Source organism: Dama dama, chromosome Y (assembly GCF_033118175.1).
Source record: "Dama dama isolate Ldn47 chromosome Y, ASM3311817v1, whole genome shotgun sequence".
Taxonomy (NCBI): Eukaryota; Metazoa; Chordata; class Mammalia; order Artiodactyla; family Cervidae; genus Dama; species Dama dama.
Window position 1 is genome coordinate 12,300,399 of NC_083715.1, and position 72,089 is coordinate 12,372,487.

Genomic DNA, 72,089 nt, shown 5'->3' on the forward strand with positions numbered 1-72,089 from the left:
AGACTACAGCTTCAGTAGTTTGAGTACTCATACCCTAGAACTCAGAATCAGCAGTAATGGTAAGATCCAGATTCATGGGTGTCATCCCACTAATTGTGTCACATCTGCTCTAGGACTTAGGCTCACTAGTGGTGGGAAGCATGCTCAAAGGTGAAAGGTCAGGAGATGTGGCACATGTTGTCTAAAGCACAGGCTCAGTACTTCTAGGATGTTTGCTCTAGACCATGGGTCTCTAGTGGTGGCAAATATTTTAAACTGTTGGTCCCGTGATGGTGAGATGCATGCTCAAGAGAGCAAGTTCAGTAGATGTGGCAGGCATATTCTAAAGCACGGGATCAGTAGTGGCAAGATGTATGTTTCAGAGAGTCATCTCAGGAAATGGGCAAATTAGCTTAACATTGCAGTCTCAACAGTTGAGGAAGGCTGGATCACTATGTTGGGATGTATGCTCTGGAGAGCAAGATTGATGGGTGTGTATGGCTGTTCTAGAGCATTAGCTCAGTAGTGGCAAGGTAGGTGTTCAAGAGTGCAAACTCAAGGGTTGTGGTATGGGTGCACTAGAAGGCAGGATCAAGAGAGACAGGAAATGTGACTGATTTTAGAAAACAGATACACTAGTTGTGGCTTTCATGATCTAGAGTGCCGGATTACTAGCAGCATAACAGGTGGTCTACAGTGCCACTTAAGCAGCTGTGTACTCATTCTCTAGAGCACTGTCTTCATGGAGGTTTAATTCATGCTTCAGAGTTCTATCTCAGAGAGGCCATGCACTTGATCTAGATTGAGGGTTCATTTGTGGGCAGAGTATGTGCTAGAATGCAGACTCAGTTGTGGTGGAATGTGCACTTCAGAGGGCAAGCTCAGTGGTTGGCATGCCTACTTTAAAGCAGGGGACATATAGTGGGGGAACACATGTAACAGAGTGTGAGCTAGGTTATTGACAAATACCAGCTGTAGAAGGTGGGCTACAAATTTCAACATGCAGGCCACGGAACATTGATTCAGTAGTTCGACCTCAGAACTTATGCACTAGAAGCCAGGTTCACAAGTGCAGAAGGAGTGTATCAGGGTGCAAAATCAGTAGTTGCAACCATGGGTACTTTGGGGAATTGGCTGAGTAGTTGCAGCATGCATGTTATAGAGTGTCAGATGAGTAATTGAACACATGTGCTGTAAACAATGGGCTTATGAATTGTGCCATTCCTTCCTTGTATGAGGACTCAGAAGTGACAGAAGTGTGCTGTAGCATGTGGACTCATGGTGGTGGAACGCATGATCCAGAGTCCAATTCATTAGTTCTAGCCTGCCTGCTCTAGAGCATAGTCTCAGAAGTGTAGTACACTGATCCTAGAAGGCACATTCAGTTGCAGTGGGAGGCAAGATTCTGAGTAAAATCTCAGTAGTGAAAAACACATTGCAATGTCTATGTGCTCGGTAGTTTTGAGACCTGTGACTCCAGCTGCAAGTTCACTTATTGCAGCACATGTTCACTAAAGCATCAATTCAGTATACCCTAGTGGTAATCACCTGAACCCATTCCCACTAGAGCCAATACATGTGCTCCAATGTGCAAGCCGCTACTTTCTTCAGCTCAGTTGTGGCAAAAAGTCTTTTTCAGAGTGCAAGTTCAGTACTTGTTTTGGCACACCCGATCTAGAGCTCAAGGTCAGTAGTGGACAGACTTGTATTTAAGACAGCATACTAATTACTTATAGCATGCCTGCTTTTAACACAGGTTCAGTAGAAGTGTCACACTTGCTCTAGAATGCAATTACAGTAGTGCAAAAATGAGGGATTCGGAAAGCAGTTTACTAGTGGCAGTAAGCATGTTTTTAGGGTGCAAACTCATTATTGGCAGGTAATATGCTCAAGAACAACTGCTCAGTAGTGACATGATGTTTGCTCCACTCTACAGTCTCAGTATATGGAGCACACCTGCTATAATACACAGGCTCAATAGTGGCAAAAAAAAAAAAAAAAAAACCTCCAGAATGGAAGCTCAATAATGGCAGTACACGTGCTCTAGATCGTGGCCTCAGAAGTGACTAAGTGGGTGTTCCAGAGTGTAAGTTGTTATTCTGCCATGCCTGATCCTTAGCATATGCTGCATAGAGGCCAGTTGCCTGCATTTGAGCATGTGCTCAGTAGTGATGGTTCAGGTTCTCCACAGTGTCATCCTACTAGTTGCAGCAAATGTGCCATACAGTATGGGACAGTAACAGTAAGAAACATGTTTCAAAGTACAAACTGAGTAGTTGTGGGACACATGCTACAGAGGGTGAGCTCAGTAGTGTGTATGCTTGCATGCTCTACATTGTAAGCTCAATATTACTCAGTGGTGCTATAGAAGGCAGGATAATATTGGCCAGATGTCTGCTCCAGAGTACCTGCTAAGTAGTGACAGAAAGCAAGCTCATTGGTTACCACCTGAAAGCTCTAGTATGCGAGTTGAATAGTAGTGTACACACTCTCTAGAGTTCAAGTCAATTAATTGCAGCATGCATTCTCTAGAGATCAGTCCCAGATGTGATGGAATGTATATTCCAGAGTGTAAGTACAGTAATTGCAAATGTTTACTCCAGACAGACTCACACGTGGCAGCATGTGAGTGCATGTTCAGTAGTGATGTGATAGTTTCTCCAGAGTGCAGGGACTGTAGCTTTGGGATATCTGCCCTAGACTACTACTTCATTAGTGGTGTGATGCCTGAACCAGAGTGAATGCTCAGTAATTGCAACACCATTGCTTCAGAGCACAGTCTCAATAGTGGTGAAATGTATGCTCCTGAGTCTCAGAAGAGTCATTGAAAAAGCATAACCTTGTATCTGTGTTGATTATATACAGCAGGCCTGTTTAAGTTCAAGCTTAGTTGTGGCGTGATATGTGCTGCAGAGTGAAGCTCAGTAATAGCATAAAATGTATACTTTAGAGTCAGGGTCCAGTAGCAAAGAGTTGCATGCCCCAGGGTGAAGCTCAGTACTTGTAGCCTAGCACACACAGTCTCAATTGAGGGCTCACTCTATACAGTCAGCAAAAACAAGGTGGGGAGCTGACTGTGGCTCAGATCATGAACTTCTTATTGCCAAATTCAGACTGAAAGTGAAGAAAGTGGAGAAAACCACTAGACCATTCAGGTATGACCTAAATCAAATCCCTTTTGACTATACAGTGGAAGTAATAAATAGATGGAAGAGATTAGATCTGATAGACAGAGTGCCTGATGAACACTGGAGGGAGGTTCGTGACACTGTACAGGAGACAGGAATCAAGATCATCCCCAATAGAAAGAAATGCAAAAAAGCAAAATGGCTGGCTTAGGAGGCCTTATAAGTAATTGTGAAAAGAGGGAAAGCAAAAAGCAAAGGAGAAAAGGAAAGATATACCCATTTGAATGCAGAGTTCCAAAGAATAGCCAGGAGAGATAAGAAAGCCTTCCTCAGTGATCAGTGCAAAGGAATAGAGGAAAACGGTAGAATGTGAAAGACTAGAGATCACTTCAAGAAAATTAGGTATACCAAGGGAACATTTCAGGCAAAGACTGGCTCGCTAAAGGACGGGAATGGTAGGAACCTAACAGAAGCAGAAAATATTAAGAAGAGGTGGCAAGTATGCACAGAAGAACTGTACAGAAAAGATCTTTATGACCCAGATAATCACAATGGTGTGATCACTCACCTAGAGCCAGGCATCCTGGAATGTGAAGCCAAGTGGGCCTTAGGAAGCATGACTATGAACAAAGCTAATGGAGGTGATGGAAATCCAGTTGAGCTATTTCAAATCTTCACAGATGATGCTGTGAAAGTGTTGTACTCAATATGCCAGCAAATTTGGAAAACTCAGCAATGGCCACTGGACTGGAAAGGTCGATTTTCATTCCAAACCCAAAGAAAGGCAATGCCAAAGAATGCTCAAATTACCACACAATCACACTCATCTCACTTGCTAGTAAAGTAATGCTTAACATTCTGCAAGCTAGGCTTCAGCAATACGTGAACTGCGAACTTCCAGATGTTCAAGCTGATTTTAGAAAAGGCAGAGGAACCAGAAATCAAATTGCCAACATCCTCTGGAACGTCAAAAAAGTGAGATCATTCCAGAAAAAAACATCTATTTCTGCTTTACTGACTATGCTAAAGCCTTTGACTGTGTGGATCACAATAAACTTTGAAAATTTCTGAAATAGATGGACATAGCAGAGCACCTGACCTACCTCTTGAGAAGCCTATATGCAGGTCAGGAAGCAACACTTAGAACCAGACATTGAACAACAGACTGGTTCCAAATAGGAAAAGAGTACGTCAAGGCTGTATGTTGCCACCCTGCTTATTTAACTTCTATGCAGAGTACATCATGAGAATGCTGGGCTGCATGAATCACAAGCTGAAATCAAGATTGCTGGGAGAAATATCAATTACCTCAGATATGCATATGACACCGCCCTTATGACAGAAATTGAAGAAGAACTAAATAGTCTCTTGATGAAAGGGAAAGTGGAGAGTGAAAGAGTTGGCTTAAAGCTCAGCATTCAGAAAACTAAGATCATGACATCTGGTCCCATCATTTCATGGCAAATAGATGGGGAAACAGTGGAAACTGTGGCTGACTTTATGTTTCTGAACTCCAAAATCATTGCAGATGGTGATTGCAGCCATGAAAGTAAAAGATGCTTACTACTTGGAAGGAAAGTTATGACCAACCTAGACAACACATTAAAAAGCAGAGACATTACTTTGCAAACAAAGGTCTGTCTCGTCAAGTCTATGGTTTTTCCAGTGGTCATGTATGGATGAGACAGTTGGACTGTAAAGAAAGCTGAGCTCCGAAGAGTTGATTCTTCAAACTGTGGTGTTGGAGAAGACTCTTGATAGTCCCTTGGACTGCAAGGAGATCCAACCAGTCCATCCTAAAGGAGACCAGTCCTGGGTGTTCATTGGAAGGACTGATGTTGACACTGAGACTCCAATATTTTGGCCACCTGATGCGAAGAGCTGACTCATTTGAAAAGTCCTTGATGCTAGGGAGTCCCTGACAGCAGGAGAAGAAGGGGGCGACAGAGGAGGAGGTGGTTAGATGGCATCACTGACTCAATGGCCACGGGTTTGGGACTCCGGGAGTTGGTGATGGCCGGGGAGGCCTGGCGTGGTGCGGTTCATGTGGTCGCAGAGTCGGACCCGATTGAGCGACTGAACTGAACTGAACTACCTATGGCAGGATCTATTTAGAATACAGAATCTGTAGTGGTCGTAGGTGTTCTATAAAACATGGGTTCTGACACAATCCCGAGGACGAGGTAAGTTTGCAGAGCAGGTGATCGAAAGCATGGACTTAGTGGTGACAAGATACACGCTTCAGAGGTCAAGGAAAGTATTTGGTGTACACCAGCTTTAGAGCACAGTCTTATTAGTTGCGGGACATTTAATGGTGAAATTTAAACAATGGAAAAATGCATGTTCCTGAATGCACATGAGCAGTTTTTGCCATCCTGCTGTAGAGAATGGACTCAGTAGTGGTGTGAAATGTCCACTAGAATGCAGGCTCGGTAATAGCTGGATGCATCTTTTCTTGTGTCAGCTGATTTTCAGACAGCCTGTTCTAAAGTTCAAGGACAGTAGTGGAAAGATGCATGCTCTAGATTCTACAAGGTCAGTAGTTTAATTACACCTACTCTCAAACTCAGGCTTAGTGATGGTGAGACACAGGCTCTGGAGTGCCATCCCACTAGCTGACAGTAGATCATCGACTAGTGTCTGCTCTAGATCATAGACTCAGGCATGGGAGGAAGCATGTTCTAGGAGCATATCCAGGGGATGCGGCACACGTTCTCAAAAGTACAGGCCAAGTTATTGAAGCACGACTCTTTTCTAGATCATGGGTTTGTAGTGGCACGTGCATGCTTTAAACTTTGGGTTATATTATGGCAAGATCTGTGCTCAAGTGTGAAAGCTCATTAGATACATCATGTATCATCTAAAGCACATAACTTGAAGTGGCAGTACACATACTTCAGAGTGTTCTCTCAGGAGTGTAGTGTACTTGCTCAGAGTCCAAGCTAAGTAGTTTAGGAACATCAGTTTAGTTCAGCTCAGTCACTCAGTCATGTCTGACTCTTTGTGATCCCATGAACCGCAGCATGCCAGGCCTCCTTGTCCATCACCAACACCCGGAGTTTACCCAAACTCATGTCCATCGAGTCAGTGATGCCATCTAACCATCTCTTCTTCTGTCGTCCCCTTCTCCTCCTACCTTCAATCTTTCTCAGCATCAGGGTCTTTTCACACGAGTCAGCACTTCGCATCAGGTGGCCAAAATATTGGTGTGTCAGCTTCAACATCGATTTTTCCAGTGAACACCCAGGACTGACCTCTTTTAGGATGGACTGGTTGGGTCTCTTTGCAGTCCAAGGGACTCTCAAGAATCTTACCCAACATCACAGTTCAAAAGCATCAATTCTTCTGTGCTCAGCTTTCTTTATAGTCCAACTCTCACATCCAGACATGAGCACTGGAGAAAAACATAGCCTTGACTAGACGGACCTTTCTTGGCAAAGTAATGTCTCTGTTTTTTAATATGCTGTCTAGGTTGGTCATAACTTTCCTTCCAAGGAGTAAGCATCTTCTAATTTCATGGCTACAACCACTATATGAAGTGATTTTGGGGCCCCCCAAAATAGCTAGCCACAGATTTCACTGTTTCCCCATCTATTTGTCATGAAGTGATAGGACTGGATGCCAAGATCTTAGTTTTCTGGATGTTGAGCTTTAAGCCAACATTTTCACTCTCCTCTTTGACTTTCATCAAGAAGCTCTTCAGTTCTTCTTCACTTTCTGACATAAGGGTGGTGTCATCGGCCTATCTAGGTTATTGATATTTCTCCCAGCAATCTTGATATCGGCTTGTGATTCATCCAGCCCAGCATTCTCATGATGTACTCTGCATATAGGATAAATTAAGCAGGGTGACAGTATACAGCCTTAATGTACTCCTTTTGCTATCTGGAACCAGTCTGTGGTTCCATGTCCAGTTCTAACTGTTGCTTCCTGACATGCATACCGGTTTCTCAAGTGGCAGATCAGGTGGTCTGGTATTTCCATCTCTTTCACATATACTTGAAGAAGGCTGGATCATGATGTTCAGAAGCATGCTCCAGAGGAGAAGCTCAGTAGGCGTGGAATGTTTGCTCTAGATCTTGGACACTATTTGGGTAATGGAAAGGCAAATGCTCATGAATGCAAACTCAAGGATAGTGGCATGTGTGCAGTGGGATGCAGGTTCATTAGATGCAAGAAATATGATGCACGGTACAAGACCTGTAGTAGTTTTGACACATCAGTTCTAGAACACATTACACAAGATGCAGCCTGCATGATCTATGTGCTGACTGACTAGTAGTGAAAGTTTGTTGCTGAAACATGAAAGACATAGTTGTTCATGCTTTAGAAATAACCTTTTGAGGAGGGGAGGGGCCAAGATGGCGGAGGAATAGCATGGCGAGACCACTTTCTCCCCTACAAATTCATCGAAGGAACAATTCAACACAGAGCAAACTTCACAAAACAACTTCTGATCGCTAGCTGAGGACATCAGGTGCCCAGAAAAGCAGTCCATTGTCTTTGAAAGGAGGTAGGACAAAATATAAAAGATAAAAAGAGAGACAAAAGAGTTAGGGATGGAGACCCATCCCGGGAAGGGAGTCTTATTAGAGGAAGTTTCCAAACACCAGGAAACCCTTGCACTGGCGGGTCTGGGGGAAGTTTTTGAATCTTGGAGGGCAACCTAACTGGGAGGAAAATAAATAAAGAAATAAATAAACCCTACAGATTACGTGCCTAAAAGCAACTCCCAGCAGAAAAGTACCCCAGATGCCCGCATCCGCCACCAGCAAATAGGGGCGGAACGGACAGTAGCGGGCGGCAGTGCTTAGGTAAGGACCAGGCCTGAGTGCCCTGAAGACAATCGGAGGGAGCTTTTGTGAGATAGCAACTTAAACTGTGGGATAGCAAAAGAGTGAGAGAAAATTAACCGGCCCGAACACACTGCCGGCCAGTCACAGAACAAAGGGTCTGAGCAACTCCAGAGAAGAGCTAGCCTGCTGTGGACAGGCACAGTCCCACCGGAGGAAGGAGGCAGGGGGCAGGGGAAAGGGGCAAACTCGGCCCCAAAGACAGCATCCCCTACCACACTGCAAACAGACCTCCAGTTTCTAATCAAAGACTTCCTGAGATTCTGGATGGTTGACATCCGCTGGGAGGGTCGCGGCTAAACACAGGGCACACGCATCTGACCAGTGCTGGTGGAAAATAAGGCTGGGGCCATGGAGGGGAGAAGGCGTACCACACCTGAGGAGAGTGCAGCCCTTCAAGCTCCTGGCTGCCTGAGCTGGTCAGGCCAGGGAAGGCACAAAACGCAGGTGCAACTGAGTCCGCGCTTTTGTGGAGTACCCAAAAACTGAAACCGCACGCAATGCAGGGCACGCTCCATATAGAGCAGCCGGGAGCCTGAGCAGCATAGATGGGGAAAGCAGTGCCCTTCACTCCCTGCAGTGCGACGGAACTAGTGAACCTGAGCAAGGGACCACCTCTGCTCGCTTGTGTCAGGGCGGAAATTAGGCACTGAAGAGACCGGCAAACAAGCCAAATAAACAAAGGGAACCGCTTCAGAAGGGACCAGTGAAACAGATTAAAATCCCTGTAGATAACACGGACTACACCAGAAGGGGCCCATAGATATTGAGAAGTGTAGGCTGGAACGAGGAGCTATCTGAAACTGAACCAAACCCACACAGACCGCAACAGCTCCAGAGAAATTCCTAGATATATTTTTACTTTTTTTTTAATTATTTTTTTTCTTTTTCTTTTTTATTTTTTCTCTTTATTTAAAATTCCCTATTACTCCCCCATTACTCCTTAACTTTCATTTTCATGTATTTTTATGATTATTTTAATTAGGAAAAAATTTTTTCTCTTTTTTTCTTTTTCTCTTATTTTCTTTTAAAGTCCTCTATTATCCTCTACTACTCCTTAAGTTTCTTTTTCGTTTCACTATAACATTGCAAAAAAAAACAAAAAAAAAAAACAAAAAAAGAGAGAGAGAGAGAGAGAAGCCCTATTTTTAAACCGAACTTCATATATATTTCTAAAATTTTCTGTGTTTTTGCTTTTGTTTTTAACATTGTATTTTTAAGAATCTAACCTCTACTCTAGATTTTTAATCTTTGTTTTTCATCGTGTGATATAAATTTTGGGCATTTAAGAAGCCAATATTCAGTTCCAATTTTTACTCAGGAGGGTGTTGATTACTCTCTCCCACTTTTGACTCTCCATTTTCTACCTGAGAACACCTCTGTTTCCTCCTTTCCCCTTCTCTTCCCAATCCAATTCTGTGAATCTTTGTGGGTGTCTGGGCTATAGAGAACACTTTGGGAACAGACAAATATGTAGATCTGTCTCTCTCCTCCTGAGTCCCCCTTTTTCTCCTCCTGCTCATCTCTATCTCCCTCCTTCCTCTCCTCTTTTTCATGTAACTCTGTGAACCTCTCTGGGTGTCCCTCATGGTGGAGAATCTTATTACCATTAACCTAGAAGTTTTATTATCAGTGCTATATAGTTGGATAAGACTTGAGACTACTGGAAGAATAAAACTGAAATCCAGAGGCAGGAGACTTAAGCCCAAAACCTGAGAACACCAGAAAACTCCTGATTACACAGAACATTAAGTAATAAGAGACCATTCAAAAGCCTCCATACCTACACTGAAATCAACCACCAACCAAGAGCCAGTAAGTTTCAGAGCAAGACATATGATGCAAATTCTCCAGCAACACAGGAACATAGCCCTGAGTGTCAACTTACAGGCTGCCATAGGCACACCTAACACATAGATCCATCTCAAAACTCATTACTGGGTATTCCATTGCACTCCAGAGAGAACAAATCCAGTTCCACACACCAGAACACTGATGCAAGCTTCCCTAACCAGAAAACCGTGACAAGCCAATCGTCCAACCCCACCCACTGGGTGAAACCTCCACAATAAGAAGGAACCACAGACCTCCAGAATACAGAAAGCCCACTCCAGACACGGCAATCTAAATAAGATTAAAAGGCAGAGAAATACCCAACAGGTAAAGGAACATGAAAAATGCCCACCAAGTCAAACAAAAGAGGAGGAGATTGAGAATCTACCTGAAAAAGAATTTAGAATAATGATAATAAAAATGATCCAAAATCTTGAAAACAAAATGGAGTTACAGATAAATAGCCTGGAGACAAAGATTGAGAAGATGCAAGAAATGTTTAATAAAGACCTAGAAGATATTTAAAAAGTCAATTAAAATGAATAATGCAATAAATGAGATCAAAAACATTCTGGAGAGAACCAAGAGTAGAATAAACAGAGACAGAAGATAGGATAAGTGAAGGAGAAGATAAAATGATGGAAATAAATGAAGCAGAGAGAAAAAAGTAAAAAAAGAATCAAAAGAAATGAGGACAACCTCAGGGACCTCTGGGACAATGTGAAACACCCCAACATTTGAATCATAGGAGTCCCAGAAGAAGAAGACAAAAAGAAAAGCCATGAGAATATACTCGAGGAGATAATAGCTGAAAACTTCCCTAAAATGGGGAAGGAAATGGCCACCCAAGTCCAAGAAGCCCAGAGAGTCCCAAACAGGATAAACCCAAGACAAAACACCCCAAGACACATATTAATCAAATTAAGAAAGATCAAACACAAAGAACAATTATTAACAGTAGCAAGGGAGAAACAACAAATAACACACAAAGGGATTCCCATAAGGATAACAGATGACCTATCAATAGAAAGCCTCCAGGCCAGAAGGGAATGGCAGGACATACTTAAAGTAATGAAAGAGAATAACCTACAACCTAGATTACTGTAGCCAGCAAGGATCTCATTCAGATATGAAGGAGAATTCAAAAGCTTTACAGACAAGCAAAAGCTGAGAGAATTCAGCACCACCAAACCAGCTCTTCAACAAATGCTAAAGGATCTTCTCTAGACAGGAAACACAGAAAGGTTGTATAAATGTGAACCCAAAACAACAAAGTAAATGGCAATGGGACCATACCTATCAATAATCACCTTAAATGTAAATGGGTTGAATGTCCCAACCAAAAGACAAAGACTGGCTGAATGGACACAAAAACAAGACCCCGATATATGCTGTCTACAAGAGACCCATCTCAAAACAAGAGACACATAAAGACTAAAAGTGAAGGGCTGGAAAAAAATATTTCACACAAATGGAGAACAAAAGAAAGCAGGAGTCACAATACTTATATCAGATAAAATAGACTTTCAAATAAAGGCTGTGAAAAGAGACAAGGAAGGGACACTACATAATGATCAAAGGATCAATCCAAGGAGAAGATATAACAATTATAAATATGTATGCACCCAACATAGGAGCACCACAATATGTAAGACAAACGGTAACAAGTATGAAAGAGGAAATTAATAGCAACACAATAATAGTGGGAGACTTTAATACCCCACTCACAACTATGGATAGATCAACTAAACAGAAAATTAACAAGGAAACATAAACTTTAAATGACACAATGGACCAACTAGACCTAATTGATATCTATAGGACATTTCACCCCAAAACAATCAACTTCACCTTTTTCTCAAGTGCACACGGAACCTTCTCCAGAATAGATCACATTCTGGGCCATAAATCTAGTCTTGGTAAATTCAAAAAAATTGAAATCATTCCAGTCATCTTTTCTGACCACAGTGCAGTAAGATTAGATCTCAGTTACAGGAAAAAAATTGTTAAAAATTCAAACATATGGAGGCTAAATAGCATGCTTCTGAATAACAAACAATTCATAGAAGAAATCAAAAAAGAAATCAAAATATGCATCAAAATGAATGAAAATGAAAACACAACAACCCAAAACCTATGGGACACTGTAAAAGCAGTGCTAAGGGGAGGGTTCATAGCATTCCAGGCTTGCTGCAAGAAACAAGTAAAAAGTCAAATAAATAACCTAACTCTACACCTAAAGCAACTAGAGAAGGAAGAAATGAAGAACCCCAGGGTTAGTAGAAGGAAAGAAATCTTAAAAATTAGGGCAGAAATAAATGCAAAAGAAACTAAAGAGACCATTGCAAAAATCAACAAAGCTAAAAGCTGGTTTTTTTGGAAAAAAATAAACAAAACTGACAAACTATTAGCAAGACTCATTAAGAAACAAAGAGAGAAGAACCAAGTTAACAAAATTAGAAATGAAAATGAAGAGATCACAACAGACATCACTGAAATACACAGGATCATAAGAGACTACTACCAGGAGATCTATGCCAATAAAATGGAAACTTGGATGAAATGGACAAATCCTTAGAAAAGTATAACTTTCCAAAAATGAACCAGGAAGAAATGGAAGATCTTAACAAACCCATCACAAGTAAGGAAATCGAAACTGTAATCAGAAATCTTCCAGCAAACAAAAGCCCAGGACCAGACGGCTTCACAACTGAATTCTACTAAAAATTTAGATAAGAGCTAACACCTATCTTACTCAAACTCTTCCAGAAAATTGCAGAAGAAGGTAAACTTCCAAACTCATTCTATGAGGCCACCATCACCCTAATTCCAAAACCAAAGATGCCACAAAAAAAGAAAACTGCAGGCCAATATCACTGATGAACATAGATGCAAAAATCCTTAACAAAATTCTGGCAAATAGAATCCAAGAACATATTAAAAAAAATCATACACCATGACCAAGTAGGCTTTATCCCAGGAATGCAAGGATTCTTTAATATCTGCAAATCAATCAATGTAATACAACACATTAACAAATTGAAAGATAAAAACCATATGACTATCTCAATAGGTGCAGAGAAAGCCTTTGACAAAATTCAACACCCATTTATGATTAAGATTCTCCAGAAAGCAGGAATAGAAGGAACATACCTCAACATAATAAAAGCTATATATGACAAACCCACAGCAAGCATTACCCTCAATGGTGAAAAATTGAAAGCATTTCCCCTAAAATCAGGAAGAAGACAAGGGTGCCCACTCTCACCACTACTTTTCAACATAGTTTTGGAAATTTTGGCCACAGCAATCAGAGCAGAAAAAGAAGTAAAAGGAATCCAGATAGGAAAAGAAGTGAAACTCTCGCTGTTTGCAGATGACATGATCCTCTACACAGAAAACCCTAGAGACTCCACCAGAAAAGTACTAGCAGCTAATCAACAAATATAGTTAGGTTGCAGGATATAAAATTAAGACACAGAAATCCCTTGCATACCTATACACTAACAATGAGAAAACAGAAAGAGAAATTAAGGAAACAATACCATTCACCATTGCAACAAAAAGAATAACATACTTAGGAGCATATCTACCTAAAGAAGCAAAAGACCTATACATAGAAAACTATAAAACACTGATGAAAGAAATCAAAGAGGACACAAACAGATGGAGAAACATACCATGTTCATGGATTGGAAGAATCAATATTGTCAAAATGACTATACTACCCAAAGCAATCTGTAGATTCAATGCAATCCCTACTAAGCTACCAACGGTATTTTTCACAGAACTAGAACAAAGAATTTCTCAATTTGTATGGAAATACAAAAAACCTTGAATAGCCAAAGTAATCTTGAGAGAGAAGAATGGAACTGGAGGAATCAACCTGCCTGACTTCAGGCTCTGCTACAAAGCCACAGTCATCAAGACAGTATGGTACTGGCACAAAGACAGAATATGGAACAGAATAGAAAGCCCAGAGATAAATCCATAAACCTATGGACACCTTATCTTCAACAAAGGAGGCAAGGATATATAATGGAAAAAAGACAACCTCTTTAACAAGTGGTGCTGGGAAAACTGGTCAACCACTTGCAAAAGAATGAAACTAGAACACTTCCTAACACCATACACAAAAATAAACCCAAAGTGGATTGCAGGCCTAAATGTAAGACCAGAAACTATAAAACTCCTAGAGGAGAACATAGGCAAAACCCTCTCTGACATAAATCACAGCAGGATCCTCTATGACTCACCTCCCAGAATATTGGAAATAAAGGCAAAAATAAACAAATGGAACCTAATGAAACTTAAACACTTTTGCACAACAAAGGAAACTATAAGTAAAGACAGCCCTCAGATTGGGAGAAAATAATAGCAAATGAAGCAACAGACAAAGGATTAATCTCAAAAATATACAAACAACTCCTGCAGCTCAATTCCAGAAAAATAAATGACCCAATCAAAAAATGGGCCAAAGAACTAAACAGACATTTCTCCAAAGAAGACATACAGATGGCTAACAAACACATGAAAAGATGCTCAACATCACTCATTATCAGAGAAATGCAAATCAAAACCGCAATGAGGTACCATTACCTACCAGTCAGGATGGCTGCTATCCAAAAGTCTACAAGCAATAAATGCTGGAGAGTGTGTGGAGAAAAGGGAACCCTCTTACACTGTAGGTGGGAATGCAAACTAGTACAGCCGCTATGGAGAACAGTGCGGAGATTTCTTAAAAAAAAAAAAAAAAAAAGAAAGAAAGAAAGAAAAAACTGAAAATAGAACTGCCATATGACCCAGCAATCCCACTCCTGGGCATACACACTGAGGAAACCAGAACTGAAAGAGACACGTGCACCCCAATGTTCATCACACACTGTTTATAATAGCCAGGACATGGAAGCAACCTAGATGCCCATCAGCAGTCGAATGGATAAGGAAGCTGTGGTACATGCACACCATGGAATATTACTCAGCCATTAAAAAGAATTCATTTGAATCAGTTCTAGTGAGATGGATGAAACTGGAGCCTATTTTACAGAGTGAAGTAAGCCAGAAAGATAAAGAACATTACAGCATACTAACACATATATATGGAATTTAGAAAGATGGTAATGATAACCCTATATGCAAAACAGAAAAAGAGACACAGATGTACAGAACAGACTTTTGGACTCTGTGGGAGAAGGCGAGGGTGGGATGTTTCGAGAGAACAGCATCAAAACATGTATATTATCTATAGTGAAACAGATCACCAGCCCAGGTTGGATGCATGAGACAAGTGCTCGGGCCTGGTGCACTGGGAAGACTCAGAGGGATTGGGTAGAGAGGGAGGTGGGAGGGGGAATTGGGATGGGGATAACATGTAAATCCATGGCTGATTCATGTCAGTGTATGACAAAACCCACTACAATATTGTAAAGTAATTAGCCTCCAACTAATAAAAATAAATGGAAAAAAAAAAAAAGAATAATAAACACATTGCATTCCTAACCAGGGCGGGGGGGGGGGGGGGGAGAAATAACCTTTCATCTTGGGGGCTTATCCAGTATTTTTCAGGATAAGGTAAGTCTGCTTGGAGCTCTAGTTCTTTGTTCTCCTAGTAAACACGTTTTCTGCTGTACTTTGCTAACTTTACGGTGCGCTTGTGTGAATGAATGGCATTCCCTGCCTGAAGCAAGTGAGAAGCCCTGCTCTGCGGTTCTGTGGTGACCTCATACAACATATGGCAGAAACTTGCTGGGGGTTTATACAGACCTGCCAATGCCAAGAGGCACCCAATGTCTCTTTTTGGGGGCCGACCAGAAATGGACAAAGTGTGTGGATCAAACTCTCCTTTTTCAGTCAAATCTTCCACTCTTTCTGACCATTTCATAATTTCTTTGGAATTAAAACTACTAATGTAATCTATCACATCATAGACTTTTATGGGACTTGTGATCTATGCTGTTATTGTGTACTATGACTTAGGTCCCAAACTTGGATTGGTAGTCAGGAAGCGTCTAGCCTCCCTAGGAATCGAAAGTTCAGAAGTTTGATGGAGCTCTAGCTCCAAGAGCATATCTGAGGTTAAAGGTTACTCAGATTGTAAGTGCAATGGTTTTTCCCTTTGATGATGCTAGCCTGTAGTGGACCAGAGGAGGCTTTCCAATGGCTTTGTTCTCAAACTCCTTAGATAGTCTTTCTGTGAAATCTGTGGGCATAAACTGGAAGGACTGGCCCTAATAACACAAGGACAAAAACCACTTTTTCCTCACTGGCCATCCCTTCACCATCTCTTTTGCTATCTCTTATACTTAGGCTTCCATGGTGGCTGAGAGGTTAAAGCGTCTGCCTACAATGTGGGATACCTTGGTTGGATCCCTGGATCGGGAAGATCCCCTGGAGAAGCAAATGGCAAACCTCCAGTACTCTTGCCTGGAAAACCCCATGAATGGAGAAGCCTGGTAGGCTACAGTTCATGGTATCACAAAGAGCTGGACACGACTGAGAGATTTAAATTGAAAGGAACATCTCCGTTTTATGTTTGTACTGGTGTTATTGTGGTCAGGAATATACTCAGGGTCATGCACAGGCACTCAGGTGATGAATGTTTTCCCCAGCAGTCTTAGCTTGGGAGGCATTCCAGAAGGTTACTCTGGGGCACCCCAGGTGGCATCAGAGGCCAGCAAGGTTTTAATGGTGAGGAACTGGACATCAGCCTGGGATGCCATCAGGTCTACCCCTGCTCCATCTCCACCCCATGTCGGTGGTAGAACCAGGAGGGATGAGTACAGCACCTGCCCTGGTAAGGGACTAGACAGTCTGACCAGGGAAGGAAAGCTTCAGTGTAAAGTCTGTCTACACCCCCATCTAGAGCACGGAGGGATGCCTCCAGTAGAAAGATGGTGCTGGTCATTTTTGTTTGTTTGTTTGTGTTTTTCTCTCTTACAGATGGGAGCTAACTATTACAGCCTCACTCTGTGAACTGTATCCTGAAAAAACTGGGATAGATTTGATCCCCAGAGCTTAAAGAGCAAACTGGAAGTTAGATTAACCCCCAAGGAAGGGTTGTCTTGGTCTCAGTAAAAACCCAAACTGAGATTCAAACTGCCCAAGTAGAGGTCCAAACAAACCCTGTCTCTGTATAACCTCTGACTACTCTGGTTTCAAAATAAACTTAGACCATCGAAGTAAGAGAAGCTCAGACAGCAAAAACTAAGGGTGAAATACAGGATGAGATGGATGGCACAAGGGACAGAGATAAAGAAAAGCAGGTTTCTCCAATCTATCCATGGGATCGTATGCACAGAGCAGCCAGAGAGGCTGGCGAACAGTCACGGAAGCTGCTGCCTCTTCATGAAGCACCCACTTGGAGAAATAACCAATCTGTGAATGTTAATAAGCCCTTTTCTTATCAAGAAATACAAAGAACCAAGGAGGACCTGGAGACAATTTAGAGGACCCAGAAAAAATATATTAGAGATTTTAAAGGTGTTACTCTGCTTGATGACCTCACTTGGAAGGCTGTGATATGTATCTTGGGACAAACATTGACTCCTGACTCAAAAACTCGAGTTTTGGGGAAACTGGTTGCTTATGGAGATGAATGGCTTGGTAATGGACCAGTGGGGAAGAGGGAGGCTGAGATAGCCACCCTCCCCACTGGGAATCAGTTGGTCCCAACCAGAGAACCAGACTGGGACTATAACATGCCTAAAGGAAGATGGAATCAGAGTCATTTTGTCAGATGTATTCTTGAAGGACTCAGGGAGGTGTGTTCTAAGTCTTTAAACTATGGCAAATTGGAAAACATAGAACAGGAAGAGAAGGAAGCTTCTGGTAAATTCCTAGATAGACTGAGAGAAGCCCTTTGCAGATTCACTGAGATTGATCCTGAAAATGAAGAGGGAAGAGTGATCTTAAAATATAGAGATTTCTCACACAATTGGCTCCAGATATCTGCCATAAGCTATTAAAACAGGTGTGTGGACCACATCAGTGTTTATACTGTTGCAACTGACTCAGAAAGTATATGGCTTTTATGGCTGTAAGAACCGTTTTGGAACAGCTTGAGCAAAATGCCCAGAGGGAGTCAGGTGAAAAGGGATGGGCTCGCTCTTATTGTGGAAAGGAGGGGCACCACAGGCAGGATTGCCCTCAGGCATCTAGGCCGCCCCGGCTCCATTTCCAGTCTACAAGGGACTACACTGGAGGACAGACTGCCCCCAGGGGTGTAGGTTTCAGGGGTGGGACTCTCAAGACAATCAGGACTGAAGGTGCCCAAGAGTCGCCACACAAGCTCCCATCCCAAGGAAGGGAGGAACACCTGAGGAACCCTGGGTATTAATAACTGTGAGGGGCCAATCCATTGATTTCTGTTTAGATACTAGGGCAACATTCTGTGTGCTTACTGAAGCCCCTGGCCTGCTTTCTTCCCGATCCACTTTCTCAGTGGGATTGTCTGCACAAGCCAAAACATATTACTTCAGTTGTTCTTTAAGCTGTAACTGGGACTCTTTGCTATTTTCACATGAGTTTCTGATCTCCCTCTCCCCTTTTGGGGAGGGATATTCTGAGTAAAATCTATGCCTCTGTTTTCATGAATATGGAGCCCTCCCTTTCTCTCCCATTAATTGAACAAAATATAAATCCTAGAGTGTGGACTGATGGAAAATCTGGTGGGTCAACCACAAAATGCTATTCCTGTCATTGTCAAGCTCTAAGACCCACACTTATTTCCACATACTAAGCAGCATCCACTGAAACCTGAGGTTAAGTAAGGGTTAAAACCCATCATCGAGAATTTAAAGGAGAGAGGGTTGTAGAATTCTCAAAGAGGAGGGAAGGGCAGATTTTTGTTTTTCTTTCTCTACATTCCTTAGTCTTATTCACATAAAACTTTATTTTTTTTTTTTTTCCTTTAAGCCTGGAACTGATGATTATACAAACAACTCAGTTTAAAATCTGTACTAAAGATTATATAACAACAATGTATCCTGCTTGAGGACAGTTTCTCCCTCCTGAAAACCTTCTGGCTAATCCTGTTATCTTAAAATGTAAATTATGGGAGTGGGTCTAGTAATATCTCTACAACCTCCAGATATTCTTTTCATTCACTATAGTAAGTAAATGAAATATATATATAACTCCAACACTAGCAAGGGAGCACTTTTTCTGCCTCCTTCTGATGTCTATGTCAGAAGCTTTGTCTATCTCTTTATACTTTAATAAAACTTTATTACTGAAAAGCTCTGAGTGATCAAGCCTCGTCTCTGGCCCCGAATTGAATTCTTCTCCTCTAGAAACCAAGAATCCTGCATTTTTCATGGTTCAGCAACAACCTTTCAGTAGCATGGTAGGTTGTATAGAGTGCTACTGAAGTAGTTGTAGCACACGTCCTCAGGAGTATTATCTTAGTCGAGATGAATTTCATGTTTCAGAGTTCAAGCTCAGTAGTAGCCACACACATTTTCTAGAGTGAGGGCTCACTTGTGTGCAGGGCATTTGCTCTAGAATGCAGCCTAGTTGTGGTGGAATGCACACTCCAGAGGGCAGGCCTAGTAGTTTGCACACTTGTTCTAGAACAAGGGAAGTATAGTTGGGAAACACACAAAACAGAGTGCAAAGAAGTCATTGCAGACTTCCAGCTGTACAACATAGGTTTACTAGTTTCAGAATGCAAGCTGTGGAGTATCAGCTCAGTAGGGGTGAATCTCATGGTCTACAAGATGGGCTCATGAATGCAGAAAGAATGCCAGAATGTGTGCTTTGGGACATGGGCTCAGGAGTCATTAGATGCTTGCTTCAGAGTCCAAGATCAGTTACTGCAACACATGTGCTCTAGACCACAGGCTCACTTGCTCACTAATGCTTGACCAAGTGTGAGGACTCAGAAGTGGTGAGAATTTTGCTCTACTTCATGGATTCATACTGGTAGGATGCATTATCCAGAGGGAAATTCAGTAGTTCAGTTGTGCCTTCTCTAGAGCATAGGCTCAGTAGTACCAGTACACCTGCCTTAGTAAACTCAGTTATGCATGTTAAAATGTGTGTGCCCTATAGTGGTGAGACCTGTGCTCATGATGCAAGTTCAGTTATTTTGGCATTTGTGCATTGGACCTTGGACTCAGTAAAGGCCAGATGCAGACATTTCAGCTCATTCTCAGTAGAGGTGATATACATACTCCACTGATCAAGCTCATTAATTCCTTCATTAAGGGAGGCTCAGTTGTGGCAAGATATTAGGTTCAGAGTGCAAAAAGAGTAGTTGTTTCACAACCTGGTTTAGAGTGCAGGGTCAGAAGGAGCAGAATATATGGTTAAGAGAGCAAAGTTATTACTTGAGGCAGGGCTACATTATGTTGCAGTTTCAGCAGGTGAAGCACACTTAACCTAGAACCAAATTTAGTAATGCAAGGATGAATTATCTCCAGTGCAAACTTGATAGCTGTAGCAGGCATGTTTAGGATATAGGCCCAATAGTGTCAGGTCATATGGTATAGTACATGGGCTTGGCAGTAGTGGGATGTATGCTCCACTCTGCAGTCTCAATATTTATACCACACCACCTCTAAAGCATAGGCTCCTTAGTGGCAGAAAGGGTGCTCCTAAATGGAAGCTCAATAATTTCGGTAAGCATGCTGTAAAATATGATCTCAATAGTGAAAAGATGGTGGTTCCAGAGTGCAACTCACTATTTGTATGTAGTACACATCATTTGAAATGAGAGCTCAGTAGCAGGGGAAACTATGTTAAATATTCTGTGCTCAGTAGTTGTGGCATGCAAGCTCCAGAGCTTGGCACACTCAGTTGCGATATGTATCCTCTGGAGTGTGGGCTGACTATAGACTTGCAATTTATTCTCTAGAGTGGAAATAATGACTTGTTGTACATGTGTTCTAATTGCATGCACATTAGGAGGATGGCGTATGCTTTGCAACTTGCATAATTTAAATTGTGATCTTGGACGTTGTGGCACAGGAGATTGGAGAATTGGCTCAGAAGTGTCATATGGGTGATACAGAATGTGAGTTCTTTAGTCTGGGCACATGCTCCAGAGGGCAAGTTCAGCAGTTGTGTCATGTCTACTCTACTTAGTTTGGGCTAAGCAGAGACAGGATACAAGCCCAAGACACTGGAGGAATATTCCAGACTGAAGTTATGCCATTGTAACATGACAGTCAAGGTAGCAAGCACAGAAGTTGCATATAGCAAGGGGCACAGGCATTCCTGTTCCAGGCACAGGCTCCATAGGTGCTGTATGGATGTAACTGTGCATGTGCTCTGTAGTGATGAACCATGTGCTCCAATGTTCAAGCTCACTACATTCTACAGGAGAGCAGGCTCAGTTACAGCAAGAATTATGCTTCAGAGTGACAGTTCTGTAGTTCTTTAGACACACCTGATCTAGAGTGCAGGTTGAATAGTGACCATATGTATGTATAAAGTAACAAGCTAGTGACTTGCAGAATTCCTGCAGGTTCAGTAACTGAGGCACTCTTGCCCTGAAAGGCAATTTCAGTAGGGCAATACTGATACTTGCAGCAGGCATGGTTAGGGAGCAGGGTCAGTGGTTGCAGGTCATATGCTCCATAACCTGGTTGCGGGAGTGGTGGCATGTATGTTCCACTGTGGAATCTCAGTGATTACAGCACACCTGCTTTAAAGCATAGGTTCAATAATGGCAGAAAGTGTGCACTAGAATGGAAGCTCAGTAGTTGCAGTACTTAACCTCTAGACTTCAGTCTCAGTAGTGACAAGACACGTATTCCAGAGTGCAAACTCAATATTTGTAGCATGTGTGGTTTAAAATGGGGGCCCAGTAGTGGTGCTGGAAACCTTGTTGGATGGTCCATGCTCAGTAGGTCTGGCAAGCCAGGTTCATAGTACAGGTGCACTCAATTGTGATACACTACTCTAGGGTGTAGGCTGACTAGAGCTGTAAGGTAAGCTGTGCAGTGCAAGTTAATTGCCTGCCATACACTTTCTCTAACTGCATGCTTATTAGAAGCAGAACACAAGCTCCTGAGTCCAAGTTCAGTCAGTGAAGCATGCATAATCAGTAGAGGTGATTTGTGTGCTCAAGAGTGCCAGAACACAAGCTGCAGCAAAAGTGCCAGAATGGGGAGCAATAGCGGTCAGAAAGATGATTTAGACTGCAAACTGAGCAGTTGCAGTATACAAGCTACAAAGAGTGACCTCAGTAGTTCCAATGCATACATGCTTTAGACTACAGGCTCAATAGTATTCAGAGGTACTATAGAAGGCAAATTCAATACTGTCCAAATGTCTGTTTTAGTAGTGGCAGAATGCACACCTCAGAATACAAGCTCAGGAGATTGGTCACAAGATGGTGGAGGAATAGGAGGGGGATTTCACTTTCTTCTATGTAAAAACCTCAAAAGATCATCTGCCTGTGGAGTAACTTCCACAAAACAACTTCATAATGCTGACAGAGGACCCCAGATACCCAGAAAGGCAAACCAATCTCTTTGAAATGATGTAAAACAAAAGGTAAAGGAAAAAAATAGTATTTATGGATGGAGACTTCTCCTGGGGAAGAAGAGAAATTTTCCACACAATAGGAAACCCTCTCACAGGCTGGCTCAGGGGAGAGCTTTAGAATCTCAGAAAGTAGCATAACAAGCAAACAAAAAAAAAAATCACATAATTCATGCCAAAAGTAAATTACCAGTGGAGAAGTGGCTTACATGCTAGTATTCACCCACAGCAAGTAGGGGTTTGTTGGTGAGGTGCAGCTTGCATCATGGATCCTTAACATGAATATTGGGGTTGAATGCCCTGAGGAGACTCTGAGGAGACTAATGTGATTTATCCAACCAAACCATGGGAACAACAGAAAGACAACATCACCCTGTGACTCCTGACATGCTCACAGAACAAAGCATCACATCCTAACAATTACCAAAGAATAGCAAGCTGGCTGCCATTTATAACCCTCCCAGGAGGCAGACAGTCAGGGGCTTGACAAGCAGAGCCAGAAGGCAAGGGGCTGCTGTGATCTTGGCCCCAGAGACCTCATCTCCCACCAAAAAACAAGTAGGCTGCAAGTCATTAATCATGTCTTCTTGGGATCCTGAAAGGTTCATATCACCACACCCTAGGGTGTAGATTCCCTGAGGAGATGCATGACCTACCTGTGACTGTGTCCTCACTAAGCACTTGGGAGCCAGTCCAGATTGGGTTTGGGCATGTAGACACACGTGAGACACACAGCCCACATTGGACTGTGCCTTCAAGGCTCTGCCAATAGCCTGGGAAATGCAGGAGATACATGGTTCATCTTAGACTGTGTACTGTGGAACATCAAGGAACCTGAATGACTTGGACCTGGGAAATTCAAGAGACAAAGGGCTCACCTAGAACTGTGCCCTCGTCGAGAACCTGGGATCCTGCACTAGGACCTGGGGAGCTCAGGAGAAGTAGGGTTCCACATGGACTGTGCACTCTAGAGAACCCAGGAATCTGAGTGACTTTGACCTTGGAAGTGCATTAGATGCATGGTACATCTGGTAATATGCCTCAAGGAGCACCCAGGAGCCTGAGTGACTTGGACCAGTGAAATGCATGATGACTTGGGCTGTTCATCCACTACACACTACCCACACATTCCAGTGCTGTTTTTTTATTGCAGTGTCCTTCCCTTTCCACAACACAGCTGAGCAAGTGAGCCAAATAAATGACCATTTTCACCACTTCATGTCAGGACAGAGCCTAGATATTAAAGAGACTTTCAAACAAAGGAAGCCAAACAAAGCAAAAAAGAAGAGGGAACAACCCCAGAAGTGGTAGAGGCAACAGATTAAAACACTACAGTAAAGCTAACGCTGTGTTGAGGGGCAACCGTAGACTTTGAAAACAGCTATGAGCTAGAACAAGGGATTATCTGACAGGGAACAGACCACACATAATTTTCTTTAATTGTTGTGTTTGAATTGTTTTGTTTTATTTTACGTTGTGTATTGTGTATCTAGGTTTTTTAATTTTTGCTGTTTGATATTTGTTGTTAAATTTGTACTTCTAGACACTAATAATTAATATCCATTTTCACTTAGAGATTCATGGTGAATCATGATTTCTGGTTTGATTGCTCTCTTCCCTTTGATTCTACCTTTTCTCTTCCTTGTCGCCTCTTTCCCTCCTCTCTCTTCTCGTCTATTTATTAACTTTATGGGTCTCTTTGACGGTTCCTGATGTGGAGAGTTGTTTCACCATTAACCTAGGGGTTTTGTCTTCTGTGTGATGTGGATGGAGAAGTCCTGATGCTACTGTAAGACTGGGACTAATACCCAGAGGCAAGAGGCTCAATTCAAGAACTATGACCACGATAGAACTCCTGACCTGAGGGAACATTAGTGGAGAAGAGCCCAACCAAAATCTCCATACCTATACTAAGACCAAGCTCCACTCAAGAGCCAGCAAGCTCCAGTGCAACACAGCCCTTGCTAATACTCCAGCAAACAGGAACATTTCTGTGAGCATTAAAAGAGGGACTTCTCAAAGTCATATCAAATCCATAGGCATCCAAAAACTCACTAATGGACTCTGAACACCCTCCAGAAAGATGAGATTAAACTCTACCTAGCAGAATACAAACACAAGTTCCCTCAATCATGGAATCCACACAATAGATAAAGAAGGACACTGCACAATTACAAATAATTAAATTGAAACTGTGATAAAAAAAAAAAAACACCCCTTCCAAAAAATAATATAAAATAAATATAAAGAACAAAAGCCCTTGGCCAGATAGCTTCAGAGGGGAATTCTATTAAACATTCAGAGAAGAACTAATGCCTACTTTTCTGAAACTCTTCCAAAAATTTGTAGAGGAAGGAACACTTCCAAACTCATTCTATGAGTCCACAATCACTCTGATACCAAAACCAGGCAAAGGAAACACAAACAGAAAATGACAGGTCAATTTCACTGGTGAACGCAGATGCAAAAATCCTCAGCAAAATTCCGCCAAGTAAAATTCAACAGCACATTAAAAACTCATACAACATGGCTATTGGACTTATTGCAGGATGCAAGTATTCTTCATTTTATGGAAATCAATGTGACACACCATATTAATAAATTGAAACATAAAATCCATATGCATCTCAATAGATGCAGATAAAGCCTTTGATATAATTCAGCACAAATTTATGATAAAATTGATTTTAAAAATGGGCATAGAGGGAACCTATCTCGACATAGTAGGCCATATATGATAAGCCTAACGCAAACTTTATATTCAGTGGTGAAAAACTCAAAGCATTCCCTCTAAGATCAGGAAAAATAGTGTCCACTCTCACTACCATCTTACAACTTCAAGTTTTGGAAGCCCTAGATGCAGAAATTGGAGAAAAAATAAGAATAAAATAAAAGGAATCCAGATTGGAAAAGAAGAAGTAAAACTCTCACTGTTTGCTGATGACATGATACTATACATGCTGCTACTGCTACTGCTAAGTCACTTCAGTCGTATCTGACTCTGTGTGACCCCATCCCTGAGATTCTCCAGGCAAGAACATTGGAGTGGGTTGTCATTTCCTTCTCCAATGCATAAAAGTGAAAAGGGAAAGTGAAGTCACACAGTCATGCCAGACTCTTCACGACCCAATGGACTGCAGCCTACCAGGCTCCTCCGTCCATGGGATTTTCCAGGCTAGAGTACTGAAGTGGGTTGCCATTGCCTTCTCCTGATAATATACATAGAAAACCCAAAATAAGATATCAGAAAACTATTAGAATTAATCAGCAAATTCAGCAAAGTCACTGGCCAATACACAGAAATTACTTGCATTCCTCTTTATTAACAATAGAAAATTTAAAAAAAAAAAAGAAATTAAGGAATCAATCCCATTCACCACTGCAACAAAAATAATAAAATATCTAGTGATAAACCCTCTAAGGTGACAAAAAATGTATACAAAATTGAAGAAAATGATGAAAGAAATCAAAGATGAGATAAACAGATGGAAAAATATTCCATGTTACTGGTTAAGAAGAATCAATACTGTGAAAATGACTACCAAATGCAATTTTCAGTATGATCCCTATTAAATCATCAATGGCATTTTTCACAGAACTAGAACAAAAATGTTCACAATTCATATGGAAAAACAAAAGACCCTGAATAGGAAAAGCAATCTTGAGAAAGAAAAGTGCATCTGGAGGCATCAACTTTCCTGACCTCAGACTATAGGACAAAGCTTCAGTCACCAAGACAGAATGGTATTGGAACAAAAACAGAAATATAGACCAATGGAACAAAAGAGATATCTCAGAGATAAACTCACTCACCTATGGGTGCTGTATTTTTGACAACAGAGGCAGGAAAGGATATTATATAATGCGGCAAAGATAGCTTCTTCAAAAAGTGGTGCAGGGAAAACTGGACAGTTACATGTAAAAGAATGAAATTAGAACACTTCATAACACCAAACGGAAATATAAACTTAAACTGGATTAAAGACCAAAGCATAAGACCAGAAGCTATAAAACTCTTAGAGGAAAACATAGGCAGAACACTCAATGACATAAATCAAAGCAAGATCTTCTATGTCCCACCTTCTAGAATAATGGGAATAAAAACATAAATAAGCAAGTGGGACCTAGTTAAACTTAAAAACTTTTACTCAACAAAGAAACCCAAGCAAGGTGTAAAGACAACCCTCAGACAGGGAGAAAACTATAGCAAAGGAAACAACTGACAAGGAATTAATTTCCAAAATATTCAGGTAGATCATGCAACTAACTGAACACCAGAAAACAAACAACCCAATCAAAAAGTGGAAAGCAGAACTAAACAGACATTTCTCCATGGAAGACATACAAATGGCTAACAATCACGTGAGAAGATGCTCAACATCACTCATTACTAGAGAAATACAAATCAAAACTACAATGAGATATCACAACACACCAGTCAGAAGGGCCATCATAAACATGTCTACAAACAATAAATGCAGGAGAGGGTGTGGATAACAGGGAATGTTCTTGCAGTGTTGGAGGGAATGTAAATTGATACAGCCACAATGAAAGACAGTATGGAGATACTTTCAAAAACTAGGAATAAAACCATTGTATGACCCAACAATCCCACTCATAGACATATACCCTGAGGAAACCAATATTAAGAAAGACACATGTACCCTAATTTTCATTGCAACACTATTTACAACAGCTAGAACTTGTAAGCAACCCAGATGTCCATTGACAGATGAATGGATAAAGAAGTTGTGGCACATATATACAACAGAATACTACTCAGCCATGAAATGAATACATTAGAGTCAGTCCTAGTAAGGTCAACAAACCTAGAGCCTATTATACAGAGTGAATAAAATTAGAAACAGAAATATTAATATCACATACTGATGCATGTACATGGAATCTAGAAAGATGGCACTGACAAATTTATTTTCAGAGCACCAGTAGAGAAGCAGGCACAGAGAACAGATCCATGGACATGGGGGAGGGGAGGAGGGTGAGGTTAAAATGCATGGAGAGAGTAACATGGAAACTGACAGTGCCAAATGTGGAATGGATACCGGGGATTTTTTGTATGCCTCAGTGAATGCAAACACACAGGGGCACTGTGACAGTCTAGAATTGTGGGATGGGGAGGGCGATGGCAAGGAGGTTCAGGAGGAAAGAGACATATGGCAGATGCTTGTTGATGTTTGACAGAAAGCCACATAATTGTGTAAAGCAATTATCCTTCAATTAAAAAGTAAACAAAGTGCAAAAACACTTTTAAAATTCATGTAATGATACTATATTGTTGGTTTTATTAGCTTTTTTTTTTTTTTTAACATATTGACTAAACTATTAGATTTCCACCTGTGTGTGTGTGTGTCGGGGGGGACAAACATTAAACACAAACAGCAAATATTAAAGGCCACAAGGGAAAAGCAGCAAATAATATTTAAGGGGATGACCATCAGAATAACAGCTTATCTTTAAACAGAAACTCTGCAGGCCAAAAAGGAATGACAGGGCATACTTAAAGTGAGGAAAAGGAAAAACCTGCAACCATGATTACTCTACCCAGAAAGAATCTCATTCTGATTTGAAGGAGAAACCAAAAGCTTTACAGACCAGCAAAAGCTGAAAGAATTCACCACTTCCAAATCAGCTCTTCAACAAAACGTAAAGGATCAGCTCAAGACATGACAGGAAAAAAAAAAAAAAAATGAAAATTTTTATAAAAACGATCCTCCCAAAATAAAATAAATGGTAACATGATCATACTTTTTAATAATTAGCTTAAGTGTGATAAAAAAAAAGGTGCTCCAGAGGGCAATCTCTGTATTTGCAGCCTGTCGTCTCTACAGCTTGGACTAAGTAGTCATTGGCAATGTGCTCTGGAGTGAAAGTTCAGGCGATTTGACATGTGTTTTCTGAAGCAGTTTCTGTATATGTGGCATGCTTTCTGTAGATCATGGATCTGTAGCGGCAAGTCTACTTCTAGAACATGGGCTTGGAGATGATGAGATACATACTCCAGAGTGCAATATCAACTGATGAGGCATGCATGTTTTTAAGCATGGGGTCAGGAGTGTCAGAACACAAACTTCAGAGTGTCATTTCAGTAGTTCTGGCACACTCGCTGGAAAGTGCAATCTCAATAGTCATGTGATGTTTCTTCTTGAACATGGGCTCTGAATGTAGAGCAGCATGTTCCAGAAAGCTAGATGAGTATGTGGAATATGCCTGCTCTGGAGCATGAGCTTGTTAGTAGCAGGACAAGAGCTCAAGAGTACATACTGAAGAGTTGTGGCACTAGAGCACTGCAATGAAGCATCAGTAAAGGCAGGAAACATGAAAGATAGCTTCAGATTTATAGCTATGACACATAAATTCTAGGGTACATGTAGTCTAGTTGCTTATCTCAAGTACTGGATGAGTATCAGAATTGTATGTGGTCTCAGTTCAGCTCAGTTCAGTCACTCAGTCATGTCCGACTCTTTGTGACCCCATGAATCGCAGCACACCAGGCCTCCCTGTCCATCACCAGCTCCCGGAGTTTACTCAAACTCATGGCCATCGAGTCAGCAATGCCGTCCAGCCATCTCATCCTCTGTTGTTCCCTTCTCCTCCTGCCCACAATCCCTCCCAGCATCAGGGTCTTTTCCAATGAGCTAACTCTTTGCATGAGGTGGCCAAAGTATTGGAGTTTCAGCTTCAGCGTCAGTCCTTGCAATGAACACCCGGGACTTTAGGGTGGACAGGTTGGATCTCCTTGCAGTCCAAGGGACTCTCAAGAGTCTTCTCCAACACCACAGTTCAAAATCATTAATTGTTTTGACACTCAGTTTTCTTCACAGTCCCACTCTCACATCCATACATGACCACTGGAAAAACCATAACCTTGACCAGACAGAGCTTTGTTGGCACAGTCGTGCCTCTGCTTTATAATACGCTATCTAGGTTAGTCATAACTTTCCTTTCAAGGAGTAAGCGTCTTTTAATTTCATGCCTGCAATCACCAACTGCAGTGATTTTGGAGCGCCACCCCCCCCACCCCCGCCCAAATTAAGTCTGACAGTGTTTCCAGTGTTTCCCCAACTATTGGCCATGAAGTGATGGGACCAGAGGCCATGATCTTAGTTTTCTGAATGTTGCACTTTAAGCCAACTGTTTCACTCTCCTCTTTCACTTTCATCAAGAGGCTTTTTGGTTCCTCTTCACTTTCTGCCATAAGGTTGGTGTCATCTGTATATCTAAGGTTATTGATGTTTCTCCCGGAAATCCTGGTTCCAGCTTGTGCTTCTTCCAGCCCAGCGTTTCTCGTGACGTACTCTGCATAGAAGCTAAATAAGCAGGGTGACAATATACAGCCTTGATGTACTCCGTTTCCTATTTGGAACCAGTCTGTTGTTCCATGTCCAGTTCTGTTGCTTCCTGCCCTGAATATAGGTTTCTCAAGAGGCAGGTCAAGTGGTCTGGTATGCCCATCTCTTCCAGAATTTTCCACAGTTTATTGTGATCCACACAGTCAAAGCCTTTGGCATAGTCAATAAAGCAGAAATATATGTTTTTCTGGAACTCTCTTGCTCTTTCGATGATCCACTGTATGTTGGCAATTTGATCTCTGGTTCCTATGCCTTTTCTTAAACCAGTTTGAACATCTGGAAGTTCATGGTTCACATTTTGCTCAAGCGTGTCTTAGAGAATTACTTTTGAGCATTACTTTACTAGCGTGCAAATTGAGTGTAATTGTGCAGTAGTGTGAGCATTCTTTGGGATCACCTTTTTCTGGGGTGGAATAAAAACTGACCTTTCCCAATCCTGTGGCCACTGCTGAAATTTTCCAAATTGGCTGGCATATTGAGTGCAGCACTTTCACAGCATCATCTTTCGGGATTTGAAATAGCTCAACTGGAATTCCATCACCTCCACTAGCTTTGTTCATAGTGATGCTCTCTAAGGCCCACTTGACTTCACATTCCAGGATGTCTGGCTCTAGGTGAGTGATCATACCGTCGTCATTATCTGGGTCATGAAGATCCTTTTTGTACAGTTTTTCTGAGTATTCTTGCTAACTCTGCTTAATATCTTCTGCTTCTGGTAGGTCCATACCATTTCTGCCATTTATTGAACCCATCTTTCCATGAAATGTTCACTTGGTATCACTAATTTTCTTGAAGAGATCCTTAGGTTTTCCATTCAGTTGTTTTCCTCTATTTCTTTGCATTGATTGCTGAGGAAGGCTTTCTTATCTCTCCTGGCTATTCTTTAGAACTCTGTATTTAAATGGGAATGTCTCTCCTTTTCTCCTTTGCTTTTTGCTTCTCTTCTTTTCACAGCTATTTGTAAGTCCTCCTCAGACGGCCATTTTGCCTTTTTGCTTTCTTTCCCATGGGAATGGTCTTGATCCCTGTCTTCTGTACAATGTCATGAACCTCGATCCATAGTTCATCAGCCACTTTACCACATCTAGTCCCTTAAATCTATTTCTCACTTCCACTGTATAGTCATAAGGGATTTGATTTAAGCCATACCTGAATGGTCTAGTGATTTTCCCTACTTTCTTCACTTTAAGTCTGAATTTGCAAAAAGGACTTCATGATCTGAGCCACAGTCAGCTCCTGGTCTTGTTTATGGTGACTGTATAGAGCTTCTCTATCTTTGGGTGCAAAGAATATAATCCATTTGATTTTGGTGTTGACCACCTGGTGATATCCATCTGTAGAGTCTTCTCTTGTGTTGTTGGAATAGGGTGATTGCTATGACCAGTGCATTCTCTTGGCAAAACTCTATTAGCCTTTGCCCCGTTTCATTCCATACTTCAAGGCCACATTTGCCTGTTACTCCAGGTGTTTCTTGACTTCCTGCTTTTGCATTCTAGTCCCGTACAATGAACAGGACATCATTTTTGTGTCTTCATTCTAAAAGGTCTTGTAGGTCTTCATAGAACCGTTCAACTTCAGCCTCTTCAGCATTACTGGTTGGGGCATAGGCTAGGATTACTGTGATATTGAATGATTTGCCCTGGAAACGAACAGAGATCATTCTGTCATTTTTGAGAGTGCATCCAAGTACAGCATTTCAGACTCTTGTGGAGCATGATGGTTACTCCATTTTTTCTAAGGGATTCCTGCCCACAGTAGTAGATATAATGGTCATCTGAGTTAAATTCACCCATTCCAGTCCATTTTAGTTCGCTGATTCCTAGAATGTCAACATTCACTCTTGCCATCTCCTGTTTGACCACTTCCAATTTGTCTTGATTAATGGACCTAATATTCCAGGTTCCTATGCAATATTGCTCTTTACAGCAACAGACCTTGCTTCTATCACCAGTCACAACCACACATGAGTATTGTTTTTGCTTTGGCTCCATCCCATCATTCTTTCTGGAGTTATTTCTCTACTGATCTCCAGTAGCATATTGGGCCCCTACTGACCTGGGGAGTTCCTCTTTCAGTATCCTATCATTTTGTGTTTCATACTGTTCTTGGGGTTCTCATGGCAAGACTACTGAAGTGGTTTGCCATTCCCTTCTCCAGTCGACCACATTCTACCAGGCCTCTCCAGCATGACCTGTCCATCTTGGATGGTCCCACATGGCATGGCTTAGTTTCATTGGGTTAGACAAGACCGTGGTCCCAGTGATCAGATAGGCTAGTTTTCTGTGATTTTGTTTTACTGTTTCTGTCCTCTGATGCCCTCCTGTAACACCTACCGTCTTACTTGGGTTTCTCTTACCTTGCACGTGGGGTATCTCTTTACGGCTGCTCCAGCAAAGTGCAGCTGCTGCTCCTTACCTCGGATGAGGGGTATCTCCTCATGGCTCCCCCTCCTGACCTTGAACGTAGAGAAGCTCCTCTAGGCCCTCCTGCACCCGCACAGCCGCAGCTCCTTGGAGGTGATTTTGCTCCTCTCGCCGCCGCCCCTGACCTCACATGTGGGGTAGCTCCCCTGGGCCTCTCCTGCACTGTCGCAGCCTGGCGCTTTGGATCGCTGGCCCTGACCTTGGGCAAGGGGTAGCTCCTCACGGCCACACTTCTGCGCAGCCCATCACAGCCTATGCGTTAGACTGTCATAAGTAGTTGTGGGACAAATCCGCCATAGCCTAGACTTCATGTTGGTGAGATGCATGTTTCAGAGTTCAAGCTCATTTGCAAGTGAAAGAATTTAAAGTTCCTCAGTCCTGTCCACCTCATGGAGTCTGACCAATGGGCTGTAATTCTCCATGAATTCTCTATGCCAGAATACTGGAGTGGGTAAACTTTCCCTTCTCCAGGGTGTCTTCCCAACCCAGGGATTAAACCCAGGTCTCCCACATTGAAGGTGGATTCTTTACCAGCTGAGCCACAGGGGAAGCCCAAGAATACTGGAATGGATAGCCGATCCCTTTTCCAGGGGATCTTCTTGACCCAGGAATTGAACTAGGGTCACCTGCATTTCAGGCAGAAAGAATTTGCCCACAATGAGGGAGACCTGGGTTCAATCCCTGGGTGGGAAGATCTCCTGGAGAAGGGAAAGTCTACCCACTCCAGTATTCTGGCCTGGAGAATTCCATGGACTTTGGGTACGGTAGAGACTTTGGTGCTCTAATATGGATTCTCAGTTTTGCTGGACTGCATGCTCTAAAGTGCAGACTCAATAGTGAGCACACTTGCTCTAGGACACAGGAAAGATAGTGGCAGAACACATGCATCAGAGTGCAAGCTGTAGAATGCGGCTCACTAGTTTCAGCATGGAGGCTATGGAGCATGGGACCAGTAATTGTGGAAATCATGCTTCAAATGCTGGGCTTATGTGTGCAGGATGAGTCTACAAGTATGATAAATCAGTAATTGCAGCATGGGTACTTTGTTGCATTGGCTCAGTCATGGCAGATTGCAAGGCTCAGAGGGAAAGATCAGTAACTGTACCACTCAAGCTCTAGGTCACAAGTTCACTAGCTGTGGGATAAATGCTTACTGTGAAATCTCATAAGCAGCAGGATTTGTGCTATGTGAAGGGGTCTATGGTAGTGAGATCCATGCTCCAGAGTGCAATTCAATATTTCTAAGTTGCCTGCTGTAAAGCATAAGCTCAGCTGTGTTAGAATATCTACCCTGGAATGTACATATCAGTAGTGTTGGGAGTATGGTCTCAAGTAAAATCTCAGTAGTGCAAAACCTGTGTTCAGGTGGGTGCACTGTGTTGGTGGTATGTCTGTTACAGTTCACAAAATCAGTTATTTTGTCATTTGTTCACAAGATGACAGGCTCAGTATAGGCCAGAGGCAGGCACTTGAGCTCAAGCTCAGTATTGGTGACACAGGTGCTTGAGAGTGCATGCTCACTAGATACTGCATGAGTGATCTAGAGTGCAGACTCATACCTGGTAAGATGTATGTTTCACAGTGCAAGTTCAGTAATTATTGTGACATACTTGATGTAGAGTTCAGTGTCACTAGTGGTGTGTCTTATGTTTAAGAAAGGAATCTAAGGTTTTGGGACATGCGTGCTTTATTGTGCCAGTTCTGTAGGTGTGGCATGCTTGCGTTACACCAGTTTCAGCTGTGGAAGGATACAGGCTCCAGAGCACAATTCAGTAGATTTGGCACATCTGCTCTAAAATGTGGGCTCCAGAACAGTGGGAAGCATGCTCCAGAGTGCGAGTTCAGGAGATGTGGCATGTGTGCTGTAAAGAACAGCCTCAGTACTTGTGGCATACTTGCTCCAGACCTTGGGTCTGTAGTGGTGGGTGAATGTTCCACACTGGTCTAGTGATGATAAGGTGCATACTCCAGAGTGCAAGCTCAGTAGATATGGCATGCATGCTCTAAACCATAGGGCCAATAGTAGGAAGATGCATGCTTCAAAACCTCACCTTAGGAGTTTGGGCACATTTGCTCATGAGTTCGAGCACAGTAGTTGAGGGATGTGTCCCCTTGAAGCCTGGATCTTTATGGTGGGATCCATGCTCCAAAGAGCAATCTCAGTAGTTGTGGTATGCCTGCCTGAGATCAGCAGTGGCAAGACAAATGATCAGATTGCATGTTTAAGCATTGTAGCATGTGTGAATTCAAAGGCATGATCAGTAGAGGCAGGAAATGTACCAGCAAATACCTGGTTGTAGTTGTGGCATATTAGCTCTAGAGCTACTTACTCCCTGTCTAGCAGCAAAGCTGGTGCTGGTGGTCTAGAGTGTCACTTCAGTAGTTGGTTCAAGCTCTGTACTGGCCACTAATTTAATCTAGAGTGAGGGCTCACTTGTGGGCATGATATGTGTCCTAGAACACAGGCTCACCTGTGGCATCATGCTGGATGCAGAGTACAAACTCAGTAGCTGGCACAACTGTTCTACAGCACAGAAGCGTAGTGGGGGAATACATGTAATTAAATGCAGGCTAAGTCATTGCAGAATTCCAACTGCAGAATGTGGACTCACTAGTTTCAGTATGAGAGCCATGGGGCATGGGCTTGTAGTGGTGTAATGCATTCTCTAAAGGTTGGACTCAGGAGTCCATGAGGAGTGTAACAGTACAGTCTTTAGTTACAGCATGGATGCTTTGCGGAATGGGCTCAGGAATGACAGAATGCAGGGATCAGAGTGAAATTTCCATAACACGGCACACCATCTCTACAGCACAGGCTCACCAGTCTTTGTGTTCCTGCCTAGTGTGAGGACTAAGAATTGATATTTGTTGTAGCATGTGGATTCATAGAGGTGGGAAACATGTTCCAGAGTGCATTTAAGTGGTTCCTGCATGCTTGATCTTGAGCAAGATTCACAGTGTCAATTCACCTACCCTAGAAGGCAAACTCAGTGATAGTGTGAATTGCATTTTTGAGTAAAATTTCAACAGTGCAAAACCCATGTGAAAGAGGAAGGGGCTATGTAATGGTTAGCCGTTTGCTCCCAATTGTAATTTACATTACTGTTGTGTATGTGCACATACGCACGGACTTAGTAGAGGCTGAATGCATATACTTGAGCTCATGCTCACTACTGGTGATACACATACTCCTGTGTTGATGTTCAATACCTTCTTCATGAGGACAGCCTTAGTTGTGGAAAGAGGTATGCTTCAGATTGCAAGTTCTGTAGCTGTTTTGGCACACCTGATTTGGATTGCAGGGTCAGAAGTGGCTTGACTGATGTTTAAGACAGCAAGCTAATTACTTGTGGCAAGTCTGTTTTATAGGTTCAGTAGTATGGGCTTAGTAGGCATTGGTTGCTTGCCCTAGAATGTAGTTTCAGTAGTGAAGTGACACAGGCTCCAGACTTCAATATTTGTAGCTGCAGCAGGCATGCTCTAGTGTCAGGCCATACCCGAAGAACATGGGCTCAGTAGTGGTGGCATGTATGATCCACTGTGCAAATTCAGTATTTATGGCACACCTACTCTAAACAATGGGATAATTAGTGGCAGAAAATCTGTTTCAGAATGTAAGCTCACTAGTTGCAGTGTGCATGTTCTAGACAGCTGTATAATAGTGGTGAGACATGTATTCCAGAGTGCAGGCTCATTGGTTGCAGCACGTTTGTTCTGAATTGAGGGCTCAGTGTGGTGAAACGCTTGTTGCTTAGTTTGCACTCAAGAGTTATGGCATACCAGCTCTAGAGGGCAAGCACACTTGGTCATGATACATATGCTCTAGAGTGTGTCCTACTAAAGTAATATTTGATCTCGAGTTCAAGCTAATTACTTGTGGCATACGTGCTCTTCTGATCACATGCTCAGTAGAAGAAAGACTCAGTTCCAGATTCCAAACTCAGCAGTTGCAACTTGCATTTTCTAGACTATAGGCTTAGTAATTGAGACACATGGGTTTAAAGCCTGGGATCAGAAGTGGCATATGCATTCTAGAATATGAGTTCAGTCATAGCAAGGAACATGCTCCAAAGTGCAAGCTCAGCAGTTAGATGATGTCTGCTCAACTGCTTGGCTTAGGAGTGGCAGGATATGTGCTTTGGAATACAAGGACAGTAGTCACTGGAAGAACTCTCCAGACTACATTCTGTATACTTTTAGCATGATGCTTAAGGACACAGGCTAAGTAGTTTCAACACACATACTCTAGAATGCAAGTTCAATAGTTGTGGCTGGCTTTCTCTGCAGCACATGCTCGCTGGGGTCTGAATGCCTGCAGTTGAGCATGTGCTCAGTAGAGGTGGTTCGTATTCTTCAAAGTGCCAGCTTACTATCTGCTGCAAAAATGCTCTGAAATGCAGGAAAGTAGCAGTAAGAAAAATTCTCCAGAGTTCAAGTCCAATAGTTGCAGGGCACATGCTACAGAGGGTAAGATCAGTAATTTTGACATGCATGCTGTAGAGTGTGGGCTCAGTAGTACTTGCAGGCTGCTATGGAACGGTTCAATAATGACAGGATGCCTGGTTTAGAAGACCTGTTCAGTAGTGCCAGAATGTGAGCCTCTGAATAAAATCTCAATAGTTATGACATGCCATCCCTGGACTTCAAGTTGAGTAGTGGAGTGAATGATGCTCCACAGTGCAAGCTCAATAGTTGCAGCACATGTGCTTAGAGTGCAGGCTCAGTAGTGGTGTGATGGGTTCTCCAGAGTGAATACTCACTAATAATGGCAAACATGCTTAAACATTCAGTAGTTGTGGTATGTGTGCTTCAGTGTGCAAGGTCAATTGTTGCAGCACATATGTTCCAGAGCACAGTCTCAGGAGTGGTGGAGCATATGCTCCCATGTGCAAGAGTATTGGTTGTGAAGGCATATTTTAGAGTGTGGGATGATTAGGTGCAACATGCATGCTTAGAGCCATGTGCCATTGTGGTGAGACCTGTGCTCCAAAGTGCAAGCTCAATTGTTGCGACCTTTGAACTTTACAACTAGGATACCTTAGTGATGAGACACATTCTCCAAGGTGAAAGTATGTAGTGTGGCAGGCACAGTCCTGATTGCAGGCTCATTACTCGAGGAAAACAAGTAGTTTTACAACACAGACTCAGTAGTGGCAGTACATGTGTTCTAAAATGTGGGTTCACGTATGCTTCTGAAGGCAAGCTCAGAGGTTGCAGTATGCCTGACCTAAAACATGGGCCTAGTCTTTGTAAGACACATGCTCTAAAGTTTAAGGGCAGGATTTGAAGCATGCCAGCTTTAGAGGACAGGCTGAGTCATTTTGGAACACTTGCTCTAGAATGCAGGTTCAGGAGTGAAGAATGTATGCTCCAGAATGCAAACTGACCAGTTGTGGCATTCCCACTATAGGGCACAGTGTCAGAAATGGTGGATGTGTGATCCATAATGCAGGCTCACTAGTGGCTAGATGAGTGCCATGTAAGTAATTGCAGCAGGCCTGATCTAAAGTGCAAGCAACTTGACAGTTGAAGCACTCATACTATAGAACTCAACCTCAGTAGCAGCTCTGTGGTTGTGACATGTCTTCTCTAGAGCACTGGCTCAGTAGTCGCGGAAGACGTGCTATGGAGTGCAATCAGGAGATTTGGCAAGTGTTCTTTAAAGTACGGCCTCAAGTTGTGACATATCTTTTCTAGAACATGGACTCAGTATTCTTGAGAGTCATGATCTAGAGGGCTGTATCAGAAGATGTGGCACATGTGTTTTAAAGTCAAGCCAGTACTTCTTGCATGTCAGCTCTACTCTTACCAGGACATAAGTTCTACACTGTGGGTTCAGTGGCAATGAATCATGATCTTCAGAGTGCAAGGTTAGTAGATGCAACATGCACCCATTTCTGACACCCTAAAGGTGTGAGTAGCGACAGGACACTTACTTCAATGTGTGATCTCAGTAGTTATGGCACTCTATGCATGCTCAGTAGTTGTGAGACATGCCCTCTTGAACACAGGCTCAGTGTGTTGGGATCATAACTCAGAGAGGAAGCTCAGTAGGTGTGGCATGCTTGCTCTAGATCATGAGCTCAGTAATGACAGTACAACTGCTTTAGGGTGCAAGTTTGAGTTGTGGTACATGTGAATTGGAATTCAGGCTCTGTACAGGCAAGAAATGACAGGAAACTGTAGTTCCAATTCTGCAATCGTGGCACATTAGTTCTAGAGTAAAATAACATTAGTTGATGTTTGCATCATCTAGAGTGCTTGCTGACTAGCAGCATAACAAGTAGTCTAGCATGCCAGACGAGTCATTGTGGCCCACATCCTTAAATCAGTTCAGTAGTGATGAGGTGCATGTTTCACAAAAGCTCAAGCTAGGTGGTGATACTGTTTTGTCAAAAGTTTTCACTTTAGTCCTAAGTTAAAAGTATTTGTTAACAAAATAGGCCACTTGATATATACAAGTAATGCAAACATTTGCTAGAGAATTATTTAGCTTACTTTCAACATACTGACATTAAAAGAAAAGAGAATAAAAAGACAAGAAAGAAAGAAAAGAAAAGAGAAATAGAGCAGAGGTTGCCTCAACAAACTGGGTTCTGACCAACATCCAGACTTAAACAGCACTGGAAATCCCATGCCATGGCACATCTGAAGTGTGAATTGGGAAATGTCCTAAGCAGCATGTTAATTCATGGGTGAGACAAAAAATTGCAGTTCGCGGTCCCACTTATAATCCCAGGATGGTTGCAAACTGATAGGATCAATCTGTGAGCAAATTCCAGGTCTAGTTTCACATTAACAATGTTTTGTTGTATAAAACTTGGGGCTTTGTTGGCCAGGTCCCCTCCCAAGGCTCAACAATCTCAAGATTTCTCTCCCGGGCTCAACAATCTTAAGATTTCTCCCCCGTCTTATCTATGGCTGCAAGTCTTGCAGCCACAGCATCAGTCACTCACAGTCATTCCCAGTCGGGGCAGGGTCCAGAAGCAAGGTCAGAGGACTGCTCTTCTGTTTTTCCTCTGAAGTACGAATAAGACTACTTTTTTTCCCCTAACAGATAGCCCCAGGATTGTAGAGGCTGAAGAACACAGTAACAAAGCAAAATAGCATGAGCAGTCTTACTAATTCTATAAATAACAGTGCAGAACATACTGTAGATTTTAACAAAAACAGTCCATTCACAGTAATTGATGGAGTGTTCCAATAAGCAGCGTCCTCAAACTTGAGAAGCTGGTTCATATATCAGTCCTCATCAGTCTTTCAGTAAAGGAGTGCAGTTATCAAAGATAGTTACATTATTTAATCACCTTTGCAAGAGTCTGTGGTTTTATGGTTCTATTGACCAGCAGTAGGCAGATGAAGATGTCTTTGACGATAGCCAGATGATATGTTTTATTACCATTTGGAGAATCACTTGCTGCTTTCTGAAAAGAAATGAATGTAACAAGAGGATTAAAAGTGAAAGAAAAAATTAGAAGAACTGTCAAGGTGCCAATAAAAAAGGCTAGACAGGGGAATAATTACCAGATATTGGCCCAGGATGTTAGTATCTCTCTAGGCATGAGAAGATGAAATGATTTGGACTCATAAGAAGAAGAAAAAAGAAAACCTTTCTTAAAAAATAAGTATATTTATTTTTAATTGAGGAATAGTTACAGAATTTTGTTGTTTTCTATCAAATATCAACAAGAATCAGCTATAGATGCACTTGTGTTCCCTTCCTCTTAAGTCTCCCTCCCATCTCCCTTCCCATCCCTCCACTCTAGGTTGATACAGAGCCCCTCTTCAAGTTCCCTGAGACATAACAGCAAATTCCCATTGACTATCTCTTTCACATGAGGTATTGTAAGTTTCCATGTTACTTTCTCCATACATCTCACCCTCTCCTCCACTCTACCTGTGTCCATAGTCTGTTCTCTATGTCCGTTTCTCCACTGCTGCTCTGAAAATAAGTTCATCAGTACCATTTTATAGATCCCATATATACACATTAGTATAAAATTTTCTCTTTCTCTTTCTGACTTACTTCACTCTGCATTATAGGTTCTAGGTTCATCCACCATATTAGAACTGACTCAAATGCATTCCTTTTGTGCCTAAGTAACATTTCATTGGGTATATGCACAACTTCCTTTTGTGCCTAAGTAACATTTCATTGGGTATATGCACAACTTTTCTATAACTTCAACTGCTGATAACTTTAAGGTTGCATCCATGTTCTAGCTGTTGTAACAGTGCCTCAGTGAAGACTAGAGGAACACGTGCTTTCTTTTTCAATTTTGGTTTATTCAGGTTATATGCCTAGGAGGGGGAATGCTGGGTCATACAGTGTTTTTATTATTACATTTTTAAGGAATCTCCATACCGTCTTCCATGATGACTGTACCAACTGAAATTGCCACCAACGCTGCAAGAAGGTTCCCTTTCCTCCACAAACCCTTCTGCATTTATCTCTTGTAAACTTTTTGATGATGGCCATTCTGATCAGTATGAGATGATATCCCAATGTAGTATTGATCTGCATTTCTGATGCTGAAGCTGAAATTCCAATACTTTGACCACCTCATGCAAAAAGTTGACTCATTGGAAAAGACCCTGATGCTGGGATGGATTGGGGGCAGGAGGAGAAGGGGACGACAGAGGATGAGATGGCTGGATGGCATCACTGGCTCAACGGACATGAGCTCAACACAAACTCCAGGAGTTGGTGATGGACAGGGAGGCCTGGTGTGCTTCGATTCTTGGGGTCACAAAGAGTCGGACACGACTGACAGACTGAACTGAACTGAATAGTGAATGATATTGAGCATCTTTTCCCACATTTGTTAACCATCTTTGCCTTCTTTGGAGAAATGTCTGTCTAGGACTTTCTCTCCCTTTTTAATTTGGTTGTTATTTTTCTGGTATTGAGCTCTGTGAGCTGCTTGTGTATTTTGAAAATTAATCTTTTGTCTGTTCTTTCATTTGCTGTTATTTTGTCTTTTCACCTTGTTTACAATTTCGTTTGCTGTGCAAAACTGTTTAACTTAATTAGGTCCCACTTGTTTACTTTTTACAGTCAAGAGATACCTGAAGTAACAGGCAAATTTGGCCTTGGACTACAAAATGAAGCAGGACAAATGCTAACAGACTTTTACCATGAGAATGCACTAGTCAAAGCAAACACTCTCTTCCAACCACACAAGACAAAAATCTACTCATGGACATCCTCAGATGGTCAATACAAAAATCAGATTGATTACATTCTTTGTGGCCTAAGATGGTGATGCTCTATACAGTCAGCAAAAACAAGACTGGGAGCTAACTGTGGCTCAGATCATGAACTGCTTATTGCCAAATTCAGACTTGAATAGAAGAAAGTAGGGAAAACCACTAGACCATTCAGATATGACCTAAATAAAATCCCTTTCAATCAAACTGTGGAAGTGGCAAATAGATTCAGAGGATTAGATCTGATAGAGTGTCTGAAGAGAAATGATGGATGGAGATTCATGGCATTTTACAGGAGGCAGGAATCAAAACCATCCCCAAGAAAAATAAGTATAAAAATGCAAAATGGTTGTCTGAAGAGGCCTTACAAATAGCTGAGAAAAAAGAAAAGCTAAATGCAAAGGATTCATGAAAGGAAAGATATACCCATTTGTATGCAGAGTTCCAAGGAATAGCAAGGAGAGATAAGAAAGCATTCCTCGGTGGTCATTTCAAAAAATAGAGAAAAACTATAAAGTTGGAAAGACTAGAGATCTCTTCAATAAAATTAGAGATACAAGGGAACATTTCACACAAAGAGGGGCACAAGAAAGGACAGAAATAGTATGGACCTAACAGAAGCAGAAGACATTAAGAAGAGGTGGCAAGAATACATAGAAGAACTATACAAAAAAGGTCTTCACGACCCAGATGACCAGGATAATGTGAGCACTCACCTAGGTCCAGACATCCTGGAGTCTGAAGTCAAGTGCGCCTTAGGAAGCATCACTATGAAAAAAGATAGTGGCGGGGATGGAATTCCAGTTGAGCTATTTCAAAACTTAAAAGACGATGCTGCGAAAGTGCTGCACTCAATATGCCAGCAAATTGGAAAATGCAACAGTGGTCACAGGACTAGAAGAAGTCAAGTTTTCATTCCAGTCCCAAAGAAAAGCAATGCTAAAGAATGTTCAAAACTCCACACCATTGCACTCATCTCTTAAGCTAGCGAAGTAAGGCTCAAAATTCTCCAAGGGAGTTCTCAACATGTTGTGAACCAAGAACTTCCAGATGTTCAAGCCGGATTTAGAAAATACAGAGAAATCAGAGATCAAATGACCAATATCCAGTGGATCATAGAAAAAGCAGAAGAGTTATGGGGGAAAAAAAAATACTTCTGCTTTATTGAATATGCCAAAGTCTTTGACTCTGTGATCACATCAAACTAGAAGCTTCTTCAAGAGATGAGAATACCAGATTGCCTTACCTGCTGGACGTGGAATAAATAACTGGTTCCAAATTGGGGAAGGAGCATGAGAAGGCTCTATATTGTCACCCTGCTTACTTAATTTATATGCAGACTGCATCATGTAAATTGCAGGCTGGTTTAAGCCCAAGCTGGAATCAAGATTTCCAGGAGAAATATCAATAAATTCAGATATTCAGATGACATCACCTTTATGGCAGAAAGTGTAGAGGAATGAAAGAGACTCATGATGAAAGTGAAAGAGGGGAGTGAATAAGCTGAGTTAAGACTCAACACAAAAAATAAGGATCATGGAATCTGGTCCCATCATTTCATGGCAAATAGATGGGGAAACAATACAGCAGCGACAGACTTTATTTTCTTGGGCTCCAAAATCACTGCTGATTGATGGCTGCAGCCATGAAATTAAGAGGCATTTACTTCCTGGAAGGAAAGCTATGACCAACCTAGACAACATATTAAAAGGCAGAGACATTACTTCTTCAACAAATGTCCGTCCAGTCAAAGCTATGAGTTTTCCAGTAGTCATGGATGGATGCAAGAGTTGAACTATACAGATAGCTGAGCTCTGAAGAATTGATGCTTCTGAACTGTCGTGTTGGAGAGGACTCTTGAGAATCCTTTGGACTGCAAGGAGATCAAACCAGTCCATTCTAAAGGAAATCAGAACTGAATATGCATTGGAAGGCCTGACATTGAAGCTGAAGCTCCAATATTTTGACCACCTGATTCAAAGAACTGACTCACTGGAAAAGACCTTGATTCTGGGAAAGATTGAAGGCAGGAGAACAAGGGGACGACAGAGGATGAGATGGTTGGATGGCATCACCTACTTATGGAAATGAGTTTGAGTAAGCTCCGGTGGAACTGGTGATAGACAGGGAAGCCTGGTGTGTTGCAGTCCATGGGACTGCAAGGAGTTGGACACAACTGAGTGACTGAGCTGAACTATTTACGTTTGTTTTCATTGCCATTACTTTAGGAGATGTATCATAGAGTATATGGCTTCGGATTTATATCATTGAGTGTTCTTCCTATGTTTTCCTTTAAGGGATTTATAGTTTCTCATCTTACATTTAGGTGTTTTTTTTTTTTTAATTATTTTTATTTTTCTGTATGTTATTAAGAAGTATTCTAATTTCATTCTTTTGCATGTGGCTGTCTAGTTTTCCCAGCACAACTTATTAACAAGGCTATCTTTGGCCCGTAGACATTCTTGCCAACTTTTAAAAATCAAAGTACCCATAGGTTTGTGGGTTTAATTCTGGATTTTCTATCTTGTTCCATTGGTCCATATCTGTTTTGGTGGCAGTACCATTCTCTCTTGATGACTGTAGCTTTGTAACATTGTCTGAAATCAGGGATGTTTATTTTCCAGTTGAATTCCTGTTTGTCAAGATAGTTTTGGCTATGCAGTGTTTTTTGTGTTTTCATTTGGATTGTGAAAGTTATTGTTCTACTGCTTTGAAAGTGCCATTGGTAATTTGATAGGAATCACACTGAATCTGGTATTATGGATTGAATTTGTTAGTATAGTAAATTTTACAATACTGATTCTTCCTTCTGAGGAACATGGAATATCTCTCCATCTTTTCATATCATTTCCTTCATCAGTGCCTATAATTTTCTGAATAGAGTTCTTTTATCTCTTTATGCAGGTACTTTCCTGTATATTTAATTCTTTTTGTTGCTATGGTGAATGGGAATGGAGACCCTTGTGTTTTTTTCCATTGAGAATAATCTTTGCTTTGTGCGTATCATAAATGTCCTTTTGCATGTTGAGGTAGGTTCTTCTATGATCATTTTTTGAAGAGTTTTAACCATAAATTGATCCTGAATTTTTTAAAAAGATTTTTTTCTGCCTCTATTTAGAGTATCCTGTGGTTTTTATCTTTTGGTTTACTGATATAGTGTATCATGTTGTTTGAATTGCATATATTGAAGAATCCTTGCATCCCAAGGATAAACTCAACTTGATTATGGTGTATGATCATTTCAATGAGCTGTTGAGTTCTGTTTGCTAGAATTCTGTTGAGGAATTTTAAAATCTATTTTTGTCAGTGTAATTGGCTTGCAGTTTTCTTTTGTTGTGTTGGGTTTTCATTTCAGGATGACATTTAATATTGTCCCAGGGATCTCTGAGACTATTCTCAGTTTTTTTCAATTTTTTTTTTTTTTTTAACTGTATTCTCCTCTTCAGCAATTATTTCCAACATTTTATTTTCCAGCTCACTGATCAGTTCTTCTCCTTAGATATTCTGCTATTGATTCCTTCTAGAACACTTTTTTAATTTCAGTAATTGTGTTTTTTGTCTCCATAAGTTTATTCTTTAATTCTTCTAGGTTTTTGTTATTTTATTCCTATACTTCCTCAGTATTATTTTCAAACTTTTGGATTATCCTCACTATCAGTGTTCTAAATCATTTTTTTTTCCTCTTTAGTTTCCCTATTTCCTCATCATTTATTGGGATTGTGTTTCTGTTTGTTTTTTTTTTTTTTTCCCCCTTTCATCTGTGCAGTAATTCTCTGCCTTATTTTTACCTTCTTTTTTTAACTTACTGTGTTTGAGGTCTTCTTTTCTCAGACTTCAAGGTTGAATTCTTTCTTTCCATTGGTTTCTTCCCTCATAAGTTTGACCATTGGCTTGTGTAAGCCTTGTATAGGGTGTTGTTTGTGCTTGCATTTTGGAGGAAGAAGATGAGTTGTCTTTTTATTATTTTTTCCACTCTGATGAGCATGTCTGAGTGAGGTCAGTTTTCATGCCAACCCCAAAGAAAGGCAATGTGGTAGGATGTTCAAATGTTCAAACTGTGTGAGTGCCACACCATTGTGCTCCTCTCTCACACTAGCAAAGTAATACTCAAAATTATCCAAGTGAGTCTTCAACAGTATGTGAACAGTGACTATTCAGATGTTCAAGCTAGATTTAGAAAAGTCAGTGGAACCAGAGATTAAAAGACCAACATTCATTGGATCATAGAAAACCAAGAGTGTTCCAGAAGAAAAACTGCTTCTGCTTTACTGACTACACCAAAGCCTTTGCTTGTGTGAATCATAATGAACTGTGGAAAATTCTTAAAGAGATGGTAATACCAGTATAACTTTCTCTTAAAAGAAAATTCTTAAGAAGATAGGACTATCTTACCTGTCTCCTGAGAAACCTGTACTCAGGTCAAGAAGCAACAGTTAGAACCACACATGGAACATTGGTCTTGTTCCAAGTTGGCAAAGGAGTAATTCAAAGCTGTATATTGTTCCCATGCTTATTTAACTTCTATGCAGCATACATCATGAGAAATGCCAGACTGCATGGAGAACTAGCTAGAACCAAGATTTACAGGAGAAATACCAATTACCTCAGTTATACAGATGACACTACCCTTATGGCAGAAAGTGAAGAGTAACTAAAGAGCCCCTTGATGACAGTGAAAGAGGAGAGTGAAAAAGTTGGTATAAAACTCAGCGTTATAAAACAAAGATCATGGCATCTTGTCCCATCCCTTCATGATAAACATATGGGAAAACAATGGAAACATTGAAAGACTTTATTTTCCTGGGCTCCAAATTCACTGCAGATGGTGACTGCAGCCATGAAATTAAAATATGCTTACTCCTTGGAAGAAAAGCTATGACCAACCTAGATGGCATATTAAAAAGCACAGAGACTACTTTCCTGGCAAAGGTCTGTCTAGTCAAAGGTATGGTTTCTCTAGTAGTCACCAATGGAAGTGAGAGTTGGACTATACAGACAGCTGAGCACTGAAAAATTGATGCTTTTGAACTGTCCTATTGGAGAAAACTCTTGAGAGTCTCTTGGGCAGCAAAGATATCAAACCAGTCGATCCTAAAGGAAACTAGTCCTAAATATTCATTGGAAGGACTGATGCTGAAGCTGAACTCTGATACTCTGGCCACCTGATACAAAAAACTGACTCATTGTAAAAGATCCTGTTGTTGGGGAGCTTGAAGGTGGGAGGAAAAGGGGATGATAGGAGATAAGATGGTGAGATGGAATCATGACTCAATGGACATAAGTTTGAGCAAGCTCTGGGAGTGGGTGATGGACAGGGAAAACTCGCATGCTGAAGTCTCTGTGGTCAAAAAGGCTCGGATGAGATAGCGTGAGTGAACTGAACTGAACTTATTGAGGTGGTAATTCTGTCTGCTCATGAATGGATTTGTCTTTTTGCCTGGCTTGTTGTTTGAATGCGTCATCATGCACAGGGTGCTACGGATCATTGGGTGATGTTGGGTCTTGAATACAAGTGGTTGTCTTTGTGTGAGTTCTCACTATTTGATACTCTGTAGGGTTAGGAGTTCTCTAGGGTCTTGGAGTCAGCACTCCCACTGCAAAGGCTCGGGGCTTGATCTCTGCCCAGGAACGGAGATTCCACAGCTGCCTTTTTATGGCATTAAATAGGATTAAAACAAATACTGAAAAAGGAGAAGCCAAAGATGAACCCCAGACAAATGAGAATGACAGAATCAGGCAAACAATAATTGAAATAATGTAATATATGCATATATTTAAATAGTCAGAAGCAAATCAAAAGTGTTCAACAAAAATAAACTGTAATAAATGATACTACCAACCAATTAAGAGCAAAATTAACTGAAGCAGAAACTAGAAAACAAAACTAAAGCAAGGAACCAGCTGAGGAATAAAGCAATGAAACCAAAACTAAAAACTATGGTGAGAAAAAGAAAGGAAAGGGAAAAAAAGAATGAAAGAACATAAATGCAAAGTTTACTAGAGGTAGATAAAGAAGATTTATGTATATATTAAACATTAACTGCAATGAGAAAAGAGCAATAGAAAAAACAAAGGTATAAATGTAGAAAAATAAGTTTAAAATATAAGTTAAAAGAAGAGGAAAAGAAGGATAAAGTAAAGGAAATGCTACAGGACTACAAAAGCCAACATAGAGGAAGACGGTTTTAACAGAACTAAAAAGTGTGATTAAAAATAAAATCTCAAAAGCTTAAATAGATTTCATTGGGCTAATAAAGTTGACAACTACAACAGGGTAGGGGGAGGAAAAAAAATCCAAAAGAAACCACAGGAAAAGTCAAAGTATAAGAATCATAAGTGTTTTCCTTGGGTCTCTGGAAGAAAGTGTCCTTTTGTTCACTGGGAGCCAGAGTCCACCTCGCCTCCCTAGGATGCCCTCCAATACTATGCTGTTCTCTGGACCTGCTGTAGGGGCAGCTCAGCCTCTAATCTGTTCCTACTCCTGTGTGTTCTTTTCCCCAGTGTCCGCAGCTCTCACAACTTGTGCATTTTTTTTTTTTTTTTTGGTGGGGCCTCTCAATGTCCTTTTATATATTCCATAGATACAGAGTCTGCCTAGTTGATCATATGAATTTAATCTGCAGCTTGTACAGCAAGTGATAAGTTTTGGGGTCCTCTTCCTTACCGCACATCAAATGGGTTTCAATTTTGGTGCAACTGCTTGGGTCTCAGGATACCTGGCAGCACCAGGTACTCAGGGGACTTGGTGGGTAGGGCAGGAGGAAATACCGTGCTCTAGAAGGATATGGTGACACACTTTAATATTCTTGCCTGGAGAACCCACCCACCTTCCCAGCAACAGAGAAGGCTGGCCGGCCACAGTCCACAGGTCATCAAATATTTCAACATGACCAAAATGACTCTGTGTGCACAGATGCAACACTTTTTACCTGTGGTAACTCTGCCCCCATGAGTGTTGAGAGGGAAGGTGGCATAGCTGCTTGGGTCATGCGGACCCTGGCAGCAGCAAGTGTGCAGGGATACAGACTGCTTCCTGCAGGAATTATGCCCCATCAGACTCTTTTCCCAAGGCTCTGGCAGCTGGCAATCAGGAAGCCTCTTTGTCTAGTCTTTCCATGTTACTCTTCCCATTATACACAGTAGAACGTTGCCTCGCTTGGGCCCTCCTCTGTTGTTTACCACATCAGGCACAAGTTGTGCCCCCCACCCCAACTGGGGTCTTTTTCTGCTGTTTGGCATGTCAGGCATGTAAAGGAACACCTTGGGTGGGGTCCTACTCTGTTCTTCCATGTGTCAGGTGCTTGATGGGCCAGCCTCTTTATTGTTCAGCTGCCAGTGCTGAGAGGTGGGGAGAGAGATGACGGTGATGGCTCCACCCCCTATACATGATTCAGTAGCAGCACCTAGTTTTCATGGCTGCCTGGCTTTCTTTCAAAGACACTTCCCACAATCTCCTCCCTGACGTCCCCTCCATTCATCTGCCAATAGTCAACAGCAGCCCATGCCCTGGGTTTGCTCCACAATCCCTCTGCTCCAGCTTCCAGCAGTTGCACCGTCTAGGGAACCTGCAACTGTCTGTGGTATGTATGGTGCAGCAGGGATTGTCTGATTCTCGTTTCATTTACGCTTTCAAAGATCAACTGCTTCACTCTCAGCCTAAAATACTTCTCCTTTGACCCAGATAAGTGCCCCAATGTGGGGTTTGGTCCCCTTCTTCAGTTTCCTCATTTGTTGAGGACAGGTTCGTTGCTACTAACACTCCTGCTTTCCCCCCTATTTCCTTCACCCTACTGAAATTTGCATGGATCTATATTTTCTTCTCTAGTGTTCAGATACTCATGTCCACTCTCAGCTGATGTTCTGCAAGCACATCTGTGTCTGAAGGTATATTCCTGATGCATCCATTGAGAGAGATGTACTCCATGTCCACCAACTCTTCAGTCATCTTCAGCCATCTTATTCCACCAAGAGAGAGAGAGAGGAAAACATCTGACAATCTGATATTTTTCTCAGAGCACAGGTCAAGTATCTAATTTACGATATCCACCCTGAATTCCTTTCAAGATATGTTGAACTCAGTAGTAGCCATGATTTAATATTAGCAGAGACAGCTTGTAAGTGTCAGTTTCCAGCCAGCAGGACCCCTTCCTAGACAAAGATTTGACCATGCATTCAGGGCGTTTCATGGCCATTGTGCCCCATGATGCTGGTAAGGCTCATTTCCAGGCCCAGTGAAGTTTTCATTGATATGCCAGTCAGTGTGACACTATTTGACTAGGCTCTGTGAATAGCAAAAATCTCCAGTCCATTTCTGTCTTGCTAGCCTCTTGGTGCAGGAAAGTCTTCCCTCTTATTATTTCTTCCCATATCTAGAGTTACATGATTACCATCATTGATCTCATATGGAACTATATACATCATTATTTTATCAGTGACTGAGTCATGTACTTGATAATGTAAGACACAGAAATTTTATGAAACAGACAATATATAAAATAATCTAGGGAGAAAATAAGGTCAGAAGCAAGAATTTAAGACAGGAGCTTTCATGAGGTATAGCCCAGTATGCCCCAGGTCATCTGACTTAGTGAAGTGATTATATTCAGGTGTTAATCTCCTGGTTGTATGTCATAGAGCATCTGATCTTTATCCAAATACTGATTACTGATATCAGCTTTAAAAACAAAGGTGTAGTGTCCTTTTAACAACTTGTGTAAAATTTTAACAATATAACATAACAAGGAACTATCTCAGAGGTGATAACAAACTAGAATGTAATGTTCAGTAAAACATTAACATTTTTCACTGTGAGGGCATCAACCGTGCAGCCAGGGGTGGCTCTATCACATCAAATAAAAATGAGGTTTGTCAGGGAACTCCAAAAATTCAGGTGACAAACTTGGCTTTCCCATAGTCCTGATTGTTTCATTACAGATATTGCTTCAGTTCAGTTTACTTCAGTCACTCAGTGGTGTCCGATTCTTTGCAACTCCATGAAGCACAGCACGCCAGGTCTCGCTGTCCATCACCAACTCGCGGAGTTTACTCAAACTCATGCCGGTGATGCCACCCAGCCATATCATCCTCTGTCGTCCCCTTCTCCTCCTGCCCACAATCCGTCCCAGCATCAGGGTCTTCTCCAAAGAGTTAACTCTTCTCATGAGGTGGCGAAAGTACTGGAGTTTCAGCTTCACCATCAGTCCTTCTAATGAACACCCAGGACTGATCTCCTTTAGGGATGGACTGGTTGGATCTCCTTGCAGTCCAAATGACTCTCAAGAGTCTTCTCCAACACCACAGTTCAAAAGCATCCATTTTTCGGTGCTCAGCTTTCTTCACAGTCCAACTCTCACATCTATACATGACCACTGGAAAAACCATAGCCTTGATCAGACAGACCTTTGTTGGCAAAGTCATGTCTCTGATTTTTAATATGCTATCTAGGTTGGTCATAACTTTCCTTCCAAGGAGTAAGTTTCTCTTAATTTCATGGCTGCAGTCACCATCTGCAGTGATTTTGGAGCCTCAAAAAATGAAGTCTGATACTGTTTCCATTGTCTCCCCATTTATTTCCCATGATGTGATGGGACCTGAGGCCATGATCTTAGTTTTCTGAATGTTAAGTTTCAAGCCAACTTTTTCACTTTCCTCTTTCACTTTCATCAAGAAAGTTTTTAGGCCCTCTTCACTCTCTGCCATAAGGGTGGTGCCATCTGCATATCTGAGGTTATTGATATTTCTCCCGGCAATCTTGACTCCAGCTTGTGCTTCTTCCAGACCAGCATTTCTCATGATGCACTCTGCAGAGAAGTTAAATAAGCAGGGTGGCAATACACAGCTTTGACATACTCCTTATCCTATTTGGAACCAGTCTGTTGTTCCATGTCCAGTTCTGACTGTTGCTTCCTGACCTGCATACAGCTTTCTCAAGAGGCAGGTCAAGTGGTCTGCTATTCCCATCTCTTTCAGAATGTTCCACAGTTTATTGTGATCCACACAGTCGAAGGCTTTGGGGTAGTCAATAAAGCAGAAAAAACGTTTTCTGGAACTCTCTTGCTTTTTTGTTGATCCAGCGGATGTTGAAAATTTGATCTCTGGTTCCTCTGCCTGTTCTAAAACCAGCTTGAACATCTGGAAGTTCATGGATCATGTATTGTTGAAGCCTGGCTTGGAGAATGTTGAGGATTACCTTATTAGTATGTGAGACAAGTGCAATTTTCTCAGGTAGTTTGAGCATTCTTTGAGATTACCTTTCTTAGGGACTGGAATGAAAACTGACATTTTCCAGTCCTGTGGCCACTGCCGAGTTTTCCAAATTTGCTGGCATATTGCGTGCAGCACTTTCACAGCATCATATTTCAGGATTTAAAATAGCTCAACTGGAATTCCGTCACATCCACCAGCGTTATTCATAGTAATGCTTTCTAAGGCCCGCTTGACTTCGCATTCCAGAATGTCTCGCTCTAGGTGTGTGATCACACCATTGTGGTTATCTGGGTCATGATGATCTTTTTTTGTACAGTTCTTCTGTGTATTCTTGGTGCCTCTTCTTAATATCTTCTGCTTCTGTTAGGTCCATATCATTTTTTTCCTTTATCGAACCCATGTTTGCGTGAAAAGTTCCCATGGGACCTCTAGTCTTTCCCATTCTGTTGTTTTCCTCTATTTCTTTGCACTGATTGCTGAGGAAAGCTTTCTTATCTCTCCAGGCTATTCTTTGGAACTCTGCATTCTAACTGGAATATCTTTCCTTTTCTCCTTTGCTTGTCACTTCTTCTCTTTTCACAGCTATCTGTAAGGCCTCCTCAGACAGCCATTTTGCCTTTTTGCTTTCTTTTCCATGGGAATGGTCTTGATCCCTGTCTCCCGTACAATGTCATGAACCTCTGTCCATAGTTCATCAGCTATTCCATCTATCAGATCTAGTCCCTTAAATCTATTTCTCACTTCCAGTGTATAGTCACAAGGGATTTGATTTAGGTCATACCTGAATGGTCTAGTGGTTTTCCCTACTTTCTTCAGTTTAAGTCTGAACTTGGCAATAAGACGTTCATCATCTGAGCCACAGTCAGCTCCCCGTCTTGTTTTTGCTGACTCTAGAACTTCACCGTCTTTGGCTGCAAAGTATATAATCCATCTGATTTCGGTGTTGACCATCTGGTGATGTCCATGTGTAGAGTCTTCTCTTGTGTTGTTCGAAGACAGTGTTTGCTATGACCAGTGTGTTCTCTTGGCAAACCTCTACTAGACTTTGCCCTGCTTCATTCTGTAGTCCAAGGCCACAGTTGCCTGTTACTCCATGTGTTTCTTGACTTCATGCTTTTGCATTCCAGTCCCCTCTCATGAAAAGGACATCTTTTTTGGGTGTTGGTTCTAAAAGGTCTTTTAGTTCTTCACAGAACCATTGAACTTCAGCTTCTTCAGCATTACTATTGCTTACACATTTTAAATTCCTCAGTTTAGGAGTAGACTATTGCCATGTATTAAGGAGATCATAATAAGAACAGTTTGACAGTAATGGGTTATTTTTGCAGAAGAGGAAGAAGTTTAATGTATCATCTACAGGTATCATGATCTTCCTAGTTTACTGTGAAATAATACTCATTTACTTTAAGAAAGTAACAAAAGATTTTAAAAGCACATATAATTCACTTAAAGATAAAGAAATTCACAGTCTCTTACCAAAACCCACATTATAAGAAAATTTTGTCCCCTTAATGGAGGGAGAAAACCAAATTCCAGTCTGGTATCAGCTTACTGTTAATAACAAAATTTATTTATCTGGTTTTACACATAGATGGTGTTTTCCATAAATCTTGAAGAATTAGTATTCTGCCAAAGGTGTCAGAGTGAAGCCATAAAAGGCATGTTTAAAGTCAGATTGTATTGCAATTGACAAAGCTACTTGGTCTTTGCTGCAACATGTACCTCTTTAATATGAAAACTAGAATTATATTTGACAACATTTATCAGGACATAATAATAGATCTTCATGAATTCCACATTACTTCATGATATCTATAATAGTAACACATTCAAGGTCAGGAGGGGCGGCTGTGAGGAGATACCCCTCGTCCAAGGCAAAGGAGCAGCACCTGCGCTTTGCTGGAGCAGACGTAAAGGAACACCCCACATGCAGGGTAAGAGAAACCCAAGTAAGACGGTAGGTTTTTGAGGGGACATCAGAGGACAGACACACAAAAACCATAATCACAGAAAATTAGCCAATCTGATCACAGGATCACAGTCTTGTCTAACTCAATGAAACTAAGCTATGCCATGTGGGACCACCCAAGATGGGCAGGTCATGCTAGAGAGGTCTGACAGAATGTGGTCCACTGGAGAAGGGAATGGCAAACCACTTCAGCAGTCTTGCCATGAGAACCCCAAGAACAGCATGAAAAGGCAAAATGATAGGATACTGAAAGAACTCCTCAGGTCGGTAGGGGCCCAATATGCTACTAGAGATTAGTGGACAAATAACTCCAGAAAGAATGAAGGGATGGGGCCAAAGCAAAAACAATACCCAGTTGTGGATGTGACTGGTGATAGAAGCAAGGTCTGATGCTGTAAAGAGCAATATTGCATAGGAACCTGGAATGTTAGGTCCATGAATCAAGACAAATTGGAAGTGGTCAAACAGGAGATGGCAAGAGTGAATGTTGACATTCTAGGAATCAGCGAACTAAAATGGACCAGAATGGGTGAATTTAACTCAGATGACCATTATATCTACTACTGTGGGCAGGAATCCCTTAGAAGAAATGGAGTAGCCATCATGCTCAACAAAAGTGTCTGAAATGTGGTACTTGGATGCAATCTCAAAAGTGACAGGATGATCTCTCTTTGTTTCCAAGGTCAACCATTCAATATCACGGTAATTCAAACCTATGCCCCAACCAGTAATGCTGAAGAAGCTGAAGCTGAACAGTTCTATGAAGACCTATAAGACCTTTTAGAACTAAAACCTAAAAAAGACGTCCTTTTCATTATAGGGGATTGGAATGCAAAAGTAAGAAGTCAAGAAACACCTGGAGTAACAGGCAAATTTTTCCTTAGAGTACAGAATGAAGTAGGGCAAAGGCTAATAGAGTTTGCCCAGGGAACACACTGGTCATAGCAAACACCCTCTTCCAACAACACAAGAGAAGAATCTACACATGGACATCACCAGATGGTCAACACCAAAATCAGGTGGATTATATTTTTTGCAGCCAAAGATGGAGAAGCTCCATAGAGTCACCAAAAACAAGACGGGGAGCTGACTGTGGCTCAGATCATGAACTTTTTGAAAATGCAGACTTAAACTGAAGAAAGTAGGGAAAACCATTAGACCATACAGATATGACCTAAATCAAATCCCTTATGACTATACAGCGGAAGTGAGAAATAGATTTAAGGGACTAGATCTGATAAACAGAGTGGCTGATGAACTATGGATGGAGCTTTGTGACATTGTACAGGAGACACGGATCAAGACCCTGCCCATGGAAAATAAATGCAAAAAGGCAAAATGGTTGTCTGAGGAGGACTTCAAATAGCTGTGAAGAGAAGAGAAGTGAAAAGCAAAGGTGAAACAGAATTATATTCCAATTTGAATTCAGAATTCCAAAGAATAGCAAGGAGACGTAAGAAAGCCTTCCTCAGCAACACAATGCAAAGTAACAGAGGGAAAGGGTCGAATGGGAAAGTCTAGCGATCTTTTCAAGGAAATTAGAGATAGCAAGGGAATATTACATGCAAAGATGGGTTTGAAAAATGACAGAAATGGTATGGGCCTAACAGAAGCAGAAGATACTAAGAAGAGGTGCCAAGAATACACAGAAGAACTGTACAAAAAAGGATCTTCATGACCCAGATAATCAAGATGATGTGATCATTCACCTAGAGCCAGACAACCTGGAATGTGAAGTCAAGTGGGCCTTAGAAGCATCACTACATGTAAAACTAGTGGAGATGATGGAATTCCAGTTGAGTTATTTCAAATCCTGAAAGATGATGCTGTGAAAGTGCTGCACGCAATATGCCAGCAAATTTGCAAAACTCAGCAGTGGCCACAGGAATGGAAAAGGCCAGTTTTCATTCCAATCCAACAGAAAGGCAATGCCAAAGAAAGCACAAACTACCGCACAACTGCACTCATCTCACGTGCTAGTAAAGCAGTGCTCAAAATTCTCCAAGCCAGTCTTCAGCAATATGTGAACCATGAACTTCCAGATGTTCAAGCTGGTTTAAGAACAGGCAGAGGAACAAGAGATCAAATTGCCAAGATCAACTAGATCATTGAAAAAGCAAGAGAGTTCCAGGAAAAAAAAAAATCTATTTCTGATTTATTGACTATGCCAAAGCCTTTGACTGTGTAGGTCACAGTAAACTGTGGAAAATTCTGAAAGAGATGGGAACACCAGACCACCTGACTTGCCTATTGAGCAACCTGTATGCAGGTTAGGAAGCAACAGTTAGAACTGGACGTGTACAAAGAGACTGGTTCCAAATAGGAAAAGGAGTACATCAAGTCTGTATATTGCCAGCCTGTTTATTTAACTTCTTTGCAAAGTACATCATGAGAAACACTGGTCTGGGAGAAGCACAAGCTGGAATCAAGATTGCCAGGAGAAATATCAATAACCTCAGATAGGCAGATGACACCACCCTTATGACAGAGAGTGAAGAGCAACTGAAAAGCCTCTTGAGGAAAGTGAAAGAGAAGAGTGAAACAGTTGGCTTAAAGCTCAACATTCAGAAAACTAAGATCATGGCATCTGGTCCCATCACTTCATGGCAAATAGATGGGGAAACACTGGAAACACTGTCAGACTCTATTTTTTCGGGCTCCAACATCACTGCAGATGGTGACTGTAGCCATGAAATTAAAAGACACTTACTCCTTGGAAGGAAAGCTATGACCAACCTAGATATCATATTAAAAAGTAGAGACCTGACTTTTCCAACAAAGGTCTGTCTGGTCAAGACTACGATTTTTCCAGTGGTCATGTATGGATGTGAAAGTTGGACTGTGAAGAAAGCTGAGTGCCAAAAAATGGATGTTTTTGAACTGTGGTGTTGGAGAAGACCCTTAAGAGTCACTTGGACTGCAAGGAGATCCAACCAGTCCATCCTAAAGGAGATCAGTCCTGGGTGTTCATTGGAAGGACTGACGCTGAAGCTGAAACTCCAATACTTTGGTCACCTCATGCGAAGAGTTGTCTCATTGGAAAAGACCCTGATCCTGGGAGGGATTGTGGGCAGGAGGAGAAAGGGACGACAGAGAATGAGATGCCTGGGTGACATCACCGGCTCGACGGGCATGAATTTGAGTAAACTCCGGTAGTTGCTGATGGACAGGGAGGCCTGGCGTGCTGTGATAGATGGGGTCTCAAACAGTCGGACACGACTGAGCAACTGGACTGAACTGATAATAGTAACATCAGCCATGTTTATTTCCTGAGAGGTTTTATTACTCCTTCAAAAATACTCTCCATGTAATTTAACACGTTGAATGAAATCATGTAGTTTAATATTCAGATCTAGAATGAGGAATCAGTATGTGGTGTATATCTTCCCTTGTGGTTCATCTGGTACAGAATCTGCCTGCAATGCTTGAAACCTGGGTTCAGTCCTTGAGTTTGGAAGATCCCCTGGAGACAGGAAAGGTTAACACTCCAGTATTCAGGCCTGGAGAATTCCATGGACTCTATAGTCCAAGGGGCCTCAGAGTCAGACACGATTGAGCAACTTTCACTTTTTTCATGTTTAGAGCAAAATCTCAGTATACGTGGGACTACTCCACATCAACTACTACTGAATAATTGTGGGTGTATTATGAGCACTAAAATGCAGCCTCAGTAATGCAAGAATTTGAGCTTCAGAATGCAAACCCAGTGGTTCTGACACATGCAGCTTGTCTATGCGTGGTACACGTGTTCTACAATTCAGTGTTCATAGTTGTAGTACACATATTATAGAGCTGGTTCAGTAGTGGTGGAATGCATGCTACAGAGTACGAAAACAGTAGTTGCAGATGCTTACGCTAGATGAAAGCTCACAAGTTGCAGGACATGTGTTTAGAATTAGGGTTCTGGAGTGATGTGACGGGTTCTTGAGTGTACACTCTCAGATGTTATTGCACACCTTCTGAAGACTACTAGTTTATAAGTATTGGGGATATGATCCCAACAATGACTATCAATGGTTGTTTTGTTTCTACTTCAGAGCATGAACTTAGGAGTAGCAGGACATGTGCTTTGGTTAACAAGCACAATCATCCCAGTCCAGATGCTCCAGATGGCAAGCTACTTATTTGTAGTGAGAGGTTGTTGCTGAGCCATGAAAACTGCCAGGATTCTTGGCCTCCAGAGGAGAAGAATTCAACCTGGGGGTAGAGATGAAGCTTGATCACTCAGAGCTTTTGTGTAATAAAGTTTTATTAAAGTATAAAAGAGAGAAAGCTTCTGACATAGACATCAGAAGGGGACAGAAAGAGTACCCCCCGGCTAGGCTTTAGCTGGATGTTAAATAGTCACTAGCAGTCTGTTAATTAAAGAAAGGAACTGTCTCGAAACTCAGAGAATGGCACCAGGTCCCTCACCCACAAGATGCATTTTGAGATAACCTTGGCACCAGGTGAGCCATCTGGGCAATAAAATCATTGACATGAATCTTGAAGAAAGGCAAATTTCCATACAAATATATAATTTCATTAACATAGATTAGGAGAACAATGTATGAGTATAACATGCTGTTTTGGCAAGTTGGTTCTGAGCTTTAGGCAGAACCAACTTGATGACAGAATCTGGGGTAAATACATAGCATATTAACATAGCTTAAAATAAACATTTCCCTAAGAAAAATGCATTGGTTAGCTCAAGGTTTGAGAAAAGTTAAGTTCAGGTGGAACCAGGTGTCCTTATGGCAACACAGAATTTGAAGAGAAACCTCTTTTCAAATGTGTATAGAGAAGGAGAAACAAATGTAACACTAGTTTGTTTCCTCCTGCCACTTAAGAGAAAGAGAAAAAAATATCTGACACTTGCAGCCTATTTGCTCTATTTGGAGGCCCCTGGCCTTCCTGCTTTATACCCTCTCACTTACATGATGCTGAAGATCAGAGGCTCAGTAATAGTGAAATGCATCCTCCAGTTGTGGCAATCCTGCTGAGTAACATCGGCTCAATAGGGGCTGGCTGTGTGTCCTAGAGTATGTAGTCAGTATGGTGGTATATATCCTCCATAGTTCCAGCTCCCTAGGTGTAGGAAAAGTGCTATAGAGTATGGGCTCTTTAGTTACAGGAAGCATACTTCAGAATGCAGACTCAATAGTCACAGGACACATGTTACAGAGGTTAAGCTCAGTAGTTTCAGCTTGCATGTTCTGCAGTGTGGGCCCCTAGTATTCAAAAGCCGCTGTAGAATGCTGCAAAACTAAAGGCAGGATGTGAGCTTCAGAACGAAGGATCAGTAGTCATGACATAAATGTTCTAGACTGAAATTTGAATGGGGTAGAGTGGTGGAGTATGAACCCATACTCCATGTGTTCATTAGTTGCCACACAGCTCTTCTTGAACTTAGTCTCATTAATGGTGGAACGTGTTCTACAGAGTGCAAGAACACCAGTGGCAGAGTCTTAGTCTACATACAGGCTCAAAAGTTACAGCACTCATGACTAAAGTTCCTGTTCAGTAGTGATGTGATCATTTCTTCAGAGTGCAAGCTCAGTAGTTATTACAAACTGCTCTAGACGACTAGTTCATCAGTGGTGGGATTCATGTTCCATAGTACAAGCTCAGTAGTTGCAGCACCTGGGTTCTACAGCACAGTCTCAATAATGGTGGAATGTATTCTCCTAATTGCAGCAATGGCTGTGGATAAATACTAGAGCATTGGCTGATTAGTTGCAACACACCTGTTTAGGATAAGGTGCCTTGGTGGTGGCACATGTGCTCCAAAGTGCAAGCTCATTATTGTGGCATCCATACTTTAGACCCAGGATATGAGCTCCTGGAGTTGGTTATGGGTGGGGAAGCCTGGCATGCTGCAGTCCATGGGGTCACAAAGGGCACAACTGAGTGATGGAAGTAAACACTGGTAATGACCCAAGGTGAAACTAAGTAGTTGTGGCACACATAGTCCAGAGTGCAGGCTCACTATTTGTGGCATGAGTGCTTTTAGAGTGCAGCCTCAGTAGTAGCAGTACATGTGCTACAAAACTTAGACTCAGTCATGCTTCTGAGGGTAAGTCCAGTGGTCACAGCACATCTGATCTGAGGGCTCTGTTTACCAGTTCCTAGACACACAATCCAGAAGATGAGGTCCGTGGTTGAGGTATGGCTGCTTTAGGGCACAGGGTCAGCATTTGTGGAACATTTACTCTAGAGTGCAATTCAGGTGTGGAAGAAAGTATGCTCCAGAATGCAAGATGAGCAGTTGTGGCACTTCTGCTGTAGAGCATAGGCTCCGTGGTGGTGAGTGTGTGCTCTACAATGCAGACCCAGGGCTGTTTGGGGCCATCTTTCAAGCACCACCTGAGTCATTGAGGTAGGCCTGATCTAAAATGTAAACACGATAAGCACAGGTTTATTGCTCCATACTGTAAATTCAGTAGCTGCACTACTGATATTCGAGAACAAGACTCAGTGGTGGTGGGACACAAGCTCCAGAGTGCCAGGTCAGGAGTTGTAACTTGTCTGCTCTAGTGTGTAAGCTCAAGTAGTCATAGGAAGTATGCTATAGAGTGCAGTCTAAGGAGTTGTGCCTAAATGTTCTCTAAAGTATAGGCTCTGTAATTCCTACATGCCAGCTAGCCTCAGTATTGGTTGGTCTGGGTTCTAGACTGTGGGTCCAGAGGTAGTTAAATGTACACTTCAGAATATAAGCTCATTGGTTGTTGCACTTGTTGTCTGGAATGAGGGCTAAATAGTGGTGAAATGTGTGTTGGATAGTGAAAGCATAGTAGTTCTGCAAATCAGCTCTAGAGCACAGATACACCATTTATGGTAGTCATGCTCTAGCATGCATGCTGTATAGAATAGAGGTGTAATGATTTGTAATGTGTGCTCCAGAGTGCAAGCTAATTATCTATGGCACATGTGCTATAATTGCATGTTAAGCAGAAGCTAGACACTTGTTCCAGAGTCCAAATTCAGCCATTGCAGCATGCACACTCTATATTGTGGATTATTAGTTGTGGCACATGACTTGGGGCACATTCGTTGGGGCATGGACTCACAATTGGCATTATGAGTGCCAAGAAATATGAGTTGAGTAATGGCAGGGCATGTGCTCTAGAGTGCCAGCTCAGCAGTTGTGTTATGTAGATTGTAGAGCAGGGGTTCAGGACTGGCAGAATAGGTACTTTGAAAATCAAGCTCAACAGTCACAGGAGGATTGCCCCAGACTGCAGGCTGTTGCTGTAGCATGATGTCTAAGATCAAAGGCTCAAGAGTTTCAGAACACTAGGTTCAGAGTGCAAGCTCAGTAGTTGTGGCTTAGCTGCTTCAGGGTGTAGGCTCAGTAGGGGCAAGTGGCATGCATTTGAGCACGTGCTCAGAGGTGCTACTCCAGAGTGCCTACTCAGTAGTTGTAGCAAAAGAGCTGGGGAGTATGGGCTCAGTGGTAAGAAGTATAAACAGAGTGCAAACTCAGAAGTTGTGTGGCACATGCTACTGAGAGAAATCTGGGTAGTTTTGAATGCATGTTCCAGAGTGTAGGCTGAATAGTATTATTGTGTTATTATAGAACACCAGCTTAATAATGGCAGGATGACTTCTCTAGAGCACCTGTTTGCTAGCAGAAATAAGCAAGCTTCAGGGTGCAAGTCTCCTAGTTATGACATGTCTATTCTAGAGTGCAATAGAGTATTGATGGTACACATGCCCCACTGTTCAGGCTCAGTAGTTGCCTACTTTAAAGCTACAGTTCAGTATTGTTGAGATGCATGCTTCCAGGTGAAAGTACCTGTGGCACACATACTGTAGAGTCCAGGCTCACTAGCTGAGGCTTGATTGCTTTTAGGGCACAGACTTGGTAGTAGCAATATATGTACATGTAATATAAAACATGAGCTCAGGCATGCTCCTAGTGCAAGCTCAGTGGTTGCAGTAGACCGGCTCTAAAGCTTAGGCTCAACAGGGTCAGAAAGTGTCTTCCATAATGGAAGCTCAACAGTTGGTAGTGAGCATGCTCTAGACAGTGGTGTCAATAGTGATGAGACCTAGTTCTAGAATGCAAGCTCAGCAGTTCTAGCATGTGTGTTCTGAAATGAGGGCTCAATCACCGTGAAATCAATGCTGGATAGTGCACACTCAGTAAGTTGGCATACCAGCTCCAGAGCATAGGCACATGCTGTTGTGGCCCAAATCCTCTAGAGTGTGAGCTTCAGAGTTGTAATGTATGCTCTACAGTTCAAGCCAATTACTTGTAAAACATTTGCTCTAAACGCAGGCTCTGTAGAATGCTTTAGAGTTCAAGCTCAGTAATTGCACCATGCATAATCTAGACTTTGGGCTTAGTAGCTGTGGAACATAAGCTTGCAGCATGGATCAGAAGTGGCTTAAAAATGCTATAGAATGTTTGTTCAGTCATAGGCAGGGACATGCTCCACAGTAAAATTTCAGCAGGTGTGTCAGGTCTACTCTAGATTATGGGCAGGGCAGGTGCTTTGGAATGCAAAGTCAATAGACATAGGAGGAATGCTCCATACTGCAAGCAATGCACTTGTTGTACGATGCTCAAAGTCACAGACACATTAGCTGCAAAACACATGCTTCAGTAATTCTGGGCTTCACACTTAGTAGTTCTGGCATGCCTACTTTTGAGCACAGGTCCAGGAGATGTGGGATGCATGCACTTGTTCATGTGCTCTATAATGGTGGTATTGTGTTGCAGAATGCCAACTCAGTAGTTGTAGCAAAAGTGCTCTAAAATGCAGGATGGTAGCAGTAAGAAACATGCTACAGAGTGCAAGCTCAGTAGCTATAGGACACATGCTGCAGAGTGTAATCATGGTAGATTCTGCATGCATGCTGTAGAGTGTGGGCTCAATAGTACTTGCAGGTGCTATAAAAGAAAAACAGACTCAATAATGGCAAGATGCTTGCTTTAGAGCACATGTTCAATAGGGGCAGACTATGAACTTCAGAATGAAAGTTTAGTAGCTTCAACGTGGTAGCTCTAGGGTGCAAGTTGTGTAGTGGTGGGACCCGTGCTCCACGGTTCAAGCTCAGTAGTTGCAGCATGTGTCACCTAGAGCTCAATCTCCATAGTGGAAGAATGGATGCTCCATCGTGCCAGAACAACAGTTGCAGATGCTTACTCTAGACAAACATTCACAAGTAGCAGAACGTGTGTTTGGAGTGCAGGCTCAGTAGGTGTGATAGATTCTCCAGAGAGCAAGGTCAGTAATTATAGCAACTTGCCCTAGACTACTAGTTCAATAGCAATGGGTGTGTGCTCCATGGTGCACACCCAGTGTTTGCGGCAACTGTGTTCTACAGCACAGTCTCAGTAGCGGTGGAATGTGTGCTCCATAGTGAAAGAATAGGAGTTGTGAATACATAGTTCAGAGATTTGGCTGATGAGTTAAGGAACACCTGCTTAGAATCAGTTGTGACATGCTCCAGAGGGAAGCTGAGGATTTGTAGCGTACATAACTTAGAGCAAAGGTTCCATATAGTCAGATGCATTCTCTAGGGTGAATTCAGTACTTGTGGCACACATAGTTTAGAGTGCAGATCACTCGATGACAGTTTTAGAGCAGAGAAACTGTAGTGGCAGTAAGTGTGCTACAAAATGTGGGTGCAGACATGTGCTTAAGGGAAGCTCAATGATTGCAGCACACCTGATCTAAAGCACTGATTTTCTAGTGGGAAGACACATGTTCCAGTGGTCAAGGTTGGTATTTGAGGCATATCAGCTTCAGATGAGTCTTAGTAATTGTGGAATACTTGCTGTAGAATTCAGTTTCAGTAGTGGGAAAATGTAGGCTCCAGAATTCAAGCTGAGCAGTTGTGGCACTCCTGCATAGATCATGGATTCAGTAGCGGTTGGTGTGTGTGTGTCCAGCAGAGTAGGCTCAGTATTGGTTGGATGCATCTTATTATGCTAGGAGAGTAATTGGAGTGTTCCTGCTCTAAAGTGCAAGTACTGTAGTGGCTCAGTAACTGCAGCACTCACACTCTAGAACTCAAATTCAACATCGTGGGACACAGACTTCAGAATGCCAGCTCAGTAGTTGTGGTATATCTGCTCTGTAGCATGGGTTAAGTGCCCCTGGGAGTCATGTTCTAGAAAGTAGTCTCAGAAGATGATACATGTGTGCTCTAAAGAAAAGGTTCAGTACTTCTGGTAAGCTTGCTCTAGAGCATGGCCTCAGTATTGGTGGGAGTAGGTTCTAGAGTGAAAGTTCATGCACGGTGAAAGCTGAGCTCCAGGATGCAAGATCAGTAAGTACCACACAGATGTGCTAAAGCATGGGGTCAATAGTGGTTGGACACATGTTTCAGAGTGTCAGCTGTGTAGTTGTGGCACACTCAGTTGAGAATAGAGGTTCAGTAGTTGCGGGATATATCCTCTTGAATGTGAATTCAGTATTGTTGGGCACATGCTCCAGAGACAAAGCTAAGTAGGTGTGGGATAAGTATCTAGAGCATGAGCTAAGTAGTGGCAGAACCAATGCTCAAGAGTGAAAACTCAAGAGTTGTGGCACATTTGCTTTGGAACCCAGAATCCCTAGAGGCAAGAAATGAGACAGACAGTATGAAATCTGTAGACATGGAATATCAGCTGTAGAACACAGGTACAGTAGTTGCAGCTTGTATGACCGAGAGTGCTGTCTAGTAGTACAGTGCGTGGTCTAGAGTGACAGCTAAATAGTTGTGGCACATGATCTCTGGAGCATTGGCTCAGTGGAGGTGAGATTCATTCTTCAGAGCCCACGATCAGTATTGGTGACATGCTTGATCAAGAATGAGAACACAGCATTTGGGGTATGTCAGGTTTAGAGCACAGGCTCAGTATTATTAAATAATAAATCTAGAATGTATGTTCTGTAGTGGAAGGCCACTTGCTCCACAAAGCAAGCTCAGCATTTGTATATTTCATGGTCTACAATGAATACTCAGTTGTGGACAGGTCATGAACTTTGGAATGCAGTATCAGTTGCGGTGGATAGCACTCCAGAGTGCAAGTTCAGTAGTTGGTACACCTTTTCTGGAGCATGGGAAGTGTAGTGGGGGAAAAAACGCAACAGAATGTAAGCTAAGACTTTGCAGAATTCCAGCACTAGAATGTGAGATTGGTAGTAGCATGTGTGCTTTGGAGCCTGGGTGGAATAGTGGTGGGTCTCATGCTTGAAAAGGCAGACTTTCAAGTGAATAACGAGTGTACCTGTGTGCAAGATTACTACTCCCCTGTAGTTGTGACATGGGAGCTATAGGGCATGTGCTCAGAAGTGGGAGGGTGTATGCTTCAGAATGTAAGAGCAGTAACTGTACCACACGTACTCTACACCACAGGCTTTTTGGTTGTGGCATGAGTGCTTAGTGTGAGGCTCAGAATTTGCAAGAAGTGTGCTATAGTATGTGATTTTTAGTGGTGGATACATGCTCCAGAGTGCAATTAGGTAGTATTTTGTTGTTGTTGTTCCTGCTTCCTTTAGAACATGCACTCAGTCGTGTCAGTTTACCTACACTAGAAGACATACCTCAGTGGTGGGAGGTATGCTCTCAAGTAAAATCTCAGCAGTGCAAACTTTTGCTCAAGGGCATGGACTTTGCAGTGGTGGGACGTGTGCTCCCAATTGCAAGCTCAGTTATTCTAGCATGTATGAGATATAGCACAGGGTCACTAGAGCCATAGGCATGCAACTGAGCTTGTGTTTAGTCTTGGGGATGTATTCCAGGGTGCAGGCTCACTAGATGCATTAAGAATGATCTAGACTGAGCCTCAGTTGTGGGAAGATGTATGCATCAAAGTGCCAGCTGTGTAGTTGTGGTGGCACACCTTACCTAGACACCAGGATCAGAAGTGGTGGGACTTAGATTTAAGACAGCAAATTAAGTATTTTCACCACACCTGCTTTATAGTGCAGGTTCAGTAAGCATGGTAAACATGCTCTAGAAAGAAATTTCAGTAGTGGTGAGTCGCAGGCTCCTGAGTGCAAACTTAGTAGCTTTGGCAGTGAAGTTCTAGTGTGCAGGTTCAGGAATGAGACATCACATGTTCAGGAAAAATGATTCAATAGTGGTGGGATGTATGCTTCAGTGTCCAGCCTCAGTAGTTGCAGCACATCTGCTCTAGAGCATAGGGTAAATTGTGAGCAGACTTATGTTTAAGACATCAAGAAACTTATATGTGTCTTGCCTGCTTTATAGAGAAGATTGAGTACGTGTAGCATGCTTACTCTACAGCACATTTTCAATATTGATGGAGTGCTTACTTAGTAGTAAAATTTCAGTAGTTGCAGCACCTGTGTTTTAAAGCACACTCTCAGCAATGGTGGAAAGTGTATTCCTGACTTCTAGAATACTGGTTGTCAATGTGTAATAATTTGAAACACCTGCTTAGAGTCAGGCTCAGTAGTGGTAGGCCATATACTCTAGAGTGATGTTCAGTAATTGTGGCATACATACTGTCGAGCCAGATTTCAGTAGCAATAAGATGCATTCTCCGCAATGAAACTCAGTACTTACAGTATGTAGTGTAGAGTATGGTCTTACTACTTGTGGCATGATAGCTTCAGAACACAGAATCAAGATTGACAGTATATGTGCTATGAAACATCAGTTCAGGCATGTTCCTGAGGCTAAGCTCACTGATTTCAGTTCAGCTGATCTAAACCATGGGGTTGATCTAAATCATAGTGGCAATGCACATACTCCAGATATCAAGGACAGTATTTGGGGCATGCCAGCTTTAGAGTACAGGTTCAGTGCTGTGGGAAATTACCATGGAATGCAAGCTCAGCAGTGGAAGAACTCATGGTCCACAATGCAAGCTGAGCATTTCTAGCCCTTCTTCTGTAGAGAACAGGCTCAGAAGTCATGGGAGGTGTCTTTTATAATGCAGGTTCAGTAGTTGCTGGATACATCTTTCTGAGTGCCAGCTAAGTAATTTTAGCATGCTTCTTCTAAAGTGTAAGTATACTAGTGATGGGAGGCATGTTCCAGAGTGTGAGGTCAGTAGTTTCAGTACTCGTGCTCTACTCAGACTCAGTGTGGGTCACAGGGTTCAGATTGCCATCTCAGTTTTGGCACATCTGCTCTAAAGGCTGAATTCGCTAACAGTGGGAAACATGCTCTAGAATGCAAACTCAAGAGATGTGCATATGTGCTTTCAAGTATGAACTCAGTACTTTGGGCATGCCTACCCTGAATCACGTCTCTGAACATGTAGATGTATATTCTACATGGCGGGTTCAGTAACAGTGAGATGCATGCTCCAGAATGCAAGCTAAGCTAAGTAGATGTGGCTTCCTGCTGTAAATGATGGGGTCATAGTGGCAGAATGCATGCTTCAGAGATTCATCTCATGAGCTGTGGCACACTGGCTCAAGAGTACAGGCTCAATAGTTTAGAGACATGGACTCTTGCCTTTCTCAGTGATCAATGCAAAGAAAGAGAGGAAGACAACAGGAGGGGAAAGATTAGAGATCTCTTCAAGAAAATTAGACATACCAACGGAGCACTTCATACAAACAGAAAGGACAGAATGGTATGGACCTAGCAGAAGCAGAAGATATTAAATCAGGTAACAAAAATATACAGGAGCATTGTACAGGAAAAAAAAAAAAAAAAAAAAAAAAGATCTTCATGACCCAGATTACCACAATAGTGTGATCACACAACAAGAGGCAGACATCCTGGAATGTGAACCCAAGTCAGCCTTAGGAAGCATCAGTACAAACAAAGCTAGTGGAGATGATGGAATTCCAGTTGAGCTATTTCAAATCCTCAAAGATGATGCTGTGAAAGTGCAGCCAGCATGCCAGCATGCCAGCAAATTCAGAAAACTCAGCGGTGGCCACAGGATTGGAAAAACTCAGTTTTCATTCCAATCCCAACGAAAAGCAATGCCAAAGAATGTTCAAACCATCATACAATTGCACTCATCTCAAAAGCTAGTAAAGTAATGTTCAAAATTCTCTAAGCTAGGCTTCCACAGTACGTGAACCATGAACTTCCAGATGCTCAAGATGAATTTTAAAAAGGCAGAGGAACCAGAGATCAAATTGCCAACATCTGCTGGATCATCAAAAAAGCAGGAGAGTTCCAGGAAAAAAAAACATCTACTTGTGGTCAATTGACTACAGCAATACCTTTGAATGTGTGCATGACAACAAACTGTAGAAAATTCCTTGACAAGATGGGAATACCAGATCACCTTATCTGTTTCCTGAGAAATCTCTATGCAGGTGAAGAAGCAACAGTTAGACCTGTACATGGAACAAGTGACTGGTTACAAATTGAGAAAGGAGTATGTCAAGGCTGTGTATTGTCACCCTGCTTATTTAACTTATATGCAGAGTACCTCAGGCAAAATGCCGGGCTAGATAAAGCACAAGCTAGAATCAAGATTGCTTGGAGAAATATCAATAAAGTCATATATGCAGCTGACACCACCCTTATGGCAGAAAGTGAAGAAGAACTAAAGAGCTTCTTAGGAAAGTGAAAGAGGAGAGTGAAAAAAGTCAGCTTAAAACTCAACATTCAGAAAGCAAAGATCATGGCATCTGGTCCCATCAGTTCAGCTCAGTTCAGTCGCCCAGTCCTGTCTGACTCTCTGAGACCCCATGAACTGCAGCATGCCAGGCCTCCCTATCCATCACCAACTCCCGGAGTCCACCCAAACCCATGTCCATCGAGTCGGTGGTGCCGTCTAACCATCTCATCCTCTGTCGTCCCCTTCTCCTCCTGCCCTCAATCTTAGCATCACTTCATGGCAAGTAGATGGGGAAACAGTGGAAACCGAGACTTTATTTTCTTGGGCTTCAAAATCATTGCAGATGGTGACTGCAGCCATGAAATTAAAAGGCTCTTGCTCTTTGGAAGAAAAGTTGTGACTAACATAGACAGCATATTAAAAAGCAGAGGCATTACTTTGCCAACAAAGGTCCATTTAGTCGAGGTTATGGTTTTTCTAGTAGTCATGTATGGATGTGAGCGGTGGACTATAAAGAAAGCTGAGTGCTGAAGAAATGATGTTTTTGAGCTGTGGTGTTGGAAAAGACTCTTAAGAGTCCTTTGGACAGCAAGGAGATCAAACCAGCCAATCCTAAAGGAAATCAGCCCTGAGTATTAATTGGAAGGACTGATATTGAAGCTGAAGCTCCAATACTTTGGCCACATAATGGAAGAACTGACTCACTGGAAAAGAGCCTGATGCTGGGAAAGATTGAATGCAGGATGAAACTGTTGGATGGGATCCCCAACTCGAGGAAAAGGGTTTGAGCCAGCTCCTGGATCTGGTGATGAAGAGGGAAATCAGGTGTTCTGCAGCCCCCAGGCTCACAGAGTTGGACACAAGTGAGTGATTGATCTGGACTGTGCTCTTACTAGAACATTAGCTCTGTAGAAGATTGAATCATACAGTTAAAATTCGTATTCAAGAGGTGATAATCATGATCAGTAGTTTAAGACCACTACTTTCATCACGAGTGCAGGCTCAGTTGTGCCAAGTTATACTGCAGAGTATAAGTTCATTAGTTGTTTCAGCACACCTTATCAATGGTGTGAGAACATTAGGGATGGGCATTTTGTGTAAGACAGTAAGCTAATTACATGTGGCATGCCAGCTTTGTACCACAGGTGCAGTAGTGAGGCACACTTGCTCTAGAGGGCAATTTCCATAGTTCAGAAATTCAGGATCCTGAGTACAATATTGTGAATTGCAGCAGGCATGTTTGTGAGGATGTGGGCTAAGTAGTGACAGATTATATTCCCAAGAGCACAGGAACAGTAGTGGTGGGATATATGCTCCACATATTGTCAACATTTGTAGCAAGGTTGGTTTGAAATGAGAACTCAGCAGTTAAAAGTATGTTGGATAATCTATCATTTGTAGTTGGGGTGTGCCAACTTCAGAGCAGAGACACACTTGGTTGTGATGCATATGCTCTAAATTTTGTGCTGACTAGAAGTTAACTGTATGCTCTACAGTGCAAACTAATTATCTCAGGTTCACATGCTCTAATCGCATGCTCATTAGAAGCAGGCACAACATTCAAGTTCAGCCATTGCAGCAAGCATAATCTAGATTCTTTCTTAGTATATGCACATGAACTTGGAACAATGGTTCAGAAGTGGCATATAGGGGCTCCATAATAGGAGTTACTTAGTAACAGAGAACATACTCCAGAGAGTAAGCTCAGCAGTTTTTTCTTGTCTACTCAAGAGCATGGTCTTTGAAGAGGCAGGATTTGTACTTTGGAATATAGGTCCAATAGACACTGGAGGAAAGTTCCAGATTGTAGTCTAACTCCGTGCAGTATGATACTCATGTTGGCAGCCAGAGTAAGTGGAAAACACATGCCTCAGATTGCAAACTCAGTAGTTGTGGTATGTCCACTCTCAAGCAAAGGCCCTGTAGGGGCCAGATTCATGCACTTGAAAATGTCCTCATTAGAGGTGGTTCTTGTGCTGCAGAATGCCATTTCACTAATTGCTGAAAAGTATCATAGAGCATGGCACACAAGAGGGAAATAGCATGCTAGTGAGTACAAAGTGAGCAGTTGTGGGATGCATGCTAAGAGCACGAGCACAGTAGTTTTGATATAGTAGAGGACGTACTATATGAGTCCTCTACTATATGAGTTTATTAGTTTTTTTTTTTTTTTTCCCCCTATGTGGGTTTAATAATACACGGGAAAAGAAAGCAGGCTCAATATTGGCAGGATGCTCAATAGTTGGCATATTCTGCTCAGTAGCAGCAGAATTTGAGCCTCATAATGCAAGCTCACTAGATAAGATTTGTCAGATCCATAGTTCAGAGTAGTGGCAGGACACATGCTCTATGGTTCAAGTTCAGTAGTTGCAGCATATATTTTCTAGAGCTCAATCTCAGTAGTGATGTGGGAACTTACAGACGCTTATCCTAGACACAGAAGTAGTATGTGTGCTGAGAATTCAGGTTCAGTAGTGATGTGATAGTTCTCCAGAATACAAGGTCAGTAGCATTCTCATGTCCACTCTAGACCACTAGTTCTTTAGTGGTGGGAGGCATGCTCCATAACGGAAACTCAGTAGTTGCAGCATCTATGTGTGTTCCAGAGCACTGTCTGAAAAGTGGAGGATTGTGTGCTCCTGAGTGCAAGAATAGTGGGTGTGAATGCATAATCTACTGAATGGGCTGTTTAATTGTCACGCACATGTTTAGGTTCAAGATCAGTTGTGTAGTATGTGCTCCAGAGTGATGCTCTGTAATTGTGGCATGCAGAGTTTAGAGCCAGGGTGGGAAGCATGTTCCAGGGTGAAATGCTGGAACCTAGAACATGCATAACCTAGATATTTGTGGCACAATTGTTTTAGAGAACAGACTCCACAGTGCAGTAGGTGTGCTATAATATGTTGGTTCAACAATGTTCCTGAGGGCTAGCTTAGTGATTGCAGCACAACGAATCTAAAGGTTGGGATTAGTGCTAGCAAAGCACATGCTCCATAGTTTGGAACCAGAAAATGCTGCTGCTGCTAAGTTGCTTCGGTCGTGTCCGACTCTGTGCGACCCCATAGATGGCAGCCCACCAGGCTCCGCCATCCCTGGGATTCTCCAGGCAAGAACACTGGAGTTGGTTGCCATTTCATTCTCCAAGGCATGCTAGCGAAAAATGAAAGTGAAGTTGCTCAGTCGTGTCCAACTCTTTGCGATCCCATGGACATCAGCCTACCAGGTTCCTCCGTCCATTGGATTCTCCAGGCAAGAGTACTTGAGTGGGTTGCCATTGCCTTCTCCTACCAGAAAATTACATGTTTCAAAATGAAACTGAGTAGTTTTAGCCTTCCTGCTCTAGATGAGAGTCCCCTTCATCATGGGAAGTGTGCTCAGTTGTACAGGCTCAGTAGTGGCTGAATGTGCCTTCCCTTGTTCCAGCGGGGTAGTTAAAGACAGCCCTCTCTAAAGTGGAAGCACACTAGTGGTAGGAGACCTGTTCCAATTACAAGCTCAATAGTTTCAGCACAAGTTCTCTAGAATTCAGAATAAGTATTGTTGGCAAACAGGCTCCAGGGTGACATTCCTTTAGACGTGGCACACTTCTTTAGACCACAGGATCAGTAGTGGTGGGAAGCATGATCTAGCTTGCAAACTAAGGGGATCTGACACAGGTTCTGTAGAACACAGGCTCAGTACTTGAAACATGTATGCTCTAGATCATTGGTCGCACAGAGTTGGACATGACTGAAGTGACTTAGCAGCAGCAGCAGCAGCGGCATGCATATGTTCTGAACTCTGGGTTCTGTGATGGTGTGATGCATGCTCAAGAGTGCAAGTTCAGTAGATGTGGCATGCATGTTCTGAATCAAGGGGTCAGTAGAGACAGATTGCAGGCTTCAGAGTGTCATCTTAGGAGTTGTGCCACACTTGTTCAAGAGTGCAAGCTCAGTAGTCAAGGGACATGTCCTCTTGAAAGCTGGCTTGCTATGTTGGGGTGCATGTTCCCATCAGCAAGTTCAGTTTGTGTGGTATGCCTACTCTTGTTCATGAGATCAGTAGTGACAAGTCAAGTGCTCAAGAGTACAAACTCAAGGGTTGTGACCTCTGTGCATTGTGATGATGGATCAGTCAAGAAAGAAATATGATGGATAGAACAAGCTCCATA